Here is a 72089-nt window from a genome sequence, read left to right as displayed (position 1 = left end):
AGTTGTAAGAAGAGTTATGGAATGATACATAAAAGACATGTTTGTCCTTCAATGTTCGTTAGGCCTACCTCTGGCATAAAGAGGTCCCTTGCATTATAAAACGCGATGTATTATGTGCAATAATGTGTTTATATGCAATAATATTATCCTTACCGTATACTGACTCATTTTCCTTTTCTTTTTCTTGTTTTTATCTTTTTTTCTTTTTAAACTTATTTTCAAAACAAAAAAGGTTGACTTGTGCTAAAAGGGAACTGGCGGAGCATCCATATTTCACACGGTCTAAAGCCAAGAAATCAGATTCTGACTCATCACTAATCACCTGGTTAACTAAAAGGACTCGTTCTAAAATGGAGCAAAGTTTGATCAATGCAACCACTTCATCTGAGCCATCTCTTAGTTTACTAATCACGAGTGATCCCACATCCTCTAATGAACCAGAAACACATTTGGAGACCATTGCTCGTCTGGAGCGACGAGTTGCCGAACTAAGTCATATGGTACTTCATAACCGGTCATTTTCTCAAACACCGCCACATATGACTCCGTCCCAGGGAGTTCGTCAAACTTTGCCTGTGCCACATCCATTCCCAAATTTGGACGAATTTAACCAAGCAAATTATTTCACCACTTCTCAGCCAGTTCGTTCCGAACACCTCACTCAAAATGCTCCCTTTTTATTTACAACCACCTCTTCAAAAGCTCAATTCATACCGCCAGCACATGACACACATCAAGTTCCGCCGGTGTATACTTATACCACAGCTCCACCCATGACACAGATTCAAGGACAATGTCACACATATGTTGATCATTATGTCGAAGTTGAAAATGAGGCACGGTCAGTTAATGATGAAATGATAAATAGAAAGCTCAAAAGTTTGGAAGATGCCATGAGAAGTTTGCGTGGACTTGGTAGTAACCAAAGCGTGAGATATGAAGAATTATGTGCATTTCCTGAGGTAGAATTGCCACCAGGTTACAAGATCCCAAAATTTGAGAAGTTTGATGGGTCGGGAAACCCTTTCTTTCATTTGAAAGTTTATTGTGAAAAGTTGATTGGCGTAGGAAAGAATGAAGGGATAAGAGTCAAACTATTCAATCAGAGTTTGAGTGGAAAAGCCTTGGAGTGGTATTCTAAGCAAGATACAACCAAATGGCGTACTTGGGATGATTTGGCAAATGCTTTTGTGGATCACTACAAGTTTCATGTTGAGATCGCTCCTGACAGAATCTCAATTACAAAGTTGAAGAAGAAGTTCACCGAATCATTTCGAGAATATGCTATACGGTGGAGGGAAGAAGCATCTAGGGTACACCCACCCATGGAGGAGACAGAAATGGTTACTTTCTTCATTCAAGCACTAGAACCGGAATACTATGAACGTTTGGTGACAATGAGTGGAAAAACTTTTACAGAAGTGATCAAAGCTGGGGACATGATCGAAGATGGCATTAAGACAGGGAGAATAACAAGTCTAGCAGCTTTGCAGTCTACCAGTAGGGCTATACAAACTGGTACTCTCGGAAATGGAAAGAAAAAAGAGAAAGAAGCAGCATCGGTGATGGCCTTGGGAAACACATCATACCGCCATCAACGACCACCGCGATACCAACCTAACGCTCACCACTTACAATATTTCCAATATTCTCCACATCCCTACGACCAAGCTTTGTCATCTTACCAACCTCAATCACCACAAATATCCTACCCTGTTTACAACACACAACCAGCATATCGAGCTCCACGACCACCAACATATCCAGCTCCACCATCACAAACTCATCATCCAAACAATGCATCCGCACCTCGCCCAAATAAACCGTTCCGCAATTTCACACCATTGGGAGAACCACTGAGCGTTGTTTTCGAAAGACTGCAAGCTTCAGGCTTAGTATATCCCGTGGAAGGTAGAATTCCAGATCCATTACCCAGAAGCTTTGATCCCACTAAAACATGTGCATATCATTCGGGGGTAAAAGGCCATTCCACTGATCGTTGTTACGCATTGAAGCATAAGGTTGAGGATCTTATTGAAGCAAAGCAGATCACGGTCAAACCACCAACACCAAATGTGGTTAACAATCCACTCCCGACCCATGATGGGGCCACGATAATTATCTTTCACAAGTTTTATTTTAAAAATAGTATTAGTATTTAAAATCATATCAACATATCTTTAAGTATTATTTAGCATTTCAAATCTTCTTTTGCTAAACGGCATTTGAAAGTTCCTTTCTATGTAAATTATCATATTTTTTATCAAGTCTTATTCTAGCTAATATTTCTCATTTAAAGCCTTAGTAATACCTATAAGTATTATTTTAAATAGCATTATTACATTTCTTTTTCTTTTAAAACCTTAGCAATAATTTACAAATTATTTTCTAAATGTTATATTTGCGTTTAGTCTATATTAATTAACCTAAGTTTAGTCGGATAACCGTAAGTTAACGGATTCTAAAGGATGCCTAACCCCTTCCCTTTAGGATAATATAGAGCCCTTACCTAGAATCACACTGGTTAGCAGACCATTAACGGAGGTTTAGTTTTAACTTTACCTTAGTTAATATTTAGGTGTCCTAATTCACCATTAAATTAATTAGGTGGCGACTCCTTGAAACAAATAAACAGGAATCACCAATACGTCATACTCCCTAAATCAACCCGGTTAAAATGGGGTGTGACAGTACGCCAAAGCACCTTGTTGAGCTATATCAAGCCTCCCTCAAAAAGGCAGAAAAGGATGCCGAAGCAAATTTTATTTCTGAAGATAATGTTGAGCCCATGCATCTAGATGTGGCAGATTTCTTTGAACTCCCTGAAGGAAAAATAGATCATCTAATCGGTGATGGATCAGTATTAACTTAGATATTTCATATATGTCGTTTGTATTAGCTATTGTGGTTATGTTTCCATATATATGTAATAAAGTGTGTGTAATACTTTGTCTAATCAAAATATCTACTTCGATGTTTACTTTGCCTATTCTTTCGTTTTGAAGAATATATGGAAAATCCTCAAATATTATTTGGATCAATGACCAATCATGAAGATATTTGTGTGATTGATAGTGGAACAACGCATGCTATATTCAAAGATGATAAATACTTTTCTCACTTGCGTAGAAAAAGGGGAAATATTAATACAATTTCTGGCAATTCGAAATTAATTGAAGGCTCCGGAAGAGCTACTATATTTCTACCTAAGGGGACGAAACTTGCTATAGAAGATGCATTATTCTCTTCTAGATCCCCAAGAAACTTGTTGAGTTTCAAAGATATCCGCCGTAATGGGTATCACGTTGAGACATTAAATGAAACAAATGATGAATATCTTATCATTACAAAGAATATCTCCGAGCAGAAATATGTTTTGGAGAAATTACCAACTTTGTCTTCTGGCCTGTACTATGCAGAAATTAGTACAATGGAAGCACACTCAATCGTAAACCAGAAGTTTAACGATTCAGGAACTTTTGTGCTTTGGCATGACCGAATGGGTCATCCTGGATCAATAATGATGAGACGAATTATTGAAAATTCAAAAGGGCATCCACTTAAGAACCTGAAGATTCTTGAAAGTAGTGAATTTTCATGTGTCGCTTGTCATCAGGGCAAATTGATAACCAGGCCATCACCAATGAAAGTTGACACTGAATCCCCTGCTTTTCTAGATCGTATACATGGGGATATATGTGGACCTATTCACCCATCTTGTGGGTCATTCAGATATTTTATGGTTCTAATAGATGCGTCTTCGAGATGGTCTCATGTGTGCCTCATATCGTCTCGCAACCTGGCGTTTGCGAAATTATTGGCACAAATAATACGCTTAAGGGCACACTTCCCAGATTATCCTATAAAGGCTATACGTCTTGATAATGCTGGAGAATTTACATCCCAAGCTTTTGATGATTATTGTTTATCAGTTGGGATAAAGGTTGAACATCCTGTAGCACATGTTCATACCCAAAATGGCCTTGCTGAATCATTTATTAAGCGTGTGCAATTGATAGCAAGACCATTACTTATGAAAACACGGTTGCCTACAACCGTCTGGGGTCATGCTATTTTACATGCAGCATCTCTTGTTCGTCTTAGACCGACTCATTATAATAAATACTCCCCGTCACAATTAGTATTTGGTCATGAACCAAATATTGCTCATCTCCGAATCTTTGGCTGTGCTGTATATGTGCCTGTAGCACCACCACAGCGCACTAAGATGGCCCCCCAAAGAAGGTTAGGAATATATATTGGGTTTGAATCACCCTCCATTATTCGCTATCTTGAGCCATTGACGGGAGATTTATTCACTGCCCGATTTGCAGATTGTCGATTTGATGAAACAAATTTTCCACAATTAGGGGGAGAGAGAAGAGAAATCAAAAGAGAAATTGCGTGGAGAGTTCCATCACTATCTCATTTTGATCCACGTACCCCTATATGTGAGCAGGAGATCCAGAAGATCATCCACTTACAGAAAATAGCAAATCAAATGCCAGACGGATTCACTGATTTGAAAAGAATAACTAAGTCGCATATCCCTGCAGAGAATGTGCCTATTCGAATTGATGTTCCAAAGGGATAATCTACTAGTGTCATAGCCTCTGAATCTCATCCACGCTTGAAGAGTGGTAGGCCATTGGGCTCCAAGGATAAAAATCCAAGAAAAAGAAATACAAACAATGATCAGAATGACACTATGAAAGGATCTCATGAAGATATTCAAGATCTGATTAATTCTGATATTCCTGAAGAAATCAGCAAACCCGAGACTTCAGTGAGTGAAGAACTATATCGTTCGAAAATTGTGGTGAATAGTGTTTTTACATATAATGTTGCACTAAATATTATAAAGGTCAGTGAGGATCAGGAACCTCAATCTGTCGGAGAATGTCGACGAAGATATGATTGGCCAAAATGGCAAGAAGCAATTCAATCAGAATTGAATTCACTTGCTAAACGTGAGGTTTTTGGACCTGTAGTTCAAACGCCTAATGGTGTAAAACCAGTTGGTCACAAATGGGTCTTTGTACGGAAAAGAAATGAGAGAAATGAAATTGTGCGATACAAAGCACGCCTTGTTGCACAAGGATTCTCTCAAAGACCCGGCGTCGACTATGAAGAAACATATTCACCAGTTATGGATGCTATAACATTTCGATACCTCATGGGTTTAGCTGTCTATGAAACCCTTGAAATACATCTTATGAATGTGGTTACAACTTATCTTTATGGTTCACTTGATAATGAAATTTATATGAAAATTCCTGAAGGATATAAAATGCCTGAAGCATTTGGTTTAAAGTCTCGGGAAATGTATTCAATCAGATTATAAAGATCATTATATGGTTTAAAACAATCAGGGCGTATGTGGTATAATCGCCTAAGTGAGTACTTGATAAATGAAGGATATATAAATGATGTCATTTGTCCATGTGTTTTTATTAAGAAAACAAAATCAGGGTTGATAATACTTGCTGTTTATGTTGATGACATAAACCTCATTGGAACTCCAGAAGAGCTCCAAAAGGCGATTGAATATTTGAAGAAAGAATTTGAGATGAAAGATCTCGGAAAGACAAAACTCTGTCTTGGTCTGCAAATTGAACATTTCGCAAAAGGGATCTTTATCCATCAATCTGCCTATACTGAGAAAGTTTTAAATCGGTTTTACATGGACAATTCGCATCCTTTAAGTACTCCTATGGTTGTTCGCTCACTTGAAGTGAGCAAAGATCCGTTCCGACCTCAGGAAGAAAACGAAGAGCTACTTGGTCCTGAAGTACCATATCTTAGTGCAATAGGTGCACTTATGTATCTTGCTAATGCTACAAGACCTGACATAGCATTTTCTGTTAATTTGCTAGCAAGATATAGCTCTTTTCCTACACGGAGGCATTGGAACGGGATTAAGCATATATTGCGATATCTGAAGGGAACTAGCGATATGGGTCTGTTTTATACTAACAAAGGTAGTACAGATCTTGTTGGTTATGCAGATGCAGGTTATTTATCTGATCCACATAAAGCTCGATCTCAAACGGGCTATCTGTTTACATGCGGAGGTACTGCTATATCATGGCGATCGACCAAGCAGTCCATTGTTGCTACTTCTTCAAATCATGCTGAGATAATCGCTATTCATGAAGCAAGTAGAGAATGTGTGTGGTTGAGATCAGTGATACATTTCATCAGAGAAAGATGTGGCTTGAAGTGTGATACAAAAATACCCACAGTATTATATGAAGATAATGCTGCATGCATAGCTCAATTAAAAGGAGGTTTCATAAAAGGAGATAGAACAAAGCACATTTCACCAAAGTTATTTTTCACACATGATCTCCAGAAGAATGGTGATATTGATGTGCAACAAATCCGTTCAAGTGACAATCCTGCAGATTTGTTCACTAAATCTTTGCCAACTTCAACTCTTGAGAAGATGATATTCAAGATTGGAATGCGAAGACTCCGACATCTGAATCTTGGTCTTCGTCAGGGGGAGTGAAATACGCGTTGTACTCTTTTTTTCTTAACCAAGTTTTGTCCCATTGGGTTTTCTTGGTAAGGTTTTTAATGAGGCAGCTCTCAAAGCGTATTTCTAGATATGTGCACTCTTTTTCCTTCATTAGGACTTTTTCCCACATGGTTTTTTTTTAATAAGGTTTTAACGAGGTACATCATCTATTAATGGACATCCAAGGGGGAGTGTTGTAAATATCCCAACTTGGTGGATATCCATTAATTTGGAAATATCCCAAAATATCCCAAATATCCCAAAATATCCCAAAATATCTCCTTTGTATGTTGCTCCTATAAATAGGATGCACAGATGCAATGTTGAAAGAGCAGAAGTAAGATAATCTGATATCTCTCTACATATTCTCTCTACATATTTCTTCTGTATATTTACTTCATAGTTTTTATTTTATAACATAACCCATTATATTATGATTTTTATTTTCTATCATTCTCTCTCTCTCTCCCTCTCTCTATTTTGATTCATGTAATGGGAGGTTGGAAAATCAGTTAAACTAAAGGTGATAGTAGAGTCAAATCTCTCTATATTAGTATCCTTAGGTTTAAAATATTTTGACTGTTATAGATAACGGTTGTTATACATCTATAACATCATTTGACATTTAAATAATAGTTAGCTATTATAGACAAAAAAGATGCATCAATTTTTTTTTTAATGTTATAAAATATAACAAAATTATTTAAATCTCAAATATATGCATATTTTCACTAACTAAACAATAATAAAAAGTTATAAAATTTCAATAAATTCATAACGGAATGTATAAGTTTTAATTTCTAAAGCACACATTTTAAAACTACTTGCAAATTAAATTCTTTCATGATTGATGAAAGAAATTTATAATTCTAGCTTGTTTCATAGATTACAATCTCTTAGTGGTGATATAATGTTTGTTTCCTTTTTAAAAATTATTTATAATTAAAAATAGAAGACAATGATATTTTCAGATTACAAATATGTATTCACATGTAATATTCTGTTAAATATTTGGTCAAAATTTCTACACTTATTATTGGTAATCATAGATATTTCAATTCTATAAAGATGGTTAATAATTATATTATCAAAAAAAGAAAATAGCTGTTATATGGGGGGTAATTTTACATAGAGCGTACTGTTATAAAGTTGGTTATTGCCGTTACAGGTAAAATGTTGTTGTAGAGAAGTAAAGTATAACATAAAAAAATATAATAAATTTTTTCGAAAGTGATGGATTACATTTTAACTATTAGCAGACAACTTTTCAAAATATGTCAAAACGCATTAGCATAACGTTCCAAAAGAAATGCGGGATAAGAAAACCATACATCAATGATAATATATCTTTTTAAAAGAAAAGTCGTACATTAAAGAATAATAACAGCACTAGAAAATCTGATAGTGCATCTCTGAGCAATGGGATATTATTGTTGATAATAATATCTAAATGTTGGTTGAGGAAATTCATGATATAAAATTAAAAAATTACTATAACAATTAATATAAGGAAGCAATTCATTACAAATTAATGAACGAATTAATTCATTATGTTCATTAATCTGCCACCATTAATCTTCTTTGGTTGGGCCCATCGCGATTTCTAGGTACAAAGGAATGAAAGTAAAAAAAAAAAAAGGGAAAAAGAAGAATATTTTCTTTTCATATGTCCAGAAAAAAAATGATATTTTTATATTTAAAAATAATTTAATTTTAAACTAACCATTTTACCTTAATAATATGATTTTATAGCTGTAGATGGTATGTATTCTAAAAATTCAATTTGTGCATTTTAGACTAGCTAGCTTGTGTGAAATTATATGTCATGAGTTTTTCTATAACCATGATATTCGCGCCAACTTGTGCGCATCTCAATAATTTTCTCGCTGCCCTTATGCGAACTGATTACAGAACTCATCTTCTTTACATAGACATGTACGAGTATCAACAAAGTTACGTAAATGAACACCTCAACTCCTAATAAAGTTTTCAATTATACATTTTTGGTTCAAATTTTGATTTTTTTTTTTTTTTTTTTGCGTTTTTTTCATTCTGTCTATTTGTGGTGCAGGATTGTTTGAATTGTTGATGTGCATGCAGCCTTACAAGTAAATGTATAGATTATTACTGGAGTTGATTTAATATTATTGTGTCAAGTTGAAATGGGAAGATTTTTCAGCTTTTAAATAAAATTTTGATTCTTGTAGTTGTACAAAAACATCTCTTCTAGCAACACTAAAATGCAATTTTTGTGATCCAACTTGATGGAAGTACCTAGCATTCTTCAGCAATCAGGTCAAAACTGCCTGGTGTCATTGTATGTCCGAATCACTTCGCTCGTATCGCGACTATTTCACTGTACACGTTACCTCCTACCAGCACAAGTATTGGGTAACTCATCTATCAAAATTTAGGCAAATGAAAAGAGCTATCTAGTGTTTTTTGTCTTTGATAGGATTATAGTAAATGCAACTTAATACTTCCAGTTAATTACCTATGTTTACATAATTCATATATCCAAAATTGCTCTCTGTTCATCTTCTAATATTTAACCTTAGAAATCCGAGCAAACACATCCAATTTTGGGAAGAGTTTAAGGGATAAGAGTTTGAGTTCTATGTATCAAATTGGCCTCCAAAAATAAGTCATCGTCAACTTGTTAATATAAAACTTAAAGCAGCCAGTATACTACAACTAAACAAACTATATTGTAAATAAATGAGAAAGAATCATTTTTTTCTTAGGTTAAAATATGAAACAACTCCAGCACGCACTACACAAGTTGAGATTTCAAAGTGGTAAAATTGAGGAAAAAATACATATTAATGGATCAGGGTGCTACCATCAAGAATTGTGTTGAGATGGATAGGATCCGTCTACAATTTTACTTTTAATCAAAAGTCTCGGGTTCGAATTTAGGTGTCAATATATTTTTAATATAAAGTACTTTTTCCTTTATTGGTCTTTACAGAATGTGAATCCGGATTAGTCAGGTAACTGTATAGATGATGGAAGACTATTAGACAAAAATGTATGTAAAAAGGGAGTCAATTCCTCAAATGATCATTGAACTTGTAGAAAAGTTACACTAAAGTAATTTTTTAATCTTTTTGGACAATAAGGTCATCAAATTATGCTCATATGTCCAAAAAGGTAAAACAATTCATTTTTGGACGTAACATCTCTTAACCCATTTTTAAATTATAAAACCCATTTGAATATTTCTATTTTATTTTCAAAGTGTGAAAAATATTATTTCGAACAAAAATTTCAGAACATTGTAAAATTATGTCTATGCTGACAATAAACGGATACAATTGAAGATCTGAGCATGGTGCTTAGCTATAGTTTTTTTTAATGATTTTAAATTACTTTTCATGATATATAAAATTTCTAATTATTAAAAAAATATTTGCTATTTTTATTTTCTTGGAGACCAACTTTGAAGATATTAGTTCTATTTAAGTTTTATAAATAAGTGGATTACAATTAATATAAACATTTTATACTTTTCGTAAGCATACATACAGCTAAATGTAAAAATGTTTCAATTTTACAAAATAGTTATCCAACGTGATTTTTTTTCCTTGAGAAAATTTTCTTATCCAAATATTATATCCATAAAGCAAGTTTATTCTAATAATTACAAACTGGATGGATATATATATATATATATATATATATATATATATATATATATATATATATTACTACTAAATATGAGAGGGAATGATGTGCTTTTGTAGTCCTCACAATTTTTTTAATCCTATGGTGTTGCTACATGCGACTTTGTTTTCTCTTTTTCCTAATCTCATTTTTTGGACTCATTCTTGATCTTAAGTAAATTTTGATGTGGGCATTGGTGTATTACTTTAATACTATATGTAAAAGGGAATGAGATGATTTTGTGGTCCTCACAAATTTTTTAATCCTATAGTGTTGCTATATGTGGCTTTGTTTTATCTTTTGCCGAATCGCATTTTTTGGACTCATTCTTTATTTTAAGTAAATTTTTATGCGGGCATATGTAATTGTATACTGAATTGTCATAATTTTTTGTGATTTTTTTTTTTTTGTTGTTTACTTCCTTCGGTGGTTCATATTATATGGGATTTTAGCTTTTATAGTTAATTCAAACAATTTTTTATATAAATTGTGAAGGTATTAATAGTTTCATTACTAAATTTCCTTTTATTTAGATAAGCGAATTTTTACATTACCTAAATATCATATTAAGTTGGTACATTAACTAAGGTAGTTTAGTAAAACGCTTCTTACTTTCTAGCACAAGCTAAAAACACTGTATAATATGGACCGAAAGAATTATTAAATTACCCTTTATATTATTTGTTATCATACAGATAATGTAGTAAAATTTAGGCAATTATGGAACCATATTATTGTTTTCAACCGGAGCACCGGAGCATGTACTAGATCTTACTTATTACTCTTGCCCCAGTTTTAGTTTATGTGGCACTTTTTATTTCGCCAGAGTATCTGATAAGCTCAAGTGCATTCGTGTTTTGATGATTGTTAAACTGATTCAGAACCAGATAGAGACCTAGTCTGTGATCTGCTCTCCATGCATCTTGCACGGTAAGCAGAAACAGCTGTAAAGCCGAGCTACTCACTGCACACAAGTACAACAGTTGAGCTGGCCTATGCTTTAAGTCAAATATTGATGAGTGGTCTCTATCCATCCCACATGCTTCCCACTATATATACAACATGTTATAACATATTGTGTATCACTTGGAAAATTTAAAAATCACCCAAAAGGTGCAGCTGTGACATGACTCTCAAGTGTTCAACAAAGCTAATCACAATCCGAAGGACCTATTTCCGACACTGAAGATGCTTTATTCTTTTAGTTTGTTTCAAGCTTTGATCATGTGCTTTACTTGTAAACCTACTCTTCTCTTATAACAAGTTGTTGTATTTCAAATTCTCAGTAGTTGTTAGGCAGTTTACCTTTCAATCTATTAAGTGATACCCTTGGCAAGTTTAGTCTAATGTGTATTAGTGGTCCTTAGCTAGAGTTAGCTAAGTGGAGGTGTTTGCAATCGGTGTATTGCAAAGGTGAATGGATTACGGGGGTTAGTTCCTAGGTTGTATAAGCGTTATTGGAAGGGTGAGGGATTATGAGAGTTAGTTTCTAGCTTACGAGAGAGTTGTAACCTAAAGTTGCTCGTGTAGCGGAGTAGAAATCCTACTGGGGTTGGTCATGATTTTTAATCCCTTGAGCAAGGAGTTTTTCACGGTAACATCCTATGTCCTTCACTTACTGCATTGCATAAGGAAACTGGTACTCAACCAGGTCCCTCATATACTGTTTGGTGAGCGTACAACCTTCAACAATATCTGACTAAATTATGAAGCTATATTGAATTAGATGAATTTAATATTTTAAATCAAATTTATATATTAAAAATACAAAATGTACTATAAATTGTATTATTAACTTAGGAGAAATAGTTTTAAGCGTAAACTATATATGAAGAACTTAATTGATTCTTGATGTTCACTTAATGAATTTAACCCTTTCCCTTAATTTCGTCTAAAACTAGCATAAACTCTTGTTACATGAAATATTACTAGTGAAATTAAAACATAATAATACCAACAACAAAAAAAATCTATCTATAAATACAAAATTTATATTCTCACAAATTCATAAAAATGTATATTTTTCAATTTATGATTTTCACCAGGTTGTATTATTTTACATAATTTAAATTACGTTACTTTACAGAATGTTGAGATGCTTGTGTCCATTTGGCATTTGATGATTTTTCTGCTAAACTTCTTTCCTCTTAATTAATTTTTTGTTTAAAATTATCTAATTAGTTGACTAAAGAACATAAATAAAAATGAAGACTTATCAACAATACATATTTAACGTGTCACCGAATTGTTAATTATGCAGTAAGAAAATATGTAATAAATTATAATTTTCTAATTGAAATATGACTACTTTTATATCTTGAGTTTGGGTCCGGGCTTAGCACGAGCCTCGGATATATATATATATATATATATATATATATATATAAACGTCTCATATGTTTCAATTATATCCAACCATTTCCATTCAATAAAAGTTCAACTTTCGATTTTGAGCAATAGAAAATATCAAGATAGTTCAAAAGAAGTTGATATAATAAAGAAAACTTTGTATCGTACTCAAAGTTTGAATGGTTATATTGTTTTATTCTTATAGCTTGAAATATTATATTGAATATTTCTATTTTATTATTAAACAGGAAATGTACTTATTAATTTCAACACGGTCTTATGTCTAGGGGCGGATTTATGTTGATTTTCGAGGGGTGTCACGTGACACTGCTTTGTCGATTTTTTTTTTTACTAGATATACATATTTGAAAAATAAAAAGAATGAAATTAGAAGGTAAAAGGAATTTAGTGACACTGCTTTGGAAAAACTTGCGCACTGGTCTGTTGATTAGGCGCTTCAAATTCGTGGGCGAGGTCCTAAGTTCGAAACCACTCAGCCTCAATAATTTGGTTAATTTTAAATCCTTCAAATCCTAATCAACTGGACGAAAAGAAAGGCAATCAACTCAATTAATTTAAATCCCAAATCAAGCATAAAAAGGCAGTTACTATGAGCATAATTCATTAGAAATTTTTTTACCGTAAAAGTTAAAACCTAAAAGAACTCATAAGTGATAGCCTTAAAAGTTCTTTTATCGATTAGAATATAATTTCTTCTCGTTCCTTATTCCGATTGGCGTATCAATTATTAATTGTGCAGATTACATCACATTAGCCTAAATTTCAATAAAGCGATATTATCATAAAGAAGCATGGAACGTATCCTCTAGAGTTCCGACTAGTGAAATTTGCTTTACTTCTGCCATTTGCTACTGCTACAGTTGAAAGAACTTTCTCTGCGACGAAATTGATTAAGACTGACTTACGAAATCGCATGGATGATGAGCTTTTGAGTGGTTGTTTGGTTCCTTATATAGAAAAAGAAGTATTTAGTAATGTTTCTAATGAGACTATTATGGATACCTTTTAAAAGATGAAATCTCGTCTAGGAGAATTGTAATAATGTACTTAAAATGAGTTTTATTAATATGATTTGAGTTGTCTTTTTATAATATGATATCATTATGGTGATTTATTCAGCTATTCACTGTTTTATATGGTGACACTGCTTATGAAAGATCCTGCGTACGCCACTGCTTATGTCTAAAAATATAGTGTTTTACTTTACAGACATAGTTTGATGATTTTATTGTCCAAAAAAAATTCAAAACTTACTTTAATAAGACTTTTCTACAAGTTCAATGACCATTTGAGGAATTGATTCATAAAAAGGACATATCATAAAAATGTCAATATTTTTCAATTTATGATTTTCACCGGGTTGTATTATTTTACATAATTTAAATTATGTTACTTTACAGAATGTTGAGTCGCTTGTGTCTATTTGGCATTTGATGATTTTTCTGCTAAACTTCTTTCCTCATAATTATTTTTTTGTTTAAGATTATCTAATTAGTTGATTAAAGAACATAAATAAAAATGAAGACTTATCAACTATACATATTTAACGTGCCACTGATTGTTAATTATGCAGTAAGAAAATATGTAATAAATTATACTTTTCTAATTGAAATATGACTACTTTTATATCTTGAGTCTCGGACAACTAGTGTATATATATAACGTCTCATGTGTTTCAATTTCCATTCAGTAAAAGTTTAGGGGAAAGGACATAAATGGCTGGTCGGCACAAACTTATCCCACCCGATGGCCACAATTTTTTTAAACCCAAATTATAACCACTAAACTAATTCCACTTTCCCTTCTTTTTCTGCCTTCTCCATTTTTCTTCTTCCTCTTCCACCTTCTTCTCCATCTTCTCCTCCTCTTTCCTCTTCCACCTTCTTCTCCAATTTTATTTGTGAGTTGCAGGTTACGAAAATGGCGGAGGATTCATATGAAAACACCATTGTAGGACTGAAAAAGCTTTGATGTATAGAAATGTATCATATGTGTATATAATATGTATCCCTGCTGTATATGTATATAAAATATATCATATGTATAGAAACTGTGGCATATGTGTATATAATATGTACCCCTGTTGTGTCACACCCCCAACCATGGCCTGGGTGTAACATGACACTCGGGCCTTGTTTGCATGTGTCTGAACGAACCTCATGGCTTGCTTGTCAACATGGGCATCAAAACAATATAATATATATGATGCAATTTAAATGAATCATGAAAATGTAATTGCGGAATAAAGTCTTGAAATTATCTCATAGCATGAAAAATCATGAAAACGTAATAGTCTGAAAACATGAAAGCATAACTGACTCTGTGAACTAACTTCTGTCTATGAAACCTCTAAAACATGTCTGAATACTAACTACCAGGACATGGCCCTGGACTACTAAAAACTGAATACTAATGCAGACTGCATGTTGAACCCCGAGAGAAGTGGGGCTCACCAATAAGCTGATAACTGAGGTGATCCTACTGCGCAGGTGTATGCTCCTGAAAATCGGTATCTGCACCGTGAAGTGCAGGCCCCTGGCAAAAGGGACGTTAGTACATGGTGAATAGTACTAGTATTTAAAACCTGCTGAAATGAAGAACATGGCACAACATAGGTATAGGACATGAACTGAAACTGAATGTAACTTGAACATGAGCATGAAACGTGGGTAAAGTCTGAAAACAGTAAATCAATGGAAATACATGTATATAAAATTGCTTGTAACGTGGGGAATGCTATAGTATAACCGACAACATGATCTGATACTTGCGTCCTACCAGCAGAACACTCACACCTTACCAGGGATATGAGATTTAAGTAATAATAAGCATGTAAGGATCCAAACTGCATAATGAAGGTGTTGCCTCCTTGCTGACAACCCTATCCTACGGTGGCTACGTAGTTTTAGGCTATATGAGCCTTCTCGGTTAACTAAGCAAATTCTAAAAACATGAACATGATATAGTTGGCTAAGAAGCTTATGATTTTCGTGAAATAACTTGTAATCATGATTTCACGAAATAACTTGTAACATGGTTTCATGAAATATCTTGTAATATGATTTCATAAGATAACTTGTCATAGTTTTGCAAACATGTTCTTGATTCTTGAGTAATAACAATAGTTCATAATTATATATATATAATTGACTTGAAAACATGCCTGTAACTTGCTAGATAAAATCATAAAGTTTCATATAAATATAATGAGAACACATGAGGAAGAATTCATGATTCATGGATTAAGCTAGGGTTCCTAATAACCGTAATGGAAGATTAGGAATACAATAACGAATATAGATACAAAATTCATGTACATAAATACATAAATACGGGCTACCAATATGTTGGGTTTAATGCCCTAGGATTTGAACTTCATGGATATCAAGAAACAGGGCATAAGGAAGAACGTAGAGATTCCCACATGTGGATGGAAGTTCTACATACCTTAATTGCTCCAAAACTTGAATTAAAGACTTGAGTTTTGGAGAAGATTTCCTAAATCTTGATTCTTGAACCTTGAGATGGGTTTTATTGAAAACCCTAGATTAGGAACAATAATTTCTTGATTAGATTATTAGAGTATATGTTAGAATTGAGTTGGAATAATTAGAGTAGGCTTACCTTGGTGTTCTTGATGATGGAAGAGGGTAGGAGGTCGTTCTAAGGCTTGAAGGAATGAAAAATAATGATTTGAACTGATATGGGCGAATATATACTGTTTTGGAAAAATTAAATTTTACACTCAGTTAAATACTGGCCGTATTTTGAAATATGGGCCGTATTTTGAAATACTGTCCGTATTCGGTATGGACTGCACTGCGTCTCTTCAGTAAAATGGCCATAACTCTTTGCACTGATGTCCGTTTGATCCCCATAATATACCGTTGGAAAGATATTTCAAAGATCTACAACTTTCATCAAGGAAGTTTTCCCAAAATTCTAAATATGTTTTGAAATACGGGCCGTATTTTGAAATACGATCCGTATTTAACAATGTAGCCTTCAAATGTCAAATTTCAGAATGCTCAGAAATCTTTGGTACCAGTTTACGACTTGAAATATGGCTCGTATACTGAAATACGGTCACTGTTCATGGGCGTAAACCCCCATCTTACAACTGAACAGGAAAATTCCAAATTCCCACATTCTTTATATGGTTTTCTAAGTCTAGGATCATGGTCAAAGCTTAGGTTAAAGGTACGGAGTGTTACATGTTGTATATGTATATAAAATGTATCATATGTATATAAACTGTATCATTCTTGTATAGAAAGTGTATATATAATTCCAACATGTGTATATAAACTGTATCAGTCTTGTATAGAAAGTGTATCATACGTATAAAAAATATATTATAGAAACTGTATCAGTGTGGTATATAATATGTATCACTATTGTATATGTAAAAAAATAAATATCATATCATTATTGCATAATATGTGTATAATAAATGTATAATTAACGTATAATTTATGTATACTAAATGTATGATTAATTCCAGCATATGTATATAAACTGTATAATTCTTGTATATAAAGTGTATATATAATTCCAACATATGTATATATGTTATAGCAGCCCTTTAGTGGTAAGTAGCCACAAAAAGTCTTTTTTTTAAGCACCTGGGCTGTTGTGCCGGCCAGCCTTGACATTGTTTTGGGCGGACCGGCTATTTTTTTGGCATTAATTTGGACCGACCGGACACCTAGTGGGATTAAACCCAAAAAGTGGTTAAATGTGGGATTAGTTTAGCTGAGTGGATACACAATGTCCTTTTCCTAAAAGTTTAACTTTCGATTTGAGCAATAGAAAATATCAAGATAGTTCAAAAGAAGTTGATATAACAAAGAAAACCTTATATCGTACTCAAAGTTTGAATGGTTATATTGTTTTATTCTTATAGCTTGAAATATTACATTGAATATTTCTATTTTTTTTATTCCCTCTGTTTCAATTTATGTGAACCTATTTCTTTTTTATTCCGTGCAAAAATAAATGACCTCTTTCCTAATTTAGAAATAAATTCACTTTATGAAATGATTTACAACCACACAAATATTCAAGACTTATTTTGAACCATAAGTTTTACTCCCTCCGAATAAAAAAAGAGTCCACTTAGCCTTTTTTTTTGGATAAAAAAAGAGCTCACTTATCAAATCAAGAAAGAATCAAACCTGTTTTTCCATATTCACCCCTATTAAGTGTTATATGATCAAATCCAATGCTTATTTAATTAGAGATAATTTAGTCAAATTACCTAATTTTATCTAGGATTTAGTGTTTTCTTAAGAGGTGTGCAAATGGCTAAGTGGATTCTTTTTTTGATCTGGAGGGAGTAAAAGTCTTCACTCTTTCTTAAATGTCGTGCCCAGTCAAATGTGTTCACAGAAATTGAAACGGAGGGAGTATTAAACATGAAATATACTTATTAATTTGAACACGGTCTTATGTCTAAAATTACAATGTTTCACTTTAAGGACATAGTTTGATGACTTTATTGTTAAAAAAATAATTTAAAACTTACTTTAATAAGATTTTTCTACAAATTCAATGGTCATTTGAGGAATTGATTCGTAAAAAGAACATATCATATGGAGTAGTAAATGTTTTGGTGCAAATACAAAAAACAAAAAATTACTCGTTTTTAATAGTTACGCCAACTTAATTATATTTTATCATGACGTGATAAATGAGGTGAAAATGTATATTAACTAACTTATCACGTAGGAGGAAATTTTACTGACCCAAGTTCAGGTAAGTTTTTGTCAATGATTAGTGGTACCAGAATTAATTGACTTTGAGTCAGAAGAAGCAGATTTTATCACCGAAAGATGTTGTTAGCTGTCCGAATCGTCTTTATTCTACACCAAACATAGAATTAAAAAACTACCAGTCCCATTTAACATTAAAGAAACTTAACATCAACGCAACTTCTAGAAAAATCACATCAATTTATCAAATTCCATATCTCAATTTTTCACAAATCTTGAACCCCCCCAAAAAAAATAAAAAAATTCAGTGATATATAGTATTAGAAGAAGATGTCGTGGCAAACATATGTTGATGATCATTTGATGTTTTATCATCTCATTTCTGCTGCTATTATTGGTCAAGATGGTACTGTTTGGGCACAATCTGCTAATTTCCCTCAGGTTTTGTTCTATACCCCCACCTCTAATTTTGGTTTAATTTTACAGTTAATGGTCAAAAATATACATGGAATTTTCATTTTTTCACTGAGTTTCACAACTCAACCATCAGTTGTTCTTTTTTTCTACCTGAACTATTAACTAGGTGTGTTTCTGATAGTTCAGGTAGGAAAAGGAAAAATTGATAGTCGGCCTAATCAGGTTCGACCTGTGGTTTAAAATATAAATGGTAATAATTCAGGTAGAAAAAGTACTAGCTGATAGTTGATAGTTTAATTTTACAGTTAATAATCAAAAACACACCTTAACTATCGCTTTTTCGTGAGTTTCATACCCCAACTATCAGTTGTTTTTTTTCCTACGTGAACTATGAACTAGTTATGTTTTTGATAGTTCTGGTAGAAAAAGATAATTGATAGTCGACCTAATCAGGTTGGACCTGTGTTTAATATATAGATGGTGATAGTTCAAGTAGAAAAAAAAATAACTGATAGTTGGGGTGTGTTTTTGAAGATTAACTCTTCATTTTACTTGGGTTCACTTTTCTTTCTCTGCTCCAGTTTGATCAAAATCTTGAATTTCAAGTCAATATGTATCAGTGCACGGCTGCACCGACTAAGCTTACTAAGTTGCGAACTTAGTAAGCTTTTGGACATTAATTGAGCGATATTTGGAAAAAAAAAGTAGTATTTGAAGTTGAAAAATAGTAGTATTTGGAAGTTGAAGTTGGTTTGGATATGCATTTCCTCAGGATTCTTTTGAGTACCCAGTTCTAATTTTGGTTTAAATTTAGTTGGGGTTCACTTCTTTTTCCTTGCTCCAGTTTGGTCAAAATCCAGAATTTTCAGTCAGTATGTATCCTGCACAAAAAGGTGGAGCTAGAATTTTTAGTTTATGGGTTTTGAATCACAATCTGTTTTGCTTACTCTGTTCTGGATAGATAATTTCGGGGTCTGCCGAACCCGTAGCATTAATGCTGGTGCCGCTGCAGAGTCTGTTCCTATTACTTCTTTTTAAATAGTTGCGAACTTAGTAGGCGTTTGGACATGAATTGAGTTATAATTGAAAACAAAGTAGTATTTGAAGTTGAAAAATGGTATTTTGGAGGTTGAAGTTGTGTTTTGATATGTATTTTACCCGTAAACAAACTAGTTTTGCAATAGTCATAAGTAGGAAAACCTAAGTTGCTCGGACTCAGGTGCGGGTGTCTGATACGGGGGTGCGGATCTAGAAGTCGGATCCTTCATGATCCAAATTTTAAGATTCCGGGGTACGGATCCAGGTATGGATACAGGTGTTGGGATTCGGCTAAACATAATTCAAATATCTACAAATAGAGTTATAAAAATATGTAAGGAAAAGAATGCACAAATTTTTTAGAGCAAGTTCGAACATGTAATTATTATTAAGTAAAGATGCATCTCCTTACTATTTTTTGGTGTAACATGGCTATTGCAATAGCCCTAGCTTTTGCTTTGATCTCAGTAATCATTGTCTATCTCAAATTTCTCTATCGATTTTGGTCAAAGTACCCAAAATCGTTTGACCAAAGCGGGTACGGATCCCACACCCACACCCACGTCATGTCGACAGGGGTGCAACACCGAAAGTGAAGAGTCCGAGTAACTTAGGGGAAAACTACTGATTTAGCATGAGTTGGCAATCAAATTGTTGTATCCACTTGAAGAAAAAGTCTTGAATATTGTTATTTCTCAAGCTTTTGTTTGAACTTGTGACTAAATTGCATGTTAAAAATGTGGGGTTTTAATGATGAATTTGATGGTTGGATGTATAGGGTGGTCTTTTGGGTTTTTTTTTTTTTCATGGTTCATATTAACTTCATAAGTTTCTTCATTTTCTAAACTGCCCAACGCCGTTCCTGTGCGCAAAGGCTTGTTGGAAGCAAGGTAGAGTTGCACTGAAAAGCAACTAACTTGGTGAGCTTGTCATTAATGGTGTTTTATTTTTATGGCAGTTTAAACCAGAAGAAATAACAGCCATAATGAATGATTTTGCTGAACCTGGAACACTTGCTCCAACTGGTTTATTTCTTGGGGGAGCAAAGTATATGGTGATTCAAGGGGAGGCAGGAGCTGTTATACGAGGCAAAAAGGTACGTGACCCTTGTTTCCTACTATTGCATTGCAAGTAGTCTCCTTGTGGAGTATAAATGAGTATCTTCAATCTAAACAAGGCAGAGGTCTCAGGTTCTAACCCTGAATATTTAAAAAATTCTATCCTTATTAAAAAAATGCAGGCAGGAAAGCGTCATATAAACTCTTACTTGCACCTTTTGAGATCTCAAACAAGCTTAGATTTTGAGGCAGTTTATGCTGATGTTATTATATGCAAGTGTTTTGGTACAAAAAGTCGGTTTTTTGTGTCCTTTTTATTATTGCCTCTCTCCCATAAGATGTTCCATTCGTTTTGACTTAGATCTATGAAGACCAATTTGAATAACGATTGTTGAATTGTGTGGACATCTTATCTAAAATCTTAAGCGGCTAGAGAGAGTAAACTTTTATGCACTTAATTATGTCTCAGCACGCCCACTCATGTGTGGACCTGATTCTTTTTTCATAGCTCAAACACATGGAAGTCTTCTCGGTAATGGGTGACGGTGAGATTTGAACTCAGGACCCCTGCCGGTGCGGTACCATGTTGGAATTGTGCGACCATCTCATATAAAGTTTGAATTGTTAGAGAACACTCTTTTATTTTCTTAATTATTTCTCAACAAAGACCACTGAAGTGGATCTTCTGTGCTGGCATTTTCCCTGCTGTAATACATGAAAGTAGATTACACAATGCTTCACAGGAGATAATGAAATTTAGCTCAGATTATGTGGTGAAGTCCCCTCATTGGCCTTCTATTATTTGTCATCCTTACTTGGTCCTCCGTATTTTCAGGGTCCTGGTGGTATCACCGTTAAGAAGACTAACCAGGCTTTGATCATTGGAATATATGACGAGCCCATGACTCCTGGCCAGTGTAATATGATTGTTGAAAGGCTGGGTGACTATCTCATTGAACAAGGTCTCTAGGCATGCTGGTAAGTTGATCTCTTGACCCTCTTTTTCATCCTTGGTATTTCTTTTCATTTGACTAGTACTCTCCTCCTCATGGATTTAACTTATATACACTGATAGTATACCATGTAATATGCTTTAATTTATAGGCTACTAATCTCACTTTTTATAGACAATCACTTGTAATTATCTATTACGCGACTTGATAGTGCAAAAGATCTTTTACGTTATCAGTATATAGAAGTTAAACTCTCTGCATTAACCCTCTCCTTTGCTTCATTTCTTTGGGCAACTTATCACCTAATACTGTGTTAAATCTTTTGCAGTGAGTGAATATTCTACATAATTGAGGCCATAAAGAAGTCTTGTGTGTTTTATGGTGGAGAGTTGGGTAGCTCTTCTGTGTATCAACTGTACTGTCATTGTAACATTTTTCTTCTTTTAATTTTGTGTTTACTTTAAGCTTTTGGTGTGGACCTATTGGTTGGTTATATATAATTATAGTAGAATGGCTAAATTTGAATATTTGAGCTTTGGTTAGATTGTATTTTTTCTATAACAATCAAACTAGCCCCATTTATCTCAACAATCAAACTAGCCCCATTTATCTCAAGTTGTCAATTTTCTGACTACAATCAAACTTCTTACGGTCATCATATTAACATTTCACTATAACAACCAAATTTTCTTTATAATCAATTTTCAAATTACGTTGTATTATATGTTCTCTGTAATAGTTTTTTGCATAGCAAACCAAAAAATATACAGACAAATGATATTGTTGTAAAGAGGCTTGACTATACAATCTATAATTAGCGAAATTTATATGTATTCAATGAATCAATCTTGCTCAAAAATTGATTAGATGGTTTATAAAAGTTGTACAAAACGGGTAAAGGAGGTCTCACGTTCAATTCACAGTGAAGGCAAAAATATTAGGTGATTTTTTTCATTTATCCAAGTCTCCGTGGATGGAGTTATCCGATCCTTGTGCTGGTGGGGAGTGCATGTGCCTAGTGAAATTTGTCGTGGTGCGGACATCACAGTTATAAAAACCTCATGGCATATCATTTCATAGATGCTAGTGTAAAATGCACAAATTGAATTTTGTGAATACATACCATCTGTGGCGATAAAACCATATTATTAAGGTAAAATGTTAGTAGTTTAAATTAAATTATTTTTAAATATAAAAGTGTCATTCTTCTCGGGTCATGTGAAAAGAAAAGTATGCTGCATCATTTTTTCTTTCTTTTCTTTTCTCTACTTTTTTCCCTTTCAGTCCTTTATACCAAGAAATCGCGATGGGTCCAAGAAAAGAAGATTAATGGTGGTATATTAATGAACAGAATGAATTAATACGTTCATGAATTTTTAATTAGTCGTTTCCTTGTATATTTTAATTTTTTATTTTGTATTGCTTCAACCAGCATTTTAAATTATTATCAACCATAATACTCAAAAAATTCATCAGAGCTGCACTATCAGATTTTCTAGTATTAATTATTAAGCTTTAGTGTTCAATTTTCTTAAAATATTAAACTTTCTGTGAAAGATATTCTGTCAAAACATTATGATTGATGTACGGTTTGCTTATCCACATTTCTGTTGCAACGTAACATTATGCTAATGCCTTTTGACATATTTTGGAAAGTTGTCGGTAATAGTTAAAATGTAATCCGTCATCACTTTTTATTAATACACGTTTTTCATTTTAATTTGTGCAATATTTTTCACAAGAGGACTGTGATTCGAGCCTGAGAATGAAAAAACTCTTAGCAGAAAGTAATTTTTTTTCCTCCTTTAATAGATTATATCATGAATTTGGATTAATCGAGTCAATGAATTCTAAAAATCGAATAACGAAGATTGTAGTTCTGTCAAAGGTTACTTGACTTAATTCCCATAATAGTACCTGCAATTACCTTTCAATTGACCTGATAGTGCTCTTACCGAAGTGGCACAACTTACTGTTGTCTACCTTTAATTATGTCTTCCGGGTGTAGATCCTGTTGAAGTCTTTTCTTAAAAAAATTTATACTATCGAGGGTCGTTTGGTAGGGTGTATTAGGTAGAACGGAAAAGGCTCAAATATGCCATCGAAATATCAGAAATGACTCATTTATGCCACTCGTCAATAGTTTTGCTCATTTATGCCATTGCCGTTAACAAAATGGCTCATCCATGCCACTTTTCAATACCAAATATAACACGTGACCTTTAATTTTTCATGATCAATAACTTTAGGATGAATATGATGATGCTATAGTCATTCAAAGAACAATATTTTTTATACGGAAAAGACTCAAATATGCCATCGAACTATTGAAAATGGCTCATTTATGCCACTCGTCAATAGTTTGGCTCATTTATGCCATCGACGTGGACCTTTAATTGAAGGTCACGTGTCATATCTGGTATTGTAAAACAGGCGTTAATGAAAATGGCATGGATGAGCCATTTTGGTAACGGTGATGACATAAATGAGTCAAACTATTGATGAGTGGCATAAATGAGCCATTTGCGATAGTTCTATGACATATTTGAGTCTTTTCCGTAGGTAGAATAATGCTGGTATAAAATTTTAGTACAATCTTTGGTTGCAAATTTAAGTCTAGTACAACTAATACTAGTTTTACTTATACACGTTATTCAATACTATCCTTATACATAATAAACCACGGCATTAATAACAGCAATATTATTTTTAAAATTATGCACCATATTAGTACTATTTAGAAATCATGCAACAAATGTCTTTTTTAATACAACAAACCAAATAGTCGATAAGAAATAATGTCATCATAACTAATTCCAGCGTAACTTGTTTTCGAACCAAATGACCCCTCAGTGTATAAATGATTAAACTCTGATCATGCTTTCCCAATTCCAACAAATCAGTAGTTAAAAGTTTTCTCACATCAATTCCATGGAAAGAAAGCAAAACCTTGATCTCATGATAATTTTCTTTTTTATTTTCCTATTTGTTCATGTGAATTCACAAACTATTGCTATACAAGAAGATGAGATGACAATTTTGTTGGAGTTAAAGAAGTATTGGGGAAATTCATCTGATATCTTCCAAATGTGGAATCTTAATTCCTTTCCTTGTAGCAATTGGCCAGGAATTACATGTTCTAGTGATGGTTTTGTCACAGGCATAAGTCTTAGACATCAAAAACTTGGTGGAAATATTGTTCCACCAATCATTTGTGAACTCAAAAATCTTGTAGATATTGCACTTGCAGATAGTAACTTATCAGGTCAATTCCCAACAGTTTTTTACAAGTGTTCAAGACTGGAAATTCTTGATCTTTCTGGGAACCAATTCCATGGACCATTACCTACAGACATTCATCGAATGTCTAGGCTAAGGTTTTTGGATCTTATCGCGAATCATTTCAATGGTACCATTCCAAAATCTATTGCTCAGCTTACAAAGTTGAAACATTTGTCTCTTAGTAAGAACATGTTTGAAGGGAAAATACCTCCAGAAATCGGAAATCTATCGAATCTTGAGGTGTTAGGGATGTCATACATGAAGAAATTCGAGTTTGCTACCATTCCGAATGAGTTGGGCAAGTTGAAGAATTTGAAGGTGCTACTGATTATACAGTCAAATTTGATTGGGAACATTCCTGAATCTTTTTCAAGTCTTTCGAGACTCAAAACGTTGGATCTGTCAAGAAACTATCTGAATGGATCAATTCCAGGCTGGTTATTACATTTGAAAAGTTTGACAAAAATAGATCTTTCGTGGAATCGTTTATCTGGAAAAATTCCGTCACAACTTGATGAAGATTTTGACTATAATTTCCATGGTAATTTTGATCTTTGTACTTCAAATACAAGCCATGCTAGTAAATATCTACCCTTGTGTACTAATCACAAACCATGCAGAACACTAATCTTAGCCCCCCTAGTCGGAACGATTTTGGTAATTGTTATAGTTTTACTCTTCTTATGCTGGAGGAAGAGGCAGGGAATTGGTGATAGGAGGTTCATTCCTTTTCAAAAAACCGAGCTCACGGAATCAGATATTCTGCTGAATTTGACTGAAGAGAACTTTATTGGGAGAGGAGGATCTGGAGACGTGTATCGAATTGCTGTCCATCAAAATGGAAGTCATGTTGCTGTTAAAAGAATACGCAAAGAAAGGGAATTAGACAGAAGATCAGAGAAGCAGTTTCTGGCAGAACTTCAAATACTGAGTGAGATTCAACATCCAAACATTGTGAAACTAATTTGCTGCTTTTCAAACGAGGACTCGAATTTCCTGGTGTACGAGTACATGGAAAATCAAAGCTTAGACAAATGGTTGTATGAAAAGAAAAGAAACAAATCACAAAATGTTTTATTGAAATGGGATACCAGGCTGCATATTGCAGTTGGAGCTGTCCGCGGTCTTTGCTATATGCACCATAATTGCTCCCCTCCCATTATTCATCGAGACATTAAATCTAGTAATATCCTACTGGACAACGAATGGAATGCAAAAGTCGCAGATTTTGGACTAGCAAAAGTATTAGCCAAGCAGGAAGATAGCGAGACTGCTTCTGCTGTTGCTGGCACTTTTGGCTACATCGCTCCAGGTACATGTATCAGATTCAAAATACTACATCCTGTCCATACTATCTATCTTTTAAGGTTTTTGCACGCTCCTTAAGAATAACAGCGTACTTGTCTTATTTAAGTGATCGTGGTTTAGACTTCTTACTTTTCTAAAACGTCAATTGTTTTTAAACAACTTCAATTTGCATAAACCGACTAATATTTGGAACCTGAGGAATACTGAGTATTTCGTTATTTCTGATGTTTTCAAGTTGGTATGACATTTCATTCCTTGAATCTTTTAGAGTATGCTTATGCAACAAAAGTAAGTACGAAGAGCGACGTTTATAGCTTCGGTGTGGTATTATTGGAGCTAGCTACTGGAAAGGAACCTGTTAGCAGAGATGACTACATGAACCTTGCACAGCTGGCAAGAAAACATTGTGTAGAAGGAAACCTTATTGAAGATGCTCTAGATGAAGAAATCAAAGGACCAAATAACTTGAAAGCAATGACTACTGTTTTCAAATTAGGGATGATGTGTACTAGCAAGTTACCTTCCATTAGACCTTCCATGAGGGAAGTATTGGACTCTCTTCTATTCTTGACTACTAGCTACTAGTTAGTTGTCCTTTGGCATTTACTAGTGATATCTGTTTAGCAGTTGATGATCTGTTATATACTGGTTTAGCATTATTTAGTCCTTGTATGTCTAGCTAAGCACATTTAACCTTCAATTACTTGAAATGTGCACTTTTGATCTCATTCCTTATGAAAATTCACAAAGTTTGGGTCAATTAACTTGTGAGACAAAAAGAAACTTTACACAACTAGTGTCAACTGTGTGATGCACAAAATAATTTATTTCCTTTTCCTGCGATGTTAAGTGACCTTATTCCCTTTTAACACTTTTAATTGAAATATACTAGTAGCACTTGCTTATGATGCGTTTAGACTACTATTTTCAAGAGTCTAAGATAATATTTTCAATTCAATACATGGCCAACATACTATAAGAAATGGATTAATAAAGTAATTAAAAGTACAGATTCCCATGAGATCTGAGCCCAGCTCCTTGTCATCTGTGTCTACACATATGTCCCATTTGCTTTCTCCTGGAATCAGATGAGTTATATAGTGGTTTTATTTCTTTCTTTTCTTTTCCCAAAGAACAATCCAAGCACCTTAGTTTATATTTTTAAACAATTCTCCACATTTTCTACAAAGTTGGGCTAAATGATCATACATTCATACTCTCCTATTGAGAAAGTTGTTAGTCAATAGTCATTAATAAATAAGTCTCTTGCTATTACTTTACGCTTTTGAAGCATCTTTTCAAAATTCCTATTTTCCATTCTCAAGATTTAACAAAACTTTGAAAAGAAAAGGATCCAAATGAACAAATACCATGACCTCATGATCATTTTCTTGGTTACTTTCCCACTTCTTCATGCTAATGCACAAACCACGTTTGTAAAAGATGATGAGAAGACTATATTATTGAAGCTCAAGAGCTATTTGAGAAATTCATCTGATATCCAGCAGCGATGGAATCTCAGTTCATCTCCTTGCAGTTGGCCAGAGATTTCCTGTTCTCATGGTTCTGTCACAGGCATAAATCTTAAAGACAAGAACCTTAATTCAACCCCACCAATCATTTGTAAACTCAAGAATCTCACACGTATTTCACTTGCATCAAATATTTTTTCGGGATTATTTCCAACAGCTCTTTACAACTGCTCGAAACTGAGAGTTCTTGATATTTCTTTTAACCAATTCCATGGACCATTGCCTACGGACATTTATCGAATGTCTAGACTAACCAGTTTAGATCTCACTGGAAATAATTTCAATGGCACCATTCCAGGAGCTGTTGGTCAGCTTTCAGAGTTGAAACATCTGCATCTTAGGAACAACAAATTTGAAGGTTCAATACCCCGGGAAATCGGAAATCTCTCAAACCTTGAGAGCTTAGATATGTCGTACATGGAGAAATTTGAGCTTGCTACCATTCCAGAGGAGCTAGGTAAGTTGAAGAATTTGAAACAACTTCGGATTATTCAGTCAAATTTGATTGGAAACATCCCAGAAACTTTTTCAAGTCTATCCAGTCTCCGATACATGGATTTATCAGTAAATTCCCTGACTGGATCACTTCCAGTTTGGATTTTTGGTTTAGAACAACTGAGATACTTATATCTTCAAAGCAATGGATTTTATGGCAGTTTACCAACCTCAATTGGAGAGTTAAAGATTTTCCGTCTAGATCTTTCTTCGAATAGATTATCTGGAAAGATCCCATTTAAATATGATAAGTCTGCTGCCTATGTATTCTCCGGAAATTCTGATCTCTGAGCTTCTTATAATACAGGCCACGGCCCTACATATATGCTACCTGTCTGTACTGATCATAAACACCACAAAGCAATAAGCATATACCCCATACTCGTCGGAGTTTTGGTAATTATTTTTCTAGCTTGTCTTTCATACTACATTTTTAAGCATTCCAAACTCTCTCTTTTCAAACATTCTTTGAAGAAGACACAGGAAATCGATGATTGAAAGTTCATTACTTTTAAAGACACTGATTTCAGAGAATCAGAAATTCTGCTGAATCTAACTGAAGAGAACTTGATTGGGAGGGGAGGATCTGGAAACGTCTACCAAATTTCTGTCAATGAAGATAGAAGTCATGTTGCTGTTAAAAGAATATGCAATGACAGAAAATTGGACAACAATCTGGAGAAACAGTTTTTTGCAGAACTTCAAACATTAAGTGGAATTCGACATGTCAACATTGTTACACTAATTTGCTGCATTTCAAATGAGAAGTCAAAAATTCTAGTGTATGAGTACATGGTAAATCAAAGCCTTTGAAGCTCAATCTCTCCCCCGGATGAACCATATAGCCAAGAGAAACCATGAACCAGAATAGAAGAGTTTGCCCCACCCATGAGTAAATATTTCATAGTAGCCTCTTTAGACCGTACATCTTTCTTGGTATATCCAGCTAATAGGTAGGAGCATAAACTGAAACATTCTGGGGCTACAAAGATAGTTATTAAATCATTAGCACCGCATAAAAACATTCCCCCTAGAGTAGCTGTTAATACGAAGACAAATGGTTGCATCCTAAGCAAAGATGTGAATCATTGATCAGTCCAGCAAAATATGTTGCCTTGACATGGGATGCCAGGCTGCGTATTGCTATTGGAGCTGCCTGTGGTCTTTGCTATATGCACCATGATTGTTCTCCGCCCATTGTCCATCGAGACATCAAATCAAGTAACATCCTTCTGGACAATGAATTGAATGCAAAAGTTGCAGATTTTGGACTAGCAAAAGTCCTGGCCAAACATGGACATACTGAGACAGCTTCTGCTGTTGCTGGGACTTTTGGTTACATTGCTCCAGGTACATTTCAGATTAATAATGATGAGTTGTTCATGAAATTATTCCCTTAGTATTTCTCTATTTATATCTTGAACTTCGTATGACCTTTCATTCTTTGTATTTTTAGAGTATGCTTATGCAGCAAAAGTAAGTATGAAGAGCGACGTCTATAGCTTTGGTGTTGTGTTGTTGGAGCTAGTTACTGGAGAGGAACCTGTTCATAGAGATGAAGACATGAACCTTGCACAGTGGGCATGGAAACACATTGAAGAAGACAAACTTTTTGAAGATGCTTTGGATGAAGAAATCAAGGAATCAGCAAACTTGAAAGCAATGAACGACGTGTTTAAATTAGGGCTGATGTGTACTAACAAGGTAGCTTCCGTCAGACCTTCCATGAAGGAGGTAGTGCAAGTTCTTCTACTATTAGCTACTAATCATCATTCATAGGAAGGGATAGATCATAGAAGGTTAACCTTTACTTTGGCTACTAGTAGTTGCTCATAGTTAGTATCAAAATATGAAAAATTAGTTGGATCTCATATGGTTAGATTATTTGCTATTCATTTATCCATTCATTGATTTGTAGATATATCATCATGTTGGATGCTTGTCCAAATAAAGAAGAAGCAATTAGTATGTCACATGTTTAATTTTGGAAAAATATATGCATTGCCCATTGAACTTGGCTGTAAAAGTTATTATCACACCTTAAGTCATACACTCACACCTAGAGATGCAAAAAACTTGGCTGGAAAATTATTTGGTGTGCTGTGGATATAACTATACGTACATCAGAAGTTAAGGACCACCAAAATTCACATATTTAAACGAGTGGCAACTGGCAAATATCATAGCACAATCAATTCTATTTCTACATATGTCAATCTCGAATTAGTTAAAAATAAGATAAAAGTATAAATAGAGTTAATATCATGTGAATCAACTACTAAGCTGATAAAGAAGTTAAGAATTAAATACTATACTTGCTTAGTGACACAAATTATTCAGATCAATAAATTCTGTATGTTCCGAATTTTTTATGAGGATATGCCCTAAGGCCGGACTAACTGGTTCAAAATACTCGGAGGGTTTGTTTGGCACGCGGACTAAGTTATCCCGAAATTATTATTCGTGGACTAATTTATCTCAATTAGGAAGTGGGATATGAATCAAAAAGAGTGTTCGTTTAGCCATTTACACCTCTTAAAAAATACTAACCCCTATACAAAAATAGGTAATTTGACTAAACGTCCCTAAGAAAATAGGTATTGAGATTTGGTCACTTAACACTTATTAAGGGTAAATCTGGAAAAATAAGGTTACTTGTTTCTTGATTTGGTAAGTAGACACTCTTTTTGAACAATAAATAAAGGCTAAGTGGACACTGTTTTTTATTTGGAGGGAGTATCAAATTTGATGGGATAGGGTGAGATATCCAATACTCCCTCCGCTTCATATTAGTTGTCCACATTACTATACATATCCGTCCCAAAATACTTATCCATTTACATAATCAAAGATAGAATTAATTAAGTTTTTTTCTAGTTTGCCCTTGACAGTAATTATTTTTTTAAGTAATCAATATTGATTAGAGAGTAATTAATTGGAGAGAAATAAGAATAATGTTATAAAAATACACTTATATTTATGAGTTTTAAAAAAACATGTACAGAAGAAAGTGAACAAATATATGGGACAAAGAAAGTACTAAGCTAGGGACTAATTTTATACTCTAATCGTACCAAACGATCCTTGAGACTTTGGCCAGTGAACCACGGTTCGGGGAGGGGTTGAGGTAATAAAAAAATAAATAGATGGATGATTAAAGTAGAAGAAAATCAAATTAATTAAACTAATTGACGTTTTTGCCCCTGTATATAGGAAGAGTAAATGTGGACTGTAGTCCAAAACGATTCCTAATTGGTCCAACTACCTCCGCCGACACCTTCTCATCTCCGATCCTCCGCCACGTCACGACGGTGATTACGTCATCTCCGCCGCGCCAAGGTGAATATAACAACTCGTTTTCTCCACTCACATTTCCCGCTTTTCTTCATGATATTATTATACTCCAAGTGTGTTTTTGTTTTATATTTTCCAATTAATTATCGGAGTTGAGTGCTATTTGACGCCATTTTTTAAACAAAACAAGGAGAGTGTAATGTATAGCACGCACCATCATGTACTAGTCGAGCTTGCATTTTGATAAATAGTTGGTGATAGTTCAGGTAGGAAACGTAAAGACTTAGGACCCGTTTGGCCATAAGAATTATTCACCTTTTTTCGGAATTTTTTTTCTTCACTTTTTTCAAAAATCAGTGTTTTGCCTGTGAAAATTCCAAATACAAATTGAAGTTGTATTTGGAATTGAAAAACAAGCAAAACCTAGTTTTTTCACTTTTTTCACAACCAAAACTAGGGGTGTTCAAATGAGACCGAAAAACCGATCTGAACAGGTAAATCGAGTCAAACCGACTTAATAAATGAAAAACCGACTTGGTTTGACTTGATTTGATTTTAAATTTTAAGAAACCGATAAGATTTGGTGTTAAACCAAAAAAATCAGAACCAAAACTGAACCAAATCGATATATACATCTTCTTCAAAATTTTGGCTGATTCCAAGTCCAATACAATTTCAAATAATTAGAAAGAAAAGTGTAGCCCATTCAAGTTTAAGGTAAAATAAAAAGAAAATTGCTAAATTACTACTAATAAGCTGTGCGGTTCTTCTCTGTGTGTGTGTGTGTAGTTATTTATGTTTTTGTTTCTATTTTCCTTGTAGATTACTAGACTTGGATGTGTTATTTATGTTTTTTGTTTCTATTTTCACTGTATATTACTGGACTTGGATGTGTTATTTATGTTTTTATTTTTATTTTTGCTGTAGATTACTAGATTTGGATGTGGTTGATCTTCTCTGTTCCTTATTCTGGTGCTGGAATACTGTAGCACTCCATTTCTTCCGAAGTTCATGATATACACACACATATAGCGATTGATATTTTTTGTTCATCTTTTCGGTGTATATTACTAGATATGTCGCTTTACATTTCTTCTCTGTATGTGTGTAATTATTAGTAATAACAGCAACGTACCCAGTGTATTCCCACAAGTGGGGTCTGTGGAGGGTAGGATGTACGCAGACCTTAACCCTACCTTTGTGGGGTAGGGAGGCTGTTTCCGTTACACACACACACACAGAGTTATTGATGATTTGTGTTCATAAATGATATTACTAGACATGTAGCTTTGATTTGGTTTCCTAAGCTCATTGTTGTGGTGATGGAATAATGCAGCAGTCAATTTCTTCTGAAGCACGTCTATGGTTTTACTCATTTGCTGAAGTGTAGGTTGAGATGTGTTGCTTTTTAATGTTACACTTTGTATGGTTTGAGTATCTTCTCAATTTGTTGTTTTTGTTTATTCCTCTGTTATTTGAATTTTGATGTGGTTAGAGCTGATAGTATGTTGGTTAGTTTGGAGATCTCTATTTTGATTTCTTAGGTGTATTATTTTGGTTTTGTGAACTCAGCGATGTGAACTTTGAAAAGAATAGCCTAGGTCCAAAGTCCATATCAAATGGACCTTGGGCCATTTGAGACCTTGCCCGTGTTTGCATTGACGTGAAAATATGGTTATGTTCCTATTCTGTGGAGTGTACACTTATCTTTGGATAATTTTCTCTTGTTAATCTTGACAATGGTATTTTACTTATTACCTCTTTGCTGACTAAATCTTTACTTATCTATTTATCTTGTTTATCTTGCTTTTCTTTTCAGGGAGTCCATACATATCGACCTAGATGGACCAGGTAACAGAGTAGTCCTCTGTATCTTTGTCACTTCTAATTTACTTTATGCTTCTTTGGATAGTAATATTTGGGGTACTTGCAGTATGAAAAAGTTGAAAAGATTGGGGAAGGAACATATGGTGTAGTGTACAAGGCTCGTGATCGTGCAACTAATGAAACTGTTGCCCTGAAAAAAATACGCCTGGAGCAAGAAGATGAGGGAGTGCCAAGCACAGCTATTAGAGAAATTTCTCTTTTGAAAGAGATGCAGCACGGAAACATTGTGAGGTATAAAATGGTCTTTATAGTTTATTTAGAACCAATATGAACCATATGATTGTGATTGCAAACGAAGTTTAACTTAGGCTGTATTTTGCTTTCCTGTGATTGTGATATCAACGTGATGCAAGTTATAATGGAATTTTATGCATGTGTCTAGTTCTCCTCCATATCAGTAAATTCACAGTCTTTGCTGTTTTATAACAGCAATGTTGTTTTAACTGCACTGGGTATTTGTTCTGTTTTACCCTTGTTTCACTTTGTTAGTTTTTTTTGTTTTGAACTTCGATATTCTAGAAATGTTTCTATCAGTCTTTATTGAGTGTAATCTTTTCCTTTACAGAGAAGGTGAAGCAGCATGATCTAGTCTTAGAAACCTATCGCTTGAATCATGTGTGGGAGATCCTAATGGAATGTATAGAGTTCTTACTTCAGGAAACTTTGATCGTCTGTTTTTGTGATTGTTAGAGTGTATGTGGGTTACACAACTGCTATTTCTTTATGCTTTTAGTTGTATTGTCAGCAGGTTGTGAGGAAGGGAAAAGCATATAGTTTCACTTAGATTTTTGACAAGCGAAAACTTATTTAACATTGTAGTTTTCAAGTATCTAGAAGCTAAGCATCAATGCAACACGAGCTTGTTCCATTGAATGAACTTGGGGTTGTGTAGTGATGATTACTTTCAGCCAAGGCAGTTATTTAGGAGCCTATTAGTCATTCTGAAGTGGAGAATAGAGAACACTCCAGCATTCTACTCTTGTAGTTTCTTGTAGGTGTCCCTAGTTTCCACACAAAAATTTTATAAACTTACTGTTTTCAGTTTGATTTTTTTAACACGTGACAACACAATGTGTTTCGATCCTCTATTTAATTGTGTTTGAAAGGTGATGAGACTTGCAAGTTTCAGTTGGTGTGCTACCATGGGGTCTCAGGTTCAAATCCCAGCGGAGGAAAAAATACTATGTGATTTCTTCCCATCTATCCAAGCCTTGGTGGACCTCCCGGTATCTATCTTGGTGGGAGGTAGCAGGTAACCTGTGGAACTAATAGAGGTGCGTGCAAGCTGGCCCAGACACCACGGTTATTTAAAAAAAAAATCAGCTGATGTGCTTCTATGATGATGGGTAAATACAAAAAGAGTTTGAATATGCTTTGCTAGCATTTTAGTGATATATGTGTGAGTGAGCCAGGGTGTACTATCGTAGGTGTGAGCTGTTGTCCACCTTAGGAATTGCAGTCTTGTGTAATCACGACTCTAAATGAAAGGAGGACCAGAGAGAGAGGGATACTATGAATGCTGTGGATGATTGGGTTATGTTTATTTCTGGAGCAGCATTCTTGCTTTTGCTGATTGAATTAGTAGTTAGAGACTAAACAATAGGTGCAAACATGTACTATATAACAGTAACTTTGGTTGCAGTACTGAGTGGTTCTTTCTAATGTGGGAAGAGCTATTTTTGAACTTCATATCTGTATCTTCTCTAATATAAAAAAAAAGTCTCTATTATTTGGAAACAGGTTGCTGGATGTGGTTCACAGCGAGAAGCGGTTATATCTAGTCTTTGAATATCTTGACTTGGATTTGAAGAAGCACATGGATTCAAGTCCTGAATTCTCTAAGGATCCCCGTGTTGTAAAAGTGAGTAAGATCTATGTTCCTTTGGAGGTTGCTTTTATTTTTATATTTAGCTGCTTCATTGGTTGCATTACTTCTATGAAGCTTGTCATAACTAACAGTCTTAGTTGAAGAGGAAGGAGATGCACCCTTACACAATAGATAGAATATATTATTATCCAAGTATGTAATGTGAGAAAGTATCACCACCTAATGGTAAAGGATTGTCAGATTGAGAGGCTCTTTGTTCTTGGCCAATGAAATAATATCTCCAATTTTGCAGACCTTTTTGCATCAAATGCTCCGTGGTATTGCTCATTGTCATTCTCATAGAGTTCTTCACCGAGATCTGAAGCCTCAGAACTTGCTGATAGATCCACGCACCAATGTGTTAAAGCTTGCAGATTTTGGATTGGGTAGAGCATTTGGTATTCCTGTTAGAACTTTCACTCATGAGGTATGTACATGGTTTTCAGTTATTTGAAACAAAATCGCCAAACAGCATGTATTACCGTTGTCTCATGTTGTTCCTTTTCAAACTTGACCAGAAAGTAGATATTAGGCTATGAGCAGAAACTGTTGTCGCATCTGATGCCTCTCTGTAATATCCGGTCCATCCTGTCTAAATGAACATCCTTTTTACCGCTTAAGGTGTTTGTTTGGCTGAAAAAATAAAATGATTGAATTATCATGTCTGTGTCTCATTGATTTAAAAAGCAGAATCTGTTCATACTTCTTTTCTAGCATATCGTCGATCCTTTTGAGCTTATTTCTTCTGACTTCTAACAGTAGACTTCATTGTTTCAGGTGGTGACGTTATGGTACAGGGCACCCGAAATACTGCTTGGATCAAGGAACTACTCTACTCCAGTTGATGTGTGGTCAGCTGGTTGCATATTTGCCGAGATGGTTAACCAGCGGCCTCTGTTTCCTGGTGACTCGGAGATTGATGAACTTTTCAAGATTTTCAGGTGTTAATATGCATAGCTAGTTCTTTAATGAATGCTTTGTTACTTCTCAAAGTGAACATACACGCTAATATTTTTGTTGGATGTATTTTTATTATCTACTTATGCCCTTCCTCGTAGATCATTCCAATTCCATTAGGAAAAAATCATTTTTACTAAATGGTTGTTGAAAAGAAACAGTCAAGGATCATTCAAGTGGCCGCTGTTATGACACAGACAAAATTAGAATGCCAGTAGAAGAAACGGGCTTAGGAGGGATTGGATAACCTAAATAGAAGAACATAAATGTTAAGGGCTTACATTTCTGAATTCCTCACAGCATGATGTCCTATACTTGTGTGTAATCTTCATTTCTTCATGCTAAAATACAATGCTAATCAATTAATTAATATGTATGATCAACACTCCCTCTCTCTCTATGGGGTTGTTAGGTTGTAAGAAGGTTTAAAAGTTGGAGTTTGAAGTGCAGTATATGACTCTCTCTCTCTCTCTCTCTCTCTCTCATACAGTGTGTATTTCATATGCAACAACAACAACATACCCAGTATAATCCCACCGGGTGGGGTTTGGGGGGGAGGGTAGAGTGTACGCAGACCTTACCCCTACCTTGTGGAGGTAGGGAGGCTGTTTCCAATAGACGTGTATTTCATATGCATATAAATTATATTGCAGTATAGTAAGAGAATGTATATGAGGTTTCTCGAATTTATGTTATCTCATATCTTTGTTTCCTTGTGTTTTATATTATTAAGTCTTTTCATTGCTGTCATGATTCCCTACTATTTTGCTGTATGAAGAGTGGTGGGTACTCCAAATGAGAATATATGGCCTGGAGTGACTTCTTTGCCTGATTATAAATCTGCCTTTCCAAAATGGCCTCGTAAGGTAATCTAGAATATCTTAATTATTTTTCTCTTCTTTCTTCCCCTTTAGGACTAGCCTGATTCTCCTGTCAATATTATCACATTTCTAAAGAATGCGTAATTCAGGTCCTTTACATTGCAGGATCTGGCAACTGTAGTCCCGAATCTTGATACAGCAGGACTTGATCTCCTTGGTGTAAGTTTTCTTTCTAAATGATATACATATTATAAGTATGAAGGTTTCTCGTATTCTGAATGAAAATCCAGTGAAATAATTATAGGTATTCACAGCTAGAATGCTATTCTGAATGACGTTGTGACATTGGTAGCAAAAAGCGATTGAGTAAATAAATGTTCTTAAGGGAAAGGGAAGTTCCACATTGCAGTGCTCATTATTCATATTCTTGTTTCAGTCACTTTAGTCTAGGCCTATTTGTTCCCTTTCTTCCTGTCTCTCTTGTTTTCCCTTTTTGTAACTTGTATTCAGAGATCACCTATTGGGGGCTAGGACTCTTCGGTTGCAGTTGCTTATATGCACATCATTGTTTTTTTTTTTTTTTGGTGTAGCAGATTATATAAAAGGCTTAGTGCTTTTACCATAGTACGTGGGCACCGAGTAGATGTTTAATATAGTTATATGCATAGGCTTCAATCATACGTCTGAAAATCCGTGGCCTCATTACTTTCAGAAAATGCTCTACTTGGATCCCAGCAAGAGAATCACTGCCAGGAGTGCCCTAGAACATGATTACTTCAAGGACATTGGCCGTTTTCCATGACTTTTTGCATCTTCATCCACAACGTGAATGTAAATTTGGTATGTTAACCACAGGGCTTTGTTCTGGAAATTTATGTGATATTTAGTGCTTTTATTTTTTAAAATTTCATCAAACGTGATTCAATCCATGTTAAAGAGTTCTCAGTTTTGGTTCTATCTTAGGTGCAGTAGCAATCATACTTAAGCGAGGACGCACTGCATTACTGTTCAGGATCGGAGTGATGTGCGTTTATATTTCTTGCGTAGTTTTCATACTGGAATTGAAGAACAAGATGATTATCCACGTCAGTTATACTTGAGTACTATTCCTGGAGGATGCAGGCTACTGTTCAGGTTTACCAAGTTATGTATTGATACTTGTATGAAAATTCCTCTTAGTCTGACTATAGCGATCACTGGCTTCACAAAATTTAGGAATCTTCATGAACTTCTGCACAGAAAATATGACGATTTCATTCTGACGAGAAAGTACTTTTTGTGAGACTATCTGCTAGCGCAGAGGATTGTTCATTTTGCTTGGATGGATCTGCTTAAAGTCATCTCAGTTGAGATAACCTTACATATTTATCAAGTAAATATTATTGAGTTGGCACAGAGAAAAAAGTAACTAAAGTCCGTCTTGAAACAATTCATTGCATTTTCTCCCATACTTCCTAGGTAAATTCATTTTAATTTCAACATTGAGTCACTAAACGCTATATATCTACTGCATCTACTTATGCATATTGCCCCTCATATTTGAAATCTTTAAATTTTGCCCTTCGGTTAAATCCCATGGGTTCCAGGTTCGAACCGCCACACAGTCAAAGTTTTAAAAAAAATTCGCAAGGCAGAGTTTAAATTTCGCTATGCCCCCATCGGCATACACTTGTGAAGGAATTACCAAAGTTATGCTGAACCCGGCATACTTATGCCTTATGGGCAGACTTGGCATAAGTATGCCAGGTCTGGCATAACTTTGGTAATTCCTTCACAAGTTTATGCCGGGTCCGGCATAAAAGTTTGCCCATTAAAAGTATGCCCCCACCGGCATAAACTTGTTAAGGAATTACCAAACTTATGCCGGACCCGACATACTTATGCCTTATGGGCAGACTTGGCATAAGTATGCCGGGTTCGGCATAACTTTGATAATTCCTTCACAAGTTTATGCAGGGTCCAACATAAAAATTTGCCCATTAAAAGTATGCCTCCACCGGCATAAACTTGTTAAAGAATTACCAAAGTTATGCCGGACCCGACATACTTATGCCAAGTCTGCCCATAAGGCATTAGTATGCCGGGTCCGGCATAAATTTGGTAATTCCTTAACAAGTATATGCCGGGTCCGGCATACACACGACCCAAATCTTGCCTTGCAATTTTTTTTTAATTTATGCTTGAGTGGGGGTTCGAACTCAGAACCTCATGATTTCTGCGTGAACGCTCAGAGTTGCAATGCGAAGGGCAAAAATTAAAGACCAGCAATATGAGGGGCATAATTTAAAGACCACAAATATGAGGGGCAAAATTTAAAGACCACCCCAAAAGAAGGGCAATCCGCGCAAAAAAATGTAAAAGAATGAGTTATTAGTTTGAGTCCCGGTTGAAAGATAAGGAACGATTTTGGGCCTTTACTCAAATTTGAGTTCATAACACTTTGTTCCTTCTCGGCAATTCGCAGGATCGCCCTTCGTTTGGGATGGCCTTTATTTGGTGCCCCTCAAATTGTTGGTCTTTAATTTTTGTCCTTCGCGTTGTAATTCTAAGCTTCGCATAAAAATTATGAGGTTCTGGGTTCGAACCCCCGCTCAAGCATAAGATTAAAAAATATTTTTGCAATGCAAGGCAAAAGCAAGGCCTGGACGCGTGTTTGCCTATACCGGCATAACCTTGTTAAAAAATAACTAAAGTTATGCCCGTACCAACATAACTATAAGTTCCGCCTTATAAGTCAAAGTTTATGCCTTAAGGAAAAGTTCCGCCTTAGAAGCATACTTTTAGTTATGCCTTAAACTAAAAGTTTGCCCGCATAACTAAAAGTATGCCCCATAAGGCGGACTTTTCCTTAAGGCATAATTAAAAGTAACTAAAAGTTTGCTTTCTTAAGGAAATGTTATGCTTTATGGGACATACTTTTAGCCGTGTCTTAACTAAAAGTCTACCCTATAAGGCATAACTAAATTATGCCGTAAGGAAAAATTATGCGTTATGGGGCAGACTTTTAGTTAAAGGCATAACTAAAAGTCTACCCATAAGGCATAGTTATGCCGGTACCGGCATAACTTTAGTTATTTTTTAACAAGGTTATGCCGCTACGGGCAGACACGCATCCAAACCTTGTATTGCGAAAATATTTTTTAATTTTATGCTTGAGCGGGGGTTCGAATCCAGAACCTCAGTATTCGCCCATCTTTTCAAGCGAGGGGTAAAACTTAAAGACCACAAATATGAGGGTCAATATATAAATACCACCCCAAAGGAAGGGCAATCCGCGCAATTTTTTGTTCCTTCTCCAAGTGCAATAACAGATGGATCATTCGCACAAATGCCTTCTTTAATTTTTATCCCTCAAATTTGTGGTCTGACTAGGCAATGGACTATTCTTCCCCCTTCCCTATATAGGGGTAGATGTTTTGGTTTCGTGATTGAGCCGGATAATAATAATGCTCGATACGAGTATCGGGTGATACGATATTTTCCTTGTAATGGTAGGAGGATTAAAGGCGAGATTTTTACGTCTGAGAAAGGAAGATGGACCCAATTGGTTGTTACATCCGTGCACTTTGGAGGACTTTAGAGATGATACCAAGACTTCACTCATTGCTTGTGGACGAATGTTGTACAGTAGCCCTCCGGCTGATGACTTTGTTCTGGCATTTGATCCATTCATCACAAATGATGATCAAATTCTACACGTTTTGATTTACCACTTGTGGCTCATGATATTCCTCCATATCATTATCAGTTGTCTTCTAAATTGGGAGTGTGTCGAGGTCGTCTACGGTTTGTTCAAGTAACTCTGCTACCAAGTTCATCCCTTTGTATATGTGTATGGGAGCTTGAGGAGGATTACACAATGGGGAGCTTGGTGCACGAGAGAATCCCCACCTTCACACGACCGCAACGTTCTGATGACATAAATGTTTTTTATGTACTAGCTTTCCACCCAAACAATGAGGATCTTATATGTCGTCGTGCAGGTAATTATCGTATTGTTGGTCAATTGGATTAGGTTTGTTGATCGTTCTTATCGTTGTCTTTCTGTTGTCCATTTTATTTAACTCAGGATGTTTTAGGCCTATGATTTAGTGTTGAATGCAGACTAGATTTTTTTTTTTTTTTTTGGTAGTTGGCAATGTCGAGGGTCTACCGAAAACATCATCTCTTTCTTCCAAGGTAGAGGTAAGATCTGCATACATTTTACCCTCCCCAGATCTCGCTATATAAATTTCACTGGGTATGTTGTTGTTGTCGTTGCTGGTAGTTGGCAAAGACCTTTCTTTCAAGTTATTGCGTTCACAATGTTTAAAACTCCTCAGTTACCCCCACTGTTCAATTTTGTTAATTCCTATGATACTTTATATTGTTAATCTAGACCCCTCCTGAGGAAATACACTTGGTAAGTTGTTGTTGTACTTTACACTGATAATATATTAGGGACAAGGGTCAAAATTGCTCCTCAATTATTGAAAATGGATCAATTATACCATCCGTTTGGTTTTGATATAAAAAATACCGACCGTTAAATTACTGGCTCACGTATGCCCGTATAACTAACATACTACCAGCTGTGATGTTAACCCATTAAAAAAAGATTTCCTTGCTGACATGGTTATTAACAAGAGGTTATAGCCGATTCAATTTGACATTAATCTGGAATCCGGAAAGTTTGAAGCAATTATGGTCTCTGTTTTCATTTTTCATACTCTTAACCATGTTGACTTAGAATTGTTGAACTCTAACCATGCATCTTAGAATTGTTTTTGTTTTGTTTTGCTTGGTAGTTAGCAAAGACTTTTCTATCAGGTTATTGTGTTCATAATGTTTAACTCCCCAGTTAACCGAGTGAATAATTTAAATGGCCATCCAACTATAGTAAATTCTTCATTAAACTTATGAAACTTTTATTTGGTCTGACGATAGAGAGCACTGACTTCAGAAAACTTAGGACTCTTCATGAATTTCTGCACAGAAGATATGACGATTTCATTCTGATGAAAAATTACTTTTTGGAAAATTATGTGCAAGCAATTGAATCGATTAATCTAAACACTAATATGGAAATGTATATATTTTTTTGGCTTAATATGGGGTTTGGTTTAGCAGAGAATTTTTCGTTTTGCTTAGATGGATCCACTTTAGAGTCATTTAAGTTGATATAACTCTACGTCTAGCTCATTCATCCTTATAGTAGAAGAAAATAACTGAGTTTATTTAAGAAATAAATAAAGATTTTGTAAGAATTATTAAGCTAGACGATCATTTGAGAAATTCGATAGTTTAGTTATGATGTGGCATCATCTTTCTGGCATTGAAAGTTGATTTTTCAGCTAAATGATTTTCTGGAATGTTAGGTTCGATAATTTTATGGGAGTTGATTGCTTATATGGTCACCTAACTATTAGAAATGGTGTAATAGAGTTACTTTTCTTTTATTTTATAATACAAAACTCACTCAATTATTGGAAATGATGTGACAAAGTTTTTTTTTTTTTAATTTTTTATTTTGTAAAATAAAATTCACTTTATTATTGCTATGTCGCTCTAAAATATACTCTTAGTGGGAAAATATATTTTTTGTAACAAGTTAATGACGTGACACAATGTTGAAAAGTCAAAAAACAAAGGACGTAAAACCCAACCAATTTAACCAGATCTTTTCATACACATTATTACCACCTAACCTTGGTTAAGTGATATTTAATCTTTAGTTTTTATCTGCTAAGGTTAAATTGTTTGATTTGATGTAATCGTATGCGGATAAGTATTTACATGTATGCTTCCATGGAGGCCTCAGGGTGTCAATTTTGATTAATTTTTCAGGAAATATAAAATAAAAGAGGAACTTTTCTATTGGAAACAAGAACTTTGCATTAATAAGCTTTGACAGGTTTTATACAACAGAATGGCTGACATTTATTCAGTACCATATTGTTAATATTATTTCATGATAAGAAGATTCTACATATCATTTATATAAATGCAGCAATATCCTTATAAAGCTACTTGAGGGAAGACCATGAGGGGCTTGTTCATTTCGAATCTGATGCTGCTTTGGACATCAAACATAAGCTGAAGCTTTACCTTTCCATCTAGAGAGTTAAAATGGTAAAAAAAAAAAAAAAAGTTAGGAGCCATATATAGCATCATTTAATTACATATTCAAAATTTTAAGACAATGGGAATAAACCAGATCGTTGAATTCGGTACTCGGTCGCGACTATAAATGCAAATATAATTACTCAATAAACACTACTTCCAGTCCGTATTATTCGTTTGTCACTCCCTCCGTTCACTTTTACTTGTCCACTATGGACTTTACACACGTCTTAAGAAATAATAAATGAAGCCATATTTTACCGTGATACTCTTGTTAATTGATGTATAATTGCATTGGATTTGAAAAATAATTTGGAATGAGTAATTAATGCTAAGGACAAAACAGGAAAAACAAATTATTTTTCTCTTGATATACAAAAGTGATTAAGTATAAGTGAAAATCTATTTATGGAATAGTGGACAAGTAAAAGTGAACCGAGGGAACCGAGGGAACCGAGGGAGTACTTGTTTTTGGAAAAAACAGGAAGTATTTATGACTTCTTTTTAAAAAATCACCTTAGTTATGCTCTAAAAACAGTAGAGTGCTAATTAATAAGTGAGATTATATTTTTAGACAAATACTCTAATAATTGATAAGGTTAGTTAATGTCTTTGGCTTATGCAATAACTGTAAACGACAGATAATATGGACCAGAGGTAATATATGCGTTTCAAAATTCTTCAACTATACTCTCTCCGGATAAAAAAAAGTGTCAACTTAGCATTTTGTTTTGGTAAAAAAAAATGTTCACTTATTAAATCAAGAAACAATCAACCTTATCTTTCCAGATTTATCCCTATTAAGTGTTATGTGATCAAATCTCAATGCCTATTTAATTACGGGTAGTTTAGTCAATTTAGATATTTTTTCTTGAAGTGAATAGTTTCTTAAAGATGTGCAAATGACTAAGTGAACTCTTTTTTTGATCCGGAGGAAGTACTACATTTGCCGATGTATCTTATTAGAGAGAGACCTGAAAGTAAGTCTCAAGCTTAGTCTTTAGAGTAGCATACTCTTGTTTCACTCCTTGGAATGTGTTCTTGCACCTGCAAAATTTGGTCCATAAATAATAAGGTTAGAGGTTTTGTACACCGACAATCTATAATACTTTTGTACAATCAGATTAAATTACATGTAACAATTAACATATTTATAACAAACATGAGTTGATAATTAACTTTAGAGTGGAATAAATAACTTCTTTAACCTTTTCAGATATTGTTGTTACATCAAGGAAACTAGCTATAAGTAGGAGAAGGCAAGATACTTTACCCTTCTATATTTTTTGCATTACAATATTCCTGAAACTGAGAGCATTGTATTTTTACTCTTCTGGCACCAATGCTGCAACAAAAGTTCTAATATTAAAAATATTGTAATTCATTTAGTAAAAATTAGTACTAAGTTTAGACGCAATAAGCAATATTATTTGTAGAGAATACCTTTTGAACAAAAATGGGTTCAACTTGATAACTTTTACATATTGATATTTTTTTCTTACATTATCAGGTTACCTTAGACGTAATTAAAGGCAACTAACCATAATTAGTGGAACTAGTAACAAGAAAAATAAGGTAATCGACATGCATTTACAATGGATTAAATTGCACTAATATGGTATAAAAAAATTATTTACACTATTAATAAATATGCGATAAATCTTTAATTAATAGACATAACCAAAAAAAGAAGTGGGATAATTTGAGAAAGGGAAATTTAATGATAAAAGTATATATGGAGATACATGCATGCAAATGAAGCAATATACATAATCTTAGAAAAAGTCATGATACAACCTTCCAAATGATTAGATTCTCCACTACAATTACATATTTGTCTAGAATTACATTTTTTTTTTGTGCGCGCACGCTAAAGATAAGGATATTCTTAACTGATACAAAGTAGAAAAATAACCATTCTGTCAAAAAAAAAAAAAAACTCCAATTTGTTGAATTCCCTTTTTTTGGTAAAGTTATCATGTTTATTATTATTATAAAACAATTAAAATGTTGGGGAAAAAGAAGCTGCTAAATTTGAGGTGAAAAAGTGTGGAGATCAGAAGAAAAAAAGAGGATTGCAGAATCATGCAAAAAATGACTAGAACGTCTAAGTGGAATATGAGAATAAGAATTTTACTTGTTTTTTCAACCGTGCTCAATAATTGGTTGATCATTATTCACAAACTTTTATAGTTTGACTATATTCATAGGGAGGTCCAAATGTCGACCCAAATAGATTCATTAAACTTTTCTATCATTTTTTGTTATTCTTTGAAAGGTGAACTCTCAACGTAAGTACAAAAATGTATAGCATCTAAGTTTATATAGTATATCAATAAGTACAAAAATATATTGGATCTAAGTTTATATAGTACATCAATAACATATCAATTTTATATTATTAGTGTATTTTATCATGTTATAGAATGCTACTTGAAAATTTATTTATTTTAGATTACCAACTAAAATTATAATATAGAATCACCCGCAATTATCTTTCAAGTCCGATCTATTGTGTAAATATATTTTGTACCTTCAGTACATATATAATACTCATAAACTCTAAATAATTACAGATGTATTATTGTGAACTTGGACATGCTACCTTGAGCTGCTACCCTTGAATTGGTACATCAAATTATCCAGCCTAGCAAAATCATAGGGTCCATTTTCCCTGCATAGAACAAAAGAAAAACAATATTTGGGTAAGCATTAATTACAAATATTACAATTTCTTATATACTTTCCTGCATGATGTATATATTGTAAGCGCTGCTGAGGAATTAGAGAAATGACTTGGTGAATGACATGGAGAATTAAATTGGGAGAAAATGAGTTTTTCCCTGATTTTTAAGTTATATATCACATTGATATTATAAATAAGATGAGTTGTTGACGTGTCTATATATATATATACTTATCCATGACAATTCTATATATATGTCAGCCTACTTGTAATAACCGACACCGAATTTAGCATGTTGTGGTTTTTTTTCATTTTCTGCATGCAATAATATATAGCCATAATAGAAAAATTGTGGCGGTTTAACAAATAAGTCGCATGTCAAGAAATAAGATTTTTCGTGGTGATTTCTTTAGGGCATAATATATAAACAAGCCCTCAAACTCGGCTTCAACCGGTAAGTATGCCCTCCAACTTTGGGTGTGCACAAGTAGATACCTCAACTTGTATAAATTAAGTTGAACAAGCAAACACGAATGTTGATGTGGCACCTCCAAAATTTATGTCCCACGTCAGCATTTGTGTTTACTTGTTCAACTTTATACAAGTTGAGGTGCCTACTTGTGCACACCCAAAGTTGGAGAGCATACTTGCTATAGCTGATGCCAAGTTTGAGGGCTTGTTTTTGCATTATGCCTTTCTTTAGTTGTCACAAAAATGAATGTCTTTATTACAACTCGAAGAGGTCATCACAAAAAGTGATAGTTTTAGTGACAAACCTTATCGTCAAGGATAGTATTGATGATTATACTCTTTTTTTCAATAGTGACAACTACACTTGAGTTTTTACAAATATTTGTCTTTTCCGCGTCGAAAGAGATTTGTTTGGGGAAAAAATTGACTTACCTAAGCATTAGTGCCTATGGTTCCATTAAAAGGGATCGAAGTTAATTACTTAATTAACACTGTCGGGACTTATGATATTCATATAAAAAATAACTTCTTACAGTGCAAGTTCAATATTGCGAATAAATCTGGCTGAATCTGTGTAAAATAGCTTGACAACTTCTTCAAGAAAGTTAGGGTTTGCATCATCTTGCAATTCTTCAAGATGAATAAATTGTTCATCAAGGTATCCCTGCACAAAAATACTAGTTATAATTAAAATTATTCACCTTTGTAACAAATAACAAATTAAATTTTATTCACTGACAGTATAAAATATTATTTATAGCTATAGATTCATTATCATTTGACTGACTCCAACAAGTTATCCACATAAATTAGGATAGAAGCAGTAATAGTTTTTTAATCGCAATAAGTGAAAAACTCAAACTGGAAAACTTTTCCATCGTCCAATATTTACACCAATCTACATTAGCTTATTACAGTTAACTGATAGCGTGAGATGATAATACATATTATTGACCATAGTTAGAGATAAAGATGTATACGAAAAGCTATGTGTTTATTAGATTGACGTAAGTATCAAGAGTGATTAGCTTTTTTTGAAATTGAAATTAAACTCCACAAAAACTAATATCTTTTCATATAATAGTACTACATGTCAAATAGAGCACACTCATTTCCTAAAGTTAGAATGATTTGTGAATTTCGTTTTTAAATTTAAGAAATAATTACATGTGACTAAGTCATTAAATAAAAATATGACCTGGTCCAAGAGGCTTCTCCTCATGTAAGCAGCTTGGCGTTGCTTTTCGTTCTCCATTTTTTTGTTTACGTAAAAAGGAATGGAAATATTGAATTTAAAGAAGTATTAAAATCTGTTTGAGGAATACTATTGCTAAAGACTAGAATTGTATGTATATATAGGGAAAGAAAGTGAGAAAATACAAAGAAGAAATGGTCCAAATCTTAATAATTCGATCGACACCATCACATGAACAACCTCTTTTTTTTTTCTTCTCTTGGACCAAATCCCTATTATTTACTTTACCATTGGTTCTTATTTTGTCGTATTGAGAAAAGTATAAAAAAGTATCGATACATATGCATTGTTCATACTACAAGAAATCGCTAACTTTTAATTCCTATAATACTTTATATTGTTAATCCAGACTTCAACTATGGAAATACACTTGGTATGTTGTTGTTGTACTTTATACTGTTAATATATTAGGGAAAAGTTCCAAAATTACTCCTCAACTATTGGAAATTGATCAGTTATACCCTTCATTTGATTTTGGTATCAAAAATACCCTCACCGTTAAGTTATTGGCTCACTTATGCCTCTATAACTAACATACTACCCTTTGTGATTTTAACCCATTAGAAAAAGATTTCCATCCTGACATGGTTGTTAACAAAAATATGAACAATTTTGGCTATAGCTGATTCAATTTGACATTAATTAATCTGGAATCTGGAAAGTTTGAAACAATTATATGGTCTCTGTTTTGCCTTTTCATAGTCTAACCATGCAGACTTAGAATTGTTGAACTCTAACCATGCAAGCTTAGAATTGTTTTTGTTTTGTTTTGCTTGGTAGTTAGCAAAGACCTCTTTCTATCAGGTTATTGTATTCACAATGTTAACTCCCCAGTTACACGAGTGAATAACTTAAATGGTCATCTAACTATAGTAAATTCTTCATTAAACTTATGAAACTTTTATTTGGTCTGACGATAAAGAGCACTGGCTTCAGAAAACTTAGGACTCTTCATGAACTTCTACACAGAAGATATGACGATTTCATTTTGATGAAACATTACTTTTTGTCAAATTATGTGCAAGCAATTGAATCAATTAATCTAAACGCTAATATGAAAATGTATATATTTTTTGGCTTAATATAGGGTTTGGTTTAGCCGAGTTCTTCATTTTGCTTAGATGGATCCGCTTTAGAGTCATTACAGTTGATATAAATCTACGTCTAGCTCATTCATCCTTATAGTAGAAGAAAATAACTGAGTTTATTTAAGAAACAAATAAAGATTTTGTAAGAATTATTAAGTCGGACGATCATTTCGAAAGTTTAGTTATGATGTGGCATCATCTTTCTGGCATTGAAAGTTGATTTTTCAGCTAAATGATTTTCTGGAAATTTAGGTTGGATAATGTTATGGGAGTTGATTGCTTATATGGTCACCTAACTATTGAAAATGGTGTAATAGAGTTACTTTTCTTCATTTTATAATGCAAAACTCCCTCAATTATTGGAAATGGTGTAACAATTTTTTTTTTAATCTTTTATTTTGTAACATAAAAGTCACTTTATTGTTGCTATGTCGCTCCACAATATACTCTTAGTGGGAAAATATATTTTTTGTAACAAGTTAATGACGTGACACAATGTTTAAAAGTAAAAAAAAAAAACAAAGGACGTAAAACCCAACCAATTTAACCAGATCTTTTCATACACATGATTACCATCTAACCTTGGTTAAGTGATATTTAATCTTTAGTTTTCATCTGCTAAGGTATGATCTGGGGGTCTTTCGGAAACAGTCTCCCTATCTTTCGAGATAGGGGTAAGGTCTGTATACACTTTACCCTCCCAGTCCCCACACTGGAATTTCACTGAGTATGTTGTTGTTGTTCTAGTAGTTTCATCTGCTAACGTTAAATTTTTTATTTGATGTAATCGTATCTGGATAAGTATTTACATGTATATATGCTTCCATGGAGGCCTCAAGGTGTCAATTTTGATTAATTTTTCAGGAACTATAAAATAAAAGAGGAACTTTTCTATTGGAAACAAGAACTTTGCATTAATAAGCTTTGACAGGTTTTATACAACAGAATAGCTGACATTTACTCAGTACCATATTGTTAATATTATTTCATTATAAGAAGATTCTATATATCATTTATATAAATGCAGCAATATCCTTATTAAGCTACTTGAGGGAAGACCATGAGGGGCTTGTTCATTTCGAATCTGATGCTGCTTTGGACATCAAGCATAAGCTGAAGCTTTACCTTTCCATCTAGAGAGTTAAAATGGTAAAAAAAATAAAAAGTTAGGAGCCATATATAGCATCATTTAATAATTACATATTCAAAATTTTAAGACAATGGGAATAAAAGATCGATCATTGAATTCGTTACTCGGTCGCGGCAATAAATGCAAATATAATAAACACTACTCCCTCCCTCTCAAAATATTTGTCGTCCTTACTAAAAATATTTATCGTTTTCTTTAATCAAGACAAAACTAAGTAACTTTTTCCCATTTACCGTTGCATTAATTAGAAACATTTAAGAGGATTTCACCATTGATGAAGCTGGTATTTATTGAGGAGAGATTACATGAAATATGTTAAGAGGGTAAAATAGTCAAAATGCTACACTTATAAATGCTTTCTTAAGGGGCGTGTAAATAAAAAATGCGACAAATATTTTGAGACGGAGGGAGTACTCCAGTCCATATTATTCGTTTGTCGTTTTGGTAAACTGAATTTGCTTTGAAAGATACTTGTTTTAGAAAAAACAACAAGTATATATGACTTCTTTTAAAAAAATCACCTTAGTTATGCTCTAAAAACAATGGAGTGCTAATTAATAAGAATTAAGGTTATTTAATGTCTTTGGCTTATGCAATAACGGCAAAAGACAGATAATATGGACCAGAGGTAATATATACATTTCAAAATTTTGCTTATGTATCTTATTAGAGAGAGAGACCTGAAAGTAAGTCTCAAGCTTAGTCTTTAGAGTAGCATGCTCTTGTTTCACTCCTTGGAATGTGTTCTTGCACCTGCAAAATTTGGTCCATAAATAATAAGGTTAGAAGTTTTGTACACTGACAGTCTATAATACTTTTGTACAATCAGATTAAATTGCATATAACAATTAACATATTTATGACAAACATGAGTTGATAGTTAACTTTAGAGTAGAATAAATAACTTCTTAACCTTTTCAAATATTGTTGTTACATCAAGGAAACTAGCTATAAGTAGGAGAAGGCAAGATACTTTACCCTTCTATATTTTTTGCATTACAATATTTCTGAAACTGAGAACATTGTCTTTTTACTCTTCTGGCACCAATGCTGCAACAAAAGTTCTAATATTAAATATTGTAATACATTTAGTAAAGAGAAATACATATACTGAAGGTACGGCGTATGGGTACTTCTAGAGTTCGAGATGTCTAACTTTAGACGCAATAAACAATATTATTTGTCCAGAATACCTTTTGAACAAAAACAGGTCAGCATGATAACTTTTACATATTGATATTTTTTCTTATATTATCATATTACCTTATACGTAATTAAAGGCAACTAACCATAATTAGTGGAACTAGTAACAAGAAAAATAAGGTAAGCGGCATGCATTTACAATGGATTAAACTGCACTAATATGGTATTAAAAAAATTATTTACACTATCAATAAATATGCGATAAATCCTTTATTAATAGACATAACCAAAAAAAGAAGTGGAACAATTTGAGAAAGGGAAATTTAATGATAAAAGTATATATGGAGATACATGCATGCAAATGAAGCAGTATACATAATCTTAGAAAAAGTCATGATACAACCTCCCAAATGATTAGATTCTCCACTACAAGTCTACAATTATATATTTGTCTAGGAATCAAGAAAAAGAATTCCTTTTTTTGCGTGTGCGCGCTAAAGATAAAGATATTCTTAAGTGATACAAAGTGGAAAAGTAACCATTCTACAAATAATAATAATAATAATAATAATAATAATAATAATAATAAAACACTCCAATTTGTTCAATTCCCTTTTTGGTAAAGTTACCATGTTTATGGAGTATTACTCTAAAACAAATAAAATGTTGGGGAAAAAGAAGATGCTAAATTTGAGGTGAAAAAAGTGTGGAGATCAGAAGAAAAAAAGAGGATTGCAGAATCATGCAAAAAATGACTAAGTGGAAAATGACTAAGTGGAATATGAGAATAAGAATTTTACTTGTTTTTCAACCCTACTCAATAATTGGTTGATCATTATTCACAAACTTTTATAGTTTGACTATATATATTCAAAGGGAGGTCCAAATATGGGCCCAAATAGATTCATTAAACTTTTCTATCTTTTTTGTTATTCTTTGAAAATGTGAACTCTCAACAGTCAACATAAGTACAAAAATATATAGGATCTAAGTTTATATTGTTCCTTTGTCCCAAAAAAATTGTCCTTTTTTTTTTATAGTTTGTCTCAAAAAAATTGTTTCTTTTTTATATATAGAAATAATTTAACTTTATGAGATAATTTACAGCCATACAAATATCTAGGACTTATTTTGGATCACACATTTCAAAAGTCTTCCTTTATTTATTAAACTTTGTACCAAATCAAAAGAGGACAATTTTTTTGAGACGGAGGGAGTATAACATATCAATTTTATATTATTAGTGTATTTTATCATGTTATAGAATGCTACTTGAAAATTTATTTATTTTAGATTACCAACTAAAATTATAATATAGAATCACCCGCAATTATCTTTCAAGTCCGATCTATTGTGTAAATATTTTTTGTACCTTCAGTACATATATAATACTCATAAACTCTAAATAATTACAGATGTATTATTGTGAACTTGGACATGCTACCTTGAGTTGCTACCCTTGAATTGGTACATCAAATTATCCAGCCTAGCAAAATTATAGGGTCCATTTTCCCTGCATAGAACAAAAGAAAAACAATATTTGGGTAAGCATTAATTACAAATATTAAAATTTCTTATATTCTCGGAAACAACCGTCCTACCTTGGTAGGAGTAAGGTCTGCGTACACTCTACCCTCCCCAGACCCCACGTTGTGGGATTTCACTGGGTTGTTGTTGTTATTAAAATTTCTTATATAATTTCCTGCATGATGTATATATTGTAAGTGGTGCTGAGGAATTAGAGAAATGACTTGGTGAATGACATGGGGAACAACAACAAAAAAAATCCTCTCTCTACAAAATCCTCTCCGTACATTCTCTAACGAATAGTCAACAACGGTAACTTCGTTCACTCCTTCCGGCCAATCGCCTCCCTATGGAGATGGCGGCTGGCCGGCGTGATCTCCCCCCAGATCTATTCAATCAAACAAACCCAATTTCACTACCAATCAAAACCCCTTATCTCGATGCTTTCACTAACCCCCAACCTCACAATAACCCACACCCAAGGGATACTGTAAAAGCTATGGTCACAAACACAATGGAATCCCCGCTGTCATTTTTTATGGAGAAGACTATTTCGGTATAATGGCTGAAGAGTGCAGATTTACGATTGCCGGAAAATTTCTAAGGGCGAGACCTCAAATTGAAAAAATTAGGGCTTCGGTTAAAGAGACGATTCCCCTCAAAGGTAAAGTAACAGTCGGAGTCTATGACAACAAAAATGTATTCATTGATGTCTATAATGAAGAGGATTTCAACTCGGTCTATTGTCGACATGCAATTGATGTTGAGGGACAGACGATGTGGCTCAGCAGGTGGTCGCCGGAATTTACACCGGAAGAAGACAGTCCTCTAACTCCGGTATGGGTTCTTTTACCCAAATTACCATTTCATTTGCATAATTGGCAGTACCTAAAACAAATCTTAAGCCCAATTGGTGTTCCTATGAATATGGATATGGCCACGAAATGTAGAACTAAGCCGAGCGTTGCCAAAGTTCGGGTGGAAATTGATTTATCCAAGCCTAGATTAAATACTATATTTGTGGGACAAAGAAATGCTTCAAATACTCTCCAAGGTTTTGAACAGAAATTTGAATATGAGGGAGTGCCTAAGTACTGCAATCACTGTAGACTACAAGGTCACTACATTGGCCAGTGTAGGAGATTGGAGAGGGAACTTGCTGAAGCAAAAGAGGCAAAAAAACATAACAATGATGTAGCCCATACTAAGAACAACATCAATCGCGACAAAACAGATCCTAAAGGAAATCTTGAAAATGCTACCCAATAGAAACAAGGGGGAAAAAAAAACAAGAATGTTCAAAATGTTGACACTGCCTCCATACCTGCAAATAATTTACAAAAGCAGGTTAACATTGAGAAGAATCAGGGGATTGCACAAACTAGAAGAGGAAGAGAGTTAAATCCTGATAACAGAGCTACAACAAAGAATAAAAGAAGGTGGAGTGAACCCCCTAAGCAGATGTACAAGCCAACTGGTGTTATTTTTGGGATTGACAAGCCTAACCCCACTAATGAGAGAACAGTCTCACTTGTAGAAATGTCCAAAGAAAAAGAAGCTGGGAATAATTCCTCTCATACCACTCCCAATGAAAGGAACAATCAAGATCCTAAGGAACAGATAGAAAATGAGGTGCAAACAAATACTAAGGAGCAGGAGGGACAAAATCAAATTGAAATTTTCCAAATCAATGATCCAAGTGAACTCCAAGTAGTTCTATTCGAAAATGATTGGAAAACTGTTACCAGAAAGAAAGGTAGAAATAGAACCCCTATTATGCAAATGGATGATCAGAACTACAATGCACAGTCGGGAAAAGGTCACACTGCTGCTAGCCAGCCTGTTTTTACCAGTCCTCTGAAGAAAACATCAGATAATAAAGGGTCTCAACATGATGAGGAGGGGGACATTCAACCATTACAAATTTGTGAAAGCAGTGATAAGAAGAAACAGGAGCTATCAATCAATACTTCATCTGGAAAAGGTGGAAATTGTCAAGATGAATGGGATGATGGAGAGTCTACTTCTGAGGAGGAAAATACCTCTGAGGAATCAACAGAGGACTGCCAAGAAAAAGAATCTCAGACTGATGTTTTCGAAAGAGACACTGAGTTTACTCAAAATGAGATTAAAGAGAGTTGTATGCAAAAAAAACCTCTCTCCAAGAGGCTTGAGCAAGACAAAAAGAGGAGGAAAGATCAGGGACTCCCCTATTACAAGGAATCAAAAGAAGATCGCACAAACACCTTCACAGAAACCTGTCAATGATTAGTACGCTAAACTGGAACATTAGGGGCATGAAGTCCCGGGCTGCAACTGAAAGGCTGAAGTTTTTTATCACTCAGTACAATTTATCCTTCATTGCTTTGCAAGAATCATTCATCAAGGAGGATAAGATGGAAACTTACAAAAATATACTTGGCATGCAGGATTGTTTTGCCAACTCTAGTAACAAGATTTGGATTTTCTGGAAAGCTGGCTTTCATTGTAACATCTTTGCTAATGAAGATAAAATGGTTACATGCAAGATCACTAATATTAACTCAGGGAAGATTTTCTACATCTCAACTGTTTATGCTAAATCAAGATCTGCTGGGAGAGAAGACTTATGGAGATATATGAGGATCTTTGCCTCCACCATCGACCAACCTTGGTCAGTCAGTGGTGATTTTAATTGTATCTTAAATGAAGAAGAGAAATATGGAGGAAGACCTTACAGTTTGAATAAAAGCATCCCCTTTATTGATTGTTTAAATGACTGTGGGCTATCAGATATGGGATTTACTGGAAATGCATTCACTTGGTGTAATGAGAGAAAGGAACAAGAAATCATATGGAAGAGATTGGATAGAGTTTTGGCTAATGAGAAATGGGATGAAGATATTGGAAATACTACAGTTCAACATTTGCCAAGACTTAGTTTGGATCATTGCCCCCTTCTCATCAGATTTTGTTTTGAAGAAAAAGCTTTCATCAGATACTTTAAGTTTCTTAATTTCTGGGCTGATCACAAGGATTTCCTTGATATTTTCAAGGCTAATTGGAAAAATGATACTAATGGCAATATATTTTGGAGAGTTCAACAGAAGATGAAAATTACAAGCAAAGCTTTGAGCTCATGGTCCAAGAGTAAGATAGGTGATATATTCAACAATTTAAAAGAAATGGAAGACAAAGTGAATCATCATGATGCACAGTATATGAATACTTTGAATCAAAATGATAGAGAGATCCTTCATAAAGCTAGAGCTGAACTAGTTATCCATCATAAAAGGGTGGATGCATACTGGAGGCAAAAAGCTCACCTGAAATGGCATTTGGAGGGGGATGAAAACACGAAGTATTTTCATAATATTTTCAGGGGAAGGAGGAAACACCTCCAAATCAACAGAATCCTGGATAATGGCAATTGGCTGGAAGAAGAGGAGGATGTTGCAGCTGCTGCTGTGAGGTATTTTCAATCCCTTTTTGATCAAAATGAATGCGATAATGACATGAAAATATTTAACAATGTTCCCACCATGCTTACTGATGATGATAATATGCTTCTAATGGCTGAACCTACTCTAGAGGAGGTCAGGAAAGCTGTATTTGATTCAGATCCCAATAGTTCCCCAGGACCTGATGGTTTTACTGCTTGTTTCTTTCAAAAAACCTGGGACATTATATGTTTTGATATGCTGGATTTAGTTAAAGCTGTTTTTAATGGTTATCAACTTACTAAATTTTTCACTAGCACATGTTTAGTGTTAATTCCTAAAATTGAGACCCCCCAATCTTTTTCTGATTTTAGACCAATCAGTTTGAGCAATATTTCTCAAAAAATCATTTCTAAAGTTATCAATGATAGATTGGCTAATATTATTCCCAAGATCATCTCCCCTAATCAAAGTGGATTTTTCAAAGGTAGGGCTATAGGGGAAAATGTGCTTTTAGCTCAAGAAATAATCCATGACATTAGAAAGCCTAACAAAGGGAGTAATGTTGCTATTAAATTAGATATGAACAAGGCTTATGATAGACTTTCATGGAATTTTTTGAGTAATGTTATGAGAAAAATGGGTTTTTCTGAAGATTGGATTGCTATTATTCTGAATTTGCTTTCAAACATGTGGTATACTATAATTATAAATGGAAAAAGACATGGTTTTTTCAAATCTAACAGGGGGATCAAACAAGGAGATCCTATCTCCCCCTATCTCTTTATTATTGCTTCTGAGGTTTTATCCAGTGGTTTGAACAACTTATATCAAGACCCCAAATTCAATGGTTTCCATATGGAGAATGAGGGTCCCAAGATCAACCATCTTGCCTATGCAGATGACTTGATCATCTTCTGCTCAGGCAAGACTTACACCCTGCAACTTATCAATAATTGTCTTACTACTTATGAAAAGAATTCTGGACAGGTTATTAATAAGGATAAGAGTTGTTTCTTGGTTGATAATAATGTCTCTACTAAGAGAATATCCATTATTGCTAACTGTCTATACCTCCAAAAAAAAAGATTTCCCCATCAACTATTTGGGCTGTCCTATTTTTGTTGGTAGGAAAAAGATTGAGTTTTTCACTAGCATTGCTACTAAAGTCATCAACAAAGTTAGTACTTGGAACAGTAATATTCTTTCTATAGGTGGAAAAATTATCTTGATCAAACATGTTTTAACTGCTATGCCTACTCATCTTCTTTCAATATGTCAGCCTCCTAAAACTATTTTCACTCAAATGGAAAGAGTCTTTCAAATTTTTTTATGGGGCAGTTTGGATGGTAAACAGAAGCACCATTGGGCTACTTATGACAAACTCTGCTTTCCTACTAAGGAAGGTGGAATTGGCATTAGACCCCTACATGAGATTTCAAACACTTTTGCTTCAAAACTTTGGTGGAATTTTAGAACAAAAAACTCTCTTTGGACTGATTTTCTTAAAGCTAAATACTGTAAAAGGATCCATCCTATGGCAAGGAAATTCAGTTATACTCATTCACATACTTGGAGAAGAATGATGAAAATCAGAGGTAAGATTGACAATCTCATTCAGTGGAGGATTAATTCGGGCAATGCTAGTTTTTGGTGGGATAATTGGACTGGTAAGGGTCATCTTGCCCAGTATGGTAATGCTTCTACCTCAATTAAGATTTTGGTACTTTCTTTTATTAACAATGGTAACTGGAACACTGGTAAGTTATCGCAAATCCTTCCTGTGGAGATAGTTAATATTATTCAGAGAGTTAAAATTAATTCTCCTAATCTTGATGATCAGCCCACTTGGACTGCCACCACAGATGGGAGTTTCTCTTGTAACTCTGCGTGGAATATTACTAGAACCCCCCCACAATCAATCACTTTTTAATACTATGACTTGGCACAAACATATCCCCCTAAAAATTTCCTTTTTTCTCTGGAGGTTACTTAGGAGGAAAACTGCAGTTGATACCAACATTATCAAATTTGGAGTGAACCTGCCATCCAAATGCTCCTGCTGCCTGAGATCTGAGCAAGAAAGTGAAGAACACCTTTATCACAACAGTGAAATCAGTAAAGATATATGGAGCCATTTCAGCAATCTATTTGGAGTAAACAACCACACTGCTTTCATCAGACAAAAAATCATCAACTGGTGGATCAAGAAAAGCAATAAACCAGTGATGAAATTCACTCTTCAAGTACTTCCCCACATCATTATATGGCAAATATGGAAGGTAAGATGTAAGAGTAGATTTGACAACAAGAAAATGAATATCCACATCTTGATTAACCAAATTTACCAACAGCTGAATATCATTATCCATCAGCAATTCAAGATGATCTATCCTTTTATGCAATGGAAACACCTATATGACATTATTTTTCACTCAGAACCCATCATCAAAGTACTACCTGTTAGCTGGAAAAAACCTGCTGTGGGATATGTCAAGCTTAACTCTGATGGTAGTTCATGGGGTAATCCTGGCCCATGTGGTGGAGGAGGAATTATTAGAAATGAGGAAGGTAAGATGATCACTGCCTATGCTACTGCCTATGGAGAAGATTCTAACAACTCTGCTGAAGCTTTTGCCTTATTGACTGGTGTAAGATGGTGCTGGAATAATGGGATAAAACTTGTGGAATTAGAATGTGATTCTGAATTACTCATACACTAGATATCTGGGAAATCAAAGCCTCCATGGAATATTTTGGATACTGTCCAGCAAATTAAAAGTTTGATGGAAAAGTTTGATCACTTTTTAACTTTGCACATATATAGAGAAGGGAACAAAGTTGCGGACAGACTTGCTAACTATGGTGTTGAATGCAATATACCGGTTTGGTTCCACACACCACAACAATTGCCAATAGAAGCCCGAGGATCATACAATATGGACAGACTACAATTCCCTTCTTTCAGAAGAAGATACAATCACAAAGTCATTCAAAGGAATAGGGATATAGATAGAATTTATACTTTTGATGTTCCTTGATGGACCTGATGTACATAGGGATAACCCAATTCTTTTGTGAGCTTATTTTGAAATCCTACCAATTATGTTATGAATGGAACGTGTTCCATTCAGGTAGGTGAGGGCTGTGTCTATACAGCCTTTTTTTGATATGTACTTTAACGTTTATTCAATAATATCATGATCTTTTCACAAAAAAAAAAAAAAAAGAATGACATGGGGAATTAACTTGGGAGAAAATGAGTTTTCCCTTGTTTTTTTAAGTGACATATCACGGTGATATTATGAATAAGATGAGTTGTTGACGTGCATATACATATATATATATGTTAGCATACTTGTAATAATCGAGACCAAATTTAGCATTTTGTGGTTTTTTTTCATTTTTTGCATGCAATAATATATAGGCGTAACAAAAAAGTTGAGGCGGTTTAACAAATAACTTGCATGTCAAGAGATAAGATTTTTCGTGGCGATTTTTTTAGTTGTCACAAAAATGAACGTCTTTATTACAACTCGAAGAGGTCGTCACAAAAAGTGATAGTTTTAGTGACAACCCTTATCGTCAAGGATAGTATTGATGATTATACTCTTTTTTTCAATAGTGACAACTACACTTGAGTTTTCACGAATATTTGTCTTTTCTGCGTAGAAAGAGAATCGTCTGGAAAAAATATTAAGCATTAGTGCCTATGGTTCCATTTTTTTATAGCTTGACAACTTCTTTAACAAAGTTAGGGTTTGCATCACCTTGCAATTCTTCAAGATGAATAAATTGTTCGTCAAGGTATCCCTGCACAAAAATATTAGTTATAATTAAAATTATTCACCTTTGTAACAACCAACAAATTAAATTTTATTCACTGACAGTATAAAATATTATTTATAGCTATAGATTCATTATCATTTGACCAACTCCAACAAGTTATCCACATAAATTAGGACAAGTGAAAAACTCAAAGTGAAAAACTACCAAACTACATTAGCTTATTACAGTTAAGTGATAGCGTGAGATGATAATACATATTATAGACCATAGTTAGAGATAAAGGTGTATACGAAAAGCTATATGTTCATTAGTTTGACGTAAGTATCAAGAGTGATTAATTTTTTTTTTTTAAATTGAAACTCCATAAAAACTAATATCTTTTCATATAATAGTACTACATGTCAAATAGAGCACACTCATTTCCTAAAGTTAGAATGATTTGTGAATTTTTTATTTAAATTTAAATTAAATAAAAATATGACCTGGTCCAGGAGGCTTCTCCTCATGTAAGCAGCTTGGCGTTGCTTTTGGTTCTCCATTTTTTTGTTTACGTAAAAAGGAAAGGAAATATTGAATTTAAAGAAGTATTAAAATCTGTTTGAAGAATACAACGAGGCTGTGACATACTTTTGCTAAAGATTGGTATGTACAATCAAACCTCTCTATAGTGGCAGCGTTTGTCCGGAAATTTCATGGCTACTATAGTGAGGTGCTGTTATGCATGTATACTGACATTCAATATTTAGATCTCATTTAGCTGTTATAAACAAAAGTACGCAAACAATTAACTTTTTGTACTTTTTATGTTATAAATGAAAACAATATACTTGTAAATTTTCAAATCTCAATTGATTTTGATATCTCATAAATTAAAAATTGAAAAGACTAATAAATTACTACTAAATTCATAACTAGTTGTACCACACAGATAAAGAATTAAAATCTATGAAACATAGGCATTTTTTATTAATTGAGAATTTAAATATTTCAAGTTTTATGCAAGAACTCTACAATTGTAGGCTGTTTATTAAATTCTAGAATCTTAGTGATAATATAACGCTTGAACTGACAAAGAATTGTGTCCGAACTTTCAGCAAAAAGAAATTCAATAGCTTTCCCTTCAAGGCTGTATAAATGCTTAGCAGTTGACTCTTCTATCTCCAAGTAGCAGTAGGTTGAGACTCTTCATTAACACTTTTGTTGTCACATATTTCTTACAAAATATTATTACACGCTATTTGAGTATGGCTGTTATAGAGAGGTAATTTTACAAAGAGTGTACTGCTATAATGGATGTCATTGCTGTTATAGGCAGAATGCTATTATAGAGAAGTAAATTATAACATGAAAAATCGGTTCAAGAGAAAATCAGGCCGTTAAAGTGAAATGTCATTATCACGAATGGCCATTATAGAGAGGTTTGACTGTATATATTGGGAAAGAAAGTGAGAAAATACAAAGAAGAAAAAGATTGATAAATGGTCCAAATCTTAATAATTCGATCGACACCATCACATGAAGAACCTCTTTTTTTCTTCTCTTGGACCAAATCCCTATTATTTACTTTACCATTGGTTCTTATTTTGTTGTATTGAGAAAAGTATAAAAAATTATCGATACATATGCATTGTTTATACTACAGAAAATCGCTAACTTTTATCTACGAATTCCTAGCTCGTTGGTAACGTTTCCAATGGCTTCCATCGGAAATCCCTTGCAGACGAACCGATTTCGAACGAGACGATATGGAAAATTAGTGATTTTCTAGCTTGGTAGTGAATAAATACATGTATGTCTGTGTTTAATATACTGACTTTTGTTATTTAAACATAACAACTTAATATATTTTGAGGTAAAGATTGAGTATGAACAAACATTTATTATTGAAAAAGCTTAGTTCTCCTTGTTATCAAACTCCCATTTTTCAGTCCATTAATTAACATGCTCTGGTATATACCTTCCCATCCATGATGGACACAAATAGAAATAATAGGACATCAAGTTGACGAATCTTTTGCCAATAAAAGTTTTACACATTTTCTAGTGCATTCTATATATATTCCAAGTCCTTTGTTCTCTCGAACCACTTATGTTGAGTTGCACAACTTACTTTCTATTTTACGCAGTATTATATTTTCGTCTATGGAATAGAACACGTTACTCTACCCATTTCAAGCTTAGCGTTTGCAGAATAATAAAGAACAAGAAAATAAAGGACCCAAAATTTTATGTGAGAACCAGCTAACTCATAAGGGCCAAAAAAACACGACCCACACCTCTGTAAGATTTTTCCAAAATCCACTACAACTGTGAGTCTGTGCAAATTCAAGTTACAAACTCTATAACCTAGGAACTATACTCTAATTCCTATCTCAACAATCTCCCAAATGCTGAGCCCACTCCAAGTTATCCCAACTTGGGGTTGAGTTTGACTAATTGTGTATACCTATAATTTATGCTTCTATGAAAGTGGATAAAAGTACAACTCAATAAACAACCTAATACATAAATTTAGACTCAATAACTGTAACACATAAACTCTATGAAACTATTTCTTCAATCTTCTTCGCAGTATCAGGTGGCACTTCTAGAATCAGAAGAATCAATATAACATTGATTGTATTCCCTCAAAATTCTGATTTCTCTATTTGTGAATGTGCAAACTTTCTTCATGGCATGACTTGAATATTTATAGCTCTAGGTTTGCCTCAAGTTAGCTGAACTTAATCCCTACGTGATAAGGCTCATTATGAGAGTTAGGGTTTGGTTTGACTTGGGATTCTTGCTTTCAACGCGGCTTCAGTATCCTTGTAAGAGTCTGAAGTATCTTGACAATTATGGCAAGAAATCCGGCAAACTTGTTCGCCAAGTCTTTACCATAAAATACAAATCCTACTCGCAGTAGGACTATGAGCTAGAACATGTTGTTGGACCTGGTTCAAGTACCTAGTTCATTTACCTGCTGCTCGCAGTAAGACTCTTAGCTGGAATATGTTTTTGGACTTGATTCAATCAACTCCATCTTCATCAGGATAAGCTTAATCACACATCTTGTTTCCCCCTGTTTTTATCTGTCTGCATATGGACCCTTCTAGTCTCACACACTTCTTTCCCCTGTCTTTTGTATTTGCACCCCTTTTCATATCTACACTCTGAAGAACATGTCTCAGACATGGTTCATTTCCCTTACCTCACACCAGCATATAGGATGGAATATCTTTATAGACCTAGTCCATCTACCCTTGTCTTGCTCTATCTGTCTGGTCTATTTGCCGCACTTATCTTTTGTTGTAACATATTTGCAGACATGATTCATGTGTTTTGTTTGTCTACAACTCTCTTGAGTAGATCATGTCCCCAAACCAGGTTCACCCACCTTGTTCAGCAGTTCTGTCCATCATTATTTTTGTGTCTAGTTCAATATTTGCCATTTCTTGTATCCCATCCATCTGTCTCTAAAGCTGGTTTACTATCCTTGTTCATTTACTTTGTCACTTATCAAATATTACATGCTTATGTCAGCAAATTAAAAAAAAAGTAGGAAATAGTAGTGGATAAATTTTCTATCGCTAAGCAGTACAAATATGTCACTAGTTTTATTTACCAACGATTAGCGATGAGGTATTTGTAACGAATCCCTTATTTTAGCGATGAGGTATTTGCAAAGGATCCTTTTATTTTATTTTTTATGATTGGGTGAACTTGTAGCCAACCTCTCATTTTGACTTTAATTAGTTAACAATACCAACATTAAATAGTTTAATTTCACCAAGAAATAAACTAATATAATACATCGCGTGATGTACAGTCAAACCTCTCTATAATAGCATCGTTGGGTCTGACATTTTTCAGCTGTTATAAAGAATGACTGTTATACACCTATAACAACATTGACATTTAAATAATATTTCGATGTTATAGGCAAAAAAGATGCATAAAATCTAATTTTCATTTTTAATTGCCAAATCCTAAGCTTAATCACACTTTGTGTAACGAAGGAAAATCGTTTAATGATGAAAATATATATATATATATATATATATTTGGTGTAACAATGTATTAAATGATCAAATATTTGGTTAAAATATCAACACTTATTATTGGTAATCATAGATATACTATTTTTATAATGATGGGTAATTATTATATTACCAAAATAAGAAGATAGCTATTATATGGGAGTAATTTGCAAAGAGCGTACTGTTGTATAGTTGGTTGTTGCTGTTATAGGTGAAACGTTGTTATAGAGAAATAAAATAAAGCATAAAAAATCAGTTCCAAAAAATGTTGGTTGTTATAGAGAGATGCTGTTATATGCGGGTGTCGTTATAGAGAGGTCTGACTGTACTTAAGTATCAGCAAACTCTCGAAGTCGAATCCATATGTTACATCACAAATTTCGGCCGCTCAAATCAGTTGTCGCTAAACTTTAAGGTCGTTTGGTTCAAAGACAAGTTATACATGGATTAGTAATTCTCCCTCCGCTTCAATTTATGGATATAGTTTGACTGGACACGGAGTTTAAGAAATAAAGGAAGACTTTTGAATCTTGTGATCTAAAATAAGCCAAATATATTTGTGGGCTATAAATCATCTCGTTAAGCGTAAAAGGTAAAGTTTAAAATTAGATTGTTGTCAACTAAGGAAATCTATCATTCTTTTTTGGAAAGACTAAAAAAGAAAGTATATCACATAAATTGGAACAGAGGGAGTATATATGAATTAGTAATACAAAGATTATTTTTGTATGATGTTTGGTTCATTTCACTAAAAATGGACACAAAAGATACCATTTGAATATTTATTTATTTTTAAAACTAAAAAACAATTTGTTGCAATTATATCCTTGGGTGCTTGGTGGTTATAGGTTTCTTGGAACAAAGTAAGGCTAGTTATGTCATTTAGCCTTTTATCCATATATAAGCTATCTATGGATTAGTTATCGCATGGTAGTGGTGGTATAAAATAATATACCCTTTGGTGTATTAAATAATCTCGATATTAGTAATACATGTCCCAAAATATCAACCAAACATGATAGAAAATAATACCACATATAATATCATGACTATTTTATCTAAGACCTCTTATCGAATGAGCTCTAATATATTGCAATGTTAGATATATTGTAAACAACAATCCTAAAAGTGGCTTTATCCCCAATTTTTCTGATATCCTGGTCTATTTTAGGATTAATGATAGAGCCAAATAAGAAATAAAGAAAGTAAATATGTGCAATCATAAATAGAGTTATGGTCCCTCAGATCAGACATATAAATTTCTTCTAATGACTCGTCGTTGGAAAAGAGAATTATATTCTTGAAATTCATATGCCTTGCCGCCTAATTTGGAAGGTCCATCGATAACCGCAAAACTAAAGATTTTCATGATATTCATGGATTCAGATACGCTTTTGCATTTCATTTATTTCCTTAAAGATTTGTAGATTTAATATTCCATCTATTTCAATCTATGTGAACTCATTTTCTTATTAGGTCATGCAAAAAAAAAAAAAAAACTTTTTCAATTTTTGGAAACAATTTACCTTTAAGCAATGATTTATAACCACACGAAATATATGTGACTCATTTAACACAACAAATTTAAAAATCTTCTTTTTATTCTTAAATTCCGTGCCTAATAAAATGAGTTCACATAAATTAAAATAGAGGGAATTAAATTGTACTAGTTACTACTATACTTGATAACAAGTAATGATATAATTAAGATTATATCCCAAGTATAGTTCATAGTACGTAGGCTTTCATTTATAGTGTGGAATAATACGTATACAAACTTAGAGACAGTCATCAATGTGTCTCATTATCTATATCAAAAGGTATGTCAACTAGATGTCCAAAATATAAGAAAAAAACAAGGCATGTGCTTTATTCCCCTTCCACCAAATTCAATGAAACCAAATAGAACCCATTGACCTCTCACTATATACCCCTAGGCTCCGTTTGGACATGGTTTGAAGCCATGGTTGGAATTCATGTTTGGACATGTAAATTTGGATATTTTAAGGAGTATTTTCTCTTATAAACATAAAAATCCACAAGTTGTGAAAACTATCAAAACAGTCTCAATTCTTATACAATCTTACCAAATGAGCAAGTTATAGTTTATAACAAAATCAATACGCTAATTCATAATAACCGGCTCAAAATTAATAGTAGAAGACCTTTCTAAAAATACAACATCAATTGATCAAATTTTAGTTCAATAAATAAAATTAAACTATTGGCCTTTTTTTACAAAATTAAAAGGTTTGTAGACATAAATAAAATTTGGTGGAAGTTAATGATGATTGTTGGGGGTAATTGTTAAAAATATCTACCAACTTATAGGTCTTTTTTTTATAAAATATAAACTTATAGGTTAGATTTTATATTTTAAAAAGTTGAAACCATGATTTCAAACGCATGTCCAAACGTTGGTTTGCAACAGTGGTTTCAAACAATTGTTTCAAAACTCATGGCCAAACGCCTACCTAGTATGGCAAAGTATTAAAGATTCGTGGTCACATATATATTTACCTTTATGGAAGTGGGTGGACGGGTTAATAAATAAAAGGTATCAGAATATGATCGGAGGCTATCATTTTCCTTTCATTGGTAAAAATTGGTCGTCTTTCCAATCATTTTCTTGTATATGCTGATGATAAGGAATAAACTGTACTATAGGAATATTATCATCTTATGTGGACATCTTCTACTATTAAAATTCCACCGCTCTTAATTGTCATTTGCAGTGATGAACTCAAAAAAATTCAAAATTTAATACTACATAGATTGATATGGTTAATTATATAGAACTAGGTGGAGAAGCATTTCTATTACTCTATTATGTGCACTACTAGTAGACATATTAATATTGCTGGCACCAGCGGAGAATTTGTAGCCTTAATTATAGGGCACGTTAAACTATGATCTCTTCACAAAATTAGGTATTTTATATACATATTTACTAAAACTGATCTAATGGCATCCTTGCTCCAAAAAGATTGGCGGCTGCACTTGGTGGAAAGCTTAGTTATTTACATAGAAGAACATGAATCAATTCTCACTTAATGCTTCCTTTTTTTTTTTTTTAAGTGGTGCACCCACGTTCAAGAAGTTCTAGATTCACCTCTGACTGTCGCGGGCTAGGTTTTATTGCATGCCAATTCTATTGTAGTGCTTTTGTAACCAAAAGGAACGGAGGCTTGTGCAGAGGGGCATGCAAAACTACTCTTTGCGTACACCGCGCAGTGGCAGGCCCACGACCACTCACATGCATGCACATATATTTGTACAGACATCGATGGACGTACAATGTGTAATATATGGTTCAACCAAACACAATAATTTTGAGGGCATACTTGCCAGTTGAGGCCAAGTTTGAGAGCTTGCTTATGCATTATGCCTTTCTTTAGTTGTCACAAAAATGAACGTCTTTATTACAACTTGAAGAGGTCGTCACAAAAAGTGATAGTTTTAGTGACAACCCTTATCGTCAAGGATAGTATTGATGATTATACTATTTTTTTCAATAGTGACAACTACACCCGAGTTTTCACGAATATTTGTCTTTTCCGCGTAGAAAAATATTTGTTTGGAAAAAATATTTGACTTACCTAAGCATTAGATAATCTAAAAGGGATCGAAGTTAACTTAATTAACACTGTTATGACTTATGATAATCATATAAAAAAATAACTTCTTACAGTGCAACTTCAATATTGGGAATAAATCTGGCTGAATCTGTGTAAAATAGCTTGACAACTTCTTCAACAAAGTTAGGGTTTGCATCATCATGCAATTGTTCATCAAGGTATCCCTACACAAAAATACTAGTTATAAAATTATTCACCTTTGTAACAAATAACAAATTAAATTTTATTCACTGACCGTATGAAATATTATTTATAGCTATAGATTCATTATCATTTGACCGACTCCAATAAGTTATCTACATAAGTTAGGACGGAAGAAGTAATAATTTTTTAATCGTAATAAGTGAAAAACTCAAACTGAAAAAACTTTTTCATCGTCCAATATTTACACCAAACTACATTAGCTTATTACAGTTAAGTGAGAGTGTGAGATGATAACACATATTATTGCCCATAGTTAGAGATAAAGGTGTATACGAAAAGCTATGTGTTTATTAGTTTGACGTCAGTATCAAGACTCAAGAGTAATTAATTTTTTTTTGAAATTGAAACTCCACAATAAAACTAATATCTTTTCATATAATAGTACAACATATCAAATAGAGCACACCCATCACCTAAATTTAGAATGATTTGTGAATTTTGTATTTAAATTTAAGAAATAATTACATGTGACTAAGTAATTAAATAAAATATGACCTGGTCCAAGAGGCTTCTCCTCATGTAAGCAGTTTGGCGTTTCTTTTGGTTCTCCATTTTTTTGTTTATGTAAAAAGGAAAGGAAATATTGAATTTATAGTGCCAAACAATGGTGGAGATTTACGACTCAAGACTCTCTGTGGAGTCAATTGCTCAAGGCTAAATATAGTCCTAGATCCCATCATGTCATTGTTAAATGGAGAAGTGGTCAATCCCACAACTGGAAATCCATGGCTGACATCAAAGAAAAAGTGGAGATGGCCATTTTTTGTAATATTGGTAGAGGCAATGTCTCCTTTTGGTATGATCAATGGACTTCTCTAGGTCCTCTCTATAAATAACTACTAACAGGGACTGTCCCCAATAGGATTGTCATTAGAGATGCCTTTGATAGTCAAAACTGGTACTGGAATGCTTGTGGGGATGTACCTGATAACATCAAAGATCACATTCTTCATATGAATCTCAAGTTCTATGATGAAGAGGATAAACCATGCTGGATGAAAACAAACTCAGGCAGTTTTTAGACAGGAAGTCCATGGAATTTCTTGAGGTCACATAGAAGGGAGGGTCCTTTTATCAGCAACTTGTGGAACAAGTCCATACCTTTCAAAATGTCCTTCTTTGTGTGGAGAATTCTTAAAAGGAAAGTCTCAACCGAGGATATTATTAACAGAGCTCATACTAATGATACTTCTAACTGTGTTTGTTGCAGGATAGCGCAAACCTGAAACTCTGAAACATATTTTTCTTGATGGACCACTTGCAACTGCTGTAAGGAACCACTTTGGTTGCCAATTTGGCATTCCTAGCCAGTTCAATTCCTTGCAGCTTACCCTTGATACTTGGTGGAATTCAAGTCCTTCTAATCCTGTTATTGCTTTACTCTTCAAAATTTGCCCTATAATCATTACTTGGTTTTTGTGGAAAACTAGATGCAGTGGTACATATGGCAATAAAAAACCTTTCTTGCCCAGAATTTTCCATCAGATCTCCCAAAACATTTTAAACGTAGTATGACTTCAGTTTCTTAATTTTAAATATGACCTATCTTGGATGGATCGAACTAACTTGCCTTCTTGAGACAAAAAAATGGCTTTTAAAGTGTGTTAAGACAGTCTTCTGGAAGAGACCAGCCGTCAACTTTCTCAAAATAAATAGCGATGGAAGTCACAAGGATGGTTCCAGTGGTGAAGGAGGTGTGATCAGAGACTCTCAAGGGAAGATGATCATGGCATACTCCATCCCTTTTGACGAGGTTTCCAGCAATGTAGCTGAAGCCAAAGCCCTTCTTTTTGGCATCCAATGGAGCATTCAAAATGGGATAAATTCATTGGAGTTGGAAACTGATTCCATGATCCTTGCAGCATGGGTTAAAGATGTATTCAAGATTCCTTGGCAAGTTGATGCAACCATCAAGGAAATTAAAAGAGCTTTGATTGGCACTTCTTGATCGATTCAACATTGTTTTAGAAAAGCTAACAAGGTGGCGAACAATCTTGCTTCATTGAGCCACTCGTCTCAGACCAACAAGCTTTACAACAATTTTGATGATCTCCCCCGAAAGGTCAAAGGTCTGATCAATATGGACAAAGCAGGCTTCCCAGACTTTCGGGTAAGGAACAAAAAAGCTAAAGAAATCAATCTCAGTGATGTGGTACATAATGTATAGTTGGTACCTACTTTTTTGTGAGTCCAAAGGAAAATATGAGACCACTACTCTCATCAACTGTAAAGAGCCTTCGGGCGATAAGTTTTGCTTATTTAATAAGACATTGTCTTGGAGGAAACATTATAGCACAATGGGCATGTCCATTGGCTTAAGTAGACTTGGAGAGGTTAGGCAGCATGTACCTCGAGTTCATGTATTCTCATTTTGGATTTTAATATTCAAGGCAGGGGTCACCTAACCCCCCACCATGAAGGTGGCTTTAAATAAATAAAAAAAAAGGAATTCTTAAAATCTGTTTGAGCAATACAAAGAGGCTATGACATACTATTACTAAAGGATAGAATTGTATGTATATATAGGGAAAAAAGTGAGAAAATATAAAGAAGAAAAAGATTGACAAATGGTCCAAATCTTAATAATTCGATCGACACCATCACATGAAGAACCTCTTTTTTTTTTCTTCTCTTGGACCAAATCCCTATTATTTACTTTACCATTGGTTCTTATTTTGTTGTATTGAGAAAAGTATAAAATAGTATCGATACATATGCATTGTTCATACTGCAAGAAATCGCTAACTTTTAATTCCTATAATACTTTATACTGTCAATCCAGACTTCAACTATAGAATACACTTGGTATGTTGTTGTACTTTATACTATTAATATATTAGGGAAAAGGTCCAAAATTACTCCTCAACTATTGGAAATTGATCAATTATACCCTCCGTTTGATTTTGGTATCAAAAATACCCTCACGTTAAATTATTGGCTCACTTATGCCTCTATAACTAACATACTACCCGCTGTGATTTTAACCCATTAAAAATAGATTTACATCCTGACATGTTTGTTAACAAGAATATGGACAATTTTGGTTATAGCTGATTCAATTTGACATTAATTAATCTGGAATCTAGAAATTTTGAAGCAATTTTATGATCTCTGTTTTGCTTTTTCATACTCTAACTATGCAGACTCAGAATTGTTGAACTCTAACCATGCAGGCTTAGAATTGTTTTTGTTTTGTTTTGTTCGATAGTGAGCAAAGACCTTTCTATCAAGTTATTGTGTTCACAATGTTTAACTCCCCAGTTACCTGAGTGAATAACTTAAATGGTCATCCAACTATAGTAAATTCTTCATTAAACTTATGAAACTTTTATTTAGTCTGACTATAGAGAGCACTGACTTCAAAAAACTTAGGGCTCTTCATGAACTTCTGCACAGAAGATATGATGATTTCATTCAGATGAAAAATTACTTTTTGTGAAATTATGTGCAAGCAATTGAATCGATTAATCTAAACGCTAATATGAAAATGTATATATTTTTTGGCTTAATATGGGGTTTGGTTTAGCAGAGAATTGTTTGTCTTGCTTAGATGGACCCGCTTTACAGTCATTCAGTTGATATAACTCTACGTCTAGCTCATTCATCCTTATAGTAGAAGAACATAACTGAGTTTATTTAAGAAATAAATGAAGATTTTGTAAGAATTATTAAGCTGGACGATCATTTGAGAAATTCGAAAGTTTAGTTATGATGTGGCATCATCTTTCTGGCATTGAAAGTTGATTTTTCAGCTAAGTGATTTTCTGGAATGTTGGGTTGAATAATGTAATTATGGGAGTTGATTGCTTATATGGTCAGCTAATTATTGGAAATGGTGTAATATGTAGAATTCTTAAGCCAAATCAGAGGGAAACGATTTGTTATTGATGATGAATATAGTCGTGTACAGCATATCCTTTTATATGAGTAAATACAAGAGACCTTAGCCTACTATAAGTGATATACATGAGAGAGTTCTATTCAGGCTTAACTATACTAGTCTAAGACTTATCATAACTAACTAAGTACAAGCGATTGAATACATATGAGACTCAAGTTAGTCGGATAACCAACTGCATACAATGCATATTAGGATTCTTATCTTCAACACTTCCCCTCAAGCAAGTGGGTGGAGGAACTGTCACTCCTAGCTTGCTCCTGAAACCAATAAACATCTGCTTAGTCAAAGTCTTAGTGTGTATATCAGCTAGCTGATCCTTTGACCTCACAAACTGTGTTAGCAACTGTCCTCTAGCCACCTTTTCTCTAACAAAATATTAGTCCATCTCAACATGCTTAGTTCTTGCATGCAGTACTGGATTAACAGTCATGTACAGAGCACTTAAATTATCACAGTACAATATAAGGACTTTCCTGATATATACTCCAATATCATGAAGAATGTATGTGATCCAT

General features: G+C 33.9%; 6 protein-coding genes across 10 annotated transcripts; 4 read left to right on the top strand and 2 right to left on the bottom strand.

The window, feature by feature from the left end:
• Positions 1–18405: 18405 nt before the first annotated feature.
• LOC132600350 (profilin-like) lies at positions 18406–22266 on the top strand. The gene is made up of 4 exons (XM_060313429.1): positions 18406–18714; positions 20687–20824; positions 21622–21764; positions 22068–22266. The coding sequence occupies exons 1-3, from the start codon at positions 18604–18606 to the stop codon at positions 21754–21756; spliced, it is 384 nt and encodes a 127-aa protein (XP_060169412.1). The 5' UTR covers positions 18406–18603; the 3' UTR covers positions 21757–21764; positions 22068–22266.
• Positions 22267–22775: 509 nt separating this feature from the next.
• Positions 22776–26995, top strand: LOC132600349 (leucine-rich repeat receptor-like kinase protein SUNN). The gene is made up of 2 exons (XM_060313428.1): positions 22776–26333; positions 26598–26995. Exons 1-2 carry the CDS (start codon positions 24671–24673, stop codon positions 26912–26914), a joined length of 1980 nt encoding a protein of 659 aa, XP_060169411.1. The 5' UTR covers positions 22776–24670; the 3' UTR covers positions 26915–26995.
• A 692-nt stretch (positions 26996–27687) lies between these two features.
• On the top strand, positions 27688–30308 carry LOC132599916 (receptor-like protein kinase 7). The gene is made up of 4 exons (XM_060313080.1): positions 27688–28607; positions 28887–29151; positions 29430–29706; positions 29813–30308. Exons 1-4 carry the CDS (start codon positions 27688–27690, stop codon positions 30133–30135), a joined length of 1785 nt encoding a protein of 594 aa, XP_060169063.1. The 3' UTR covers positions 30136–30308.
• A 1231-nt stretch (positions 30309–31539) lies between these two features.
• LOC132600348 (cell division control protein 2 homolog A-like) lies at positions 31540–38542 on the top strand. 5 transcript variants are annotated; one of them, XM_060313426.1, is made up of 11 exons: positions 31550–31695; positions 32578–32622; positions 33470–33501; positions 33584–33768; positions 35278–35398; positions 35658–35831; positions 36182–36345; positions 37140–37227; positions 37348–37401; positions 37895–38022; positions 38146–38542. In XM_060313426.1, the coding sequence occupies exons 3-10, from the start codon at positions 33493–33495 to the stop codon at positions 37982–37984; spliced, it is 885 nt and encodes a 294-aa protein (XP_060169409.1). In that variant the 5' UTR covers positions 31550–31695; positions 32578–32622; positions 33470–33492; the 3' UTR covers positions 37985–38022; positions 38146–38542. The 5 variants fall into 5 exon arrangements, with proteins under 5 accessions (XP_060169410.1, XP_060169408.1, XP_060169406.1 ...); XM_060313425.1 differs by lacking the exon at positions 32578–32622 and having other exon boundaries at positions 31543–31695; positions 38129–38542; XM_060313423.1 differs by lacking the exon at positions 32578–32622 and having other exon boundaries at positions 31544–31695; positions 38152–38542.
• A 4495-nt stretch (positions 38543–43037) lies between these two features.
• Positions 43038–47761, bottom strand: LOC132599429 (histidine-containing phosphotransfer protein 4-like). Its single transcript, XM_060312804.1, has 6 exons — positions 47640–47761; positions 46975–47105; positions 45890–45958; positions 44558–44629; positions 44259–44331; positions 43038–43277 (listed from the first exon to the last, which is right to left on the bottom strand). The coding sequence occupies exons 1-6, from the start codon at positions 47694–47696 to the stop codon at positions 43266–43268; spliced, it is 414 nt and encodes a 137-aa protein (XP_060168787.1). The 5' UTR covers positions 47697–47761; the 3' UTR covers positions 43038–43265.
• An 836-nt stretch (positions 47762–48597) lies between these two features.
• Positions 48598–68225, bottom strand: LOC132599908 (histidine-containing phosphotransfer protein 4-like). The gene is made up of 6 exons (XM_060313073.1): positions 68169–68225; positions 67521–67633; positions 52522–52590; positions 50913–50984; positions 50615–50687; positions 48598–48657 (listed from the first exon to the last, which is right to left on the bottom strand). The coding sequence occupies exons 1-6, from the start codon at positions 68223–68225 to the stop codon at positions 48598–48600; spliced, it is 444 nt and encodes a 147-aa protein (XP_060169056.1).
• Positions 68226–72089: the final 3864 nt, after the last annotated feature.

Source organism: Lycium barbarum, chromosome 6 (genome assembly GCF_019175385.1).
Source record: "Lycium barbarum isolate Lr01 chromosome 6, ASM1917538v2, whole genome shotgun sequence".
Taxonomy (NCBI): domain Eukaryota; kingdom Viridiplantae; phylum Streptophyta; class Magnoliopsida; order Solanales; family Solanaceae; genus Lycium; species Lycium barbarum.
Note: the sequence above shows the minus strand (reverse complement) of the source record. Positions and strands in the feature narration are given on the sequence as shown.

Bases quoted from the DNA above. Each gene is read 5' to 3' on its own strand.
- LOC132600350 (XM_060313429.1), top strand. From the start codon at position 18,604: ATGTCGTGGCAAACATATGTTGATGATCATTTGATGTTTTATCATCTC. The intron at 18,715-20,686 runs GTTTTGTTCTAT...TTTTTATGGCAG, and splicing joins AATCTGCTAATTTCCCTCAG to TTTAAACCAGAAGAAATAAC. The intron at 20,825-21,621 runs GTACGTGACCCT...CCGTATTTTCAG, and splicing joins CTGTTATACGAGGCAAAAAG to GGTCCTGGTGGTATCACCGT.
- LOC132600349 (XM_060313428.1), top strand. From the start codon at position 24,671: ATGGAAAGAAAGCAAAACCTTGATCTCATGATAATTTTCTTTTTTATT. The intron at 26,334-26,597 runs GTACATGTATCA...TGAATCTTTTAG, and splicing joins TTTTGGCTACATCGCTCCAG to AGTATGCTTATGCAACAAAA.
- LOC132599916 (XM_060313080.1), top strand. From the start codon at position 27,688: ATGAACAAATACCATGACCTCATGATCATTTTCTTGGTTACTTTCCCA. The intron at 28,608-28,886 runs GTCTGCTGCCTA...CACTGATTTCAG, and splicing joins ATCCCATTTAAATATGATAA to AGAATCAGAAATTCTGCTGA. The intron at 29,707-29,812 runs GTACATTTCAGA...TTGTATTTTTAG, and splicing joins TTTTGGTTACATTGCTCCAG to AGTATGCTTATGCAGCAAAA.
- LOC132600348 (XM_060313425.1), top strand. The intron at 33,769-35,277 runs GTATAAAATGGT...ATTTGGAAACAG, and splicing joins CAGCACGGAAACATTGTGAG to GTTGCTGGATGTGGTTCACA. The intron at 35,832-36,181 runs GTATGTACATGG...TCATTGTTTCAG, and splicing joins TTAGAACTTTCACTCATGAG to GTGGTGACGTTATGGTACAG.
- LOC132599429 (XM_060312804.1), bottom strand. From the start codon at position 47,696: ATGGAGAACGAAAAGCAACGCCAAGCTGCTTACATGAGGAGAAGCCTC. The intron at 45,959-46,974 runs GTAAGAAGTTAT...TGTTCTATGCAG, and splicing joins CGCAATATTGAACTTGCACT to GGAAAATGGACCCTATGATT. The intron at 44,332-44,557 runs GTAAAGTATCTT...CAAATTTTGCAG, and splicing joins AATGCAAAAAATATAGAAGG to GTGCAAGAACACATTCCAAG.
- LOC132599908 (XM_060313073.1), bottom strand. From the start codon at position 68,225: ATGGAGAACCAAAAGAAACGCCAAACTGCTTACATGAGGAGAAGCCTC. The intron at 52,591-67,520 runs GTAAGAAGTTAT...TGTTCTATGCAG, and splicing joins CCCAATATTGAAGTTGCACT to GGAAAATGGACCCTATAATT. The intron at 50,688-50,912 runs GTAAAGTATCTT...CAAATTTTGCAG, and splicing joins AATGCAAAAAATATAGAAGG to GTGCAAGAACACATTCCAAG.